The 53811-nt window shown below is 49.1% G+C and overlaps 1 protein-coding gene across 2 annotated transcripts; it reads left to right on the forward strand.

Moving 5' to 3' along the window:
* Positions 1-21085: 21085 nt before the first annotated feature.
* MFSD4A (major facilitator superfamily domain containing 4A) lies at positions 21086-48933 on the forward strand. Of its 2 annotated transcripts, XM_070767818.1 has the most exons (10): positions 21087-21408; positions 31159-31357; positions 32021-32272; positions 35657-35819; positions 36224-36339; positions 37338-37511; positions 40316-40463; positions 43820-43890; positions 45153-45273; positions 46406-48933. In XM_070767818.1, exons 1-10 carry the CDS (start codon positions 21179-21181, stop codon positions 46459-46461), a joined length of 1530 nt encoding a protein of 509 aa, XP_070623919.1. In that variant the 5' UTR covers positions 21087-21178; the 3' UTR covers positions 46462-48933. The 2 variants fall into 2 exon arrangements, with proteins under 2 accessions (XP_070623920.1, XP_070623919.1); XM_070767819.1 differs by lacking the exons at positions 45153-45273; positions 46406-48933 and adding an exon at positions 45036-45136 and having other exon boundaries at positions 21086-21408.
* The last annotated feature ends 4878 nt before the right edge of the window (positions 48934-53811 follow it).

Consider the following 53811-nt stretch of genomic DNA (forward strand, 5'->3'; position numbering starts at 1 on the left):
CAAGAATCAATTAACGCATTTAACAAGTATCTAGAAGAAATAAAGAAGTAACAAACAGAAACAAGCAATACAATTACTGAAATCAAAAATACTCTAGAAGAAATCAGTAGCAGATAAACTGAGGCAGAAGAAGGGATAAGTGAGCTGGAAGGTAGAATGGTGGAAATAACTGCTGAAGAATGGAATAAAGGAAAAAGAATGAAAAGAATTGAGGATAATCTCAGAGACCTGTGGGACAACATTAAATGCAACAACATTCGAATTATATGGTTCCCAGAAGAAGAAGAGAAAAAGGAAGAGTTTGAGAAAATATTTGAAGAGATTTTAGTCAAAAACTTCCCTAACACGGGAAGGGAAATAGTCAAAGTCCAAGAAGTACAAAGAGTCCCACACGGGATGAAGCCAAGGAGAAAAACTGAGATGCATGCTAATCAAAATAACAAAGGTTAAACACAAAGAAAGAATATTAAAAGCAGCAAGGGGAAAGCAACAAGTAACATACAAGAGAAAACCCATATGTTTAACAGCTGATTTTTCAGCAGAAACTCTTCAGGCCAGAAGGGAATGGTGGATATATTTGAAGGAAAAGTATGTATATATACATATACTGAAAGGGGAAAATCTACAACCAAGATTACTCTACCCGGCAAGGATCTCATTCAAAGGTGATGGAGATGGGAAATAGATGGGGAAACAGTGGAAATAGTGGCAGACTTTATTTTGGGGGGCTCCAAAATCACTGCAGATGGTGACTGCAGCCATGAAATTAAAAGACACTTACTCCTTGGAAGGAAAGTTATGACCAACCTAGATAGCATATTGAAAAGCAGAGACATTACTTTGCCAACAAAGCTCCATCTAGTCAAGGCTATGGTTTTTCTAGTGGTCATGTATGGATGTGAGAGTTGGACTGTGAAGAAAGCTGAGCGCCGAAGAATTGATGCTTTTGAACTGTGGTGTTGGAGAAGACTCCTGAGATTCCCTTGGACTGCAAGGAGATCCAACCAGTCCATTCTAAAGGAGATCAGCCCTGGGTGTTCTTTGGAAGGAATGATGCTAAAGCTGAAACTCCAGTACTTTGGCCACCTCATGTGAAGAGTTGACTCATAGAAAAGACTCTGATGCTGGGAGGGATTGGGGGCAGGAAGAGAAGGGGACAACAGAGGATGAGATGGCTGGATGGCATCACTGACTTGATGGACATGAGTCTGAGTGAACTCCAGGAGTTGGTGTTGGACAGGGAGGCCTGGCGTGCTGTGATTCATGGGGTCGCAAAGAGTTGGACACGACTGAGTGACTGAATTGAACTGAACTGAACAGACAAGCAAAAGTTAAGAGAATTTAGTACCACCAACGGAGAAGGCAATGGCACCCCACTCCAGTGCTCTTGCCTGGAAAATCCCATGGACGGAGGAGCCTGGTGGGCTGCAGTCCATGGGGTCGCTAAGAGTCAGACACGACTGAATGACTTCACTTTCACTTTTCACTTTCATCCATTGGAGAAGGTGGTGGCAACCCACTCCAGTGTTCTTGCCTGGAGAATCCTAGGGACGGGGGAGCCTGGTGGGCTGCCGTCTATGGGGTCGCACGGAGTCAGACACAACTGAAGTGACTTAGCAGCAGCAGCAGTACCACCAAACTAGCTTTGCAACAAATGTCAAAGGTACTTTTATAGGCAGGAACACAAAAGAAGGAAAAGACCTATAAAAACAAACCCAAAATAATTAAGAGAATGCCAATAGGAGCATATGTATCAATAATTACTTTAAATGTAAATGGATTAAACATTCCAACCAAAAGACACAGACTGGCTAAATGGATACAAAAATGAGACCCATATATATATATATATATATATATATATATATATATATATATATGCTGTCTACAAGAGACCCACTTCAGACCTAGAGACACATACAGACTGAAAGTGAGAGGATGGAAAAAGATATTCCATTAAATGGAATGGAAATCAAAAGAAAGCCAAAGTAGCAATTCTCATCTCAGACAAGACAGACCTGAAGATAAAAAACATTACAAGAGACAAGGAAGGCCACTACATAATGATCAAGGGATCGATCCCAGAAGAAGACATGACAATTGTAAATATTTATGCACCCAACAAAGGAGCCTGTCAATACATAAGGCACACTAAGAAACATAAAAGGGGAAATTGACAGAAACAATAATAGTAAGGGACTTTAACACCCCACTTACACAAATGGACAGATCATCAAAACAGAAAATCAATAAGGAAACATAAGCCTCAAATGACACATCAGACCAGATGGACCTAATCGATATCTCTAGGACATTCCAACCAAATACAGAAGAATACTTTCTTCTCAAGTGCGCATGGAACATTCTCCAGGATAGACCACATCTTGGGAAACAAATCAAGCGTCAGTAAATTTAAGAAAATTGAAATTGTATCAAGCATCTTTTCTGACTACAACAGTCAGGCTATGAGACTAGATATCAGCTAAGGAAAAAAACTTTTAAAAACATAAACACATGGAGATTAAACAATATGTTTCTAAATAATGAACAGGTTACTGAAGAAATAAAAAGGGAAATCAAAAAATTCCTATAAACAAATGACAGTGAAAACATGATGACACAAAATCTATGGGATGTAGCAAAAGCAGTTCTAAGAGGGAAGTTTATAGAAATACAGTCCTACCTTAAGGAAAAGAAAAATATCAAATAGTCAACCTAAAACAACTGGAAAAAGAAGAACAACAGCAACAACAAAAATCCCCAAAGTTAAAAGGAAAGAAATCATATATATCAGAGCAGAAATAAATGAAAAAAACATGAAGAAAACAATAGTAAAAATTAATAAAACTAAAAGTTGGTTCTTTGAGAAGATAAACAAAATTGACAAACCATTAGCCAGACTCATCAAGAAAACAAGGGAGAAGAATCAAATCAACAAAATTAGGAATAGAAAAGGAGAGGTTAACAGACAATGCAGAGATACAAAGGACCATAAGAGAGTATTATGAGCAACTACATGCCAATAAAATGGACAATCTTGAAGAAATGGACAGATTCTTAGAGAAGTTCAACCTTCCAAGACTGAACCAGGACGAAAGAGAAATTACAAACAAGCCAATCACAAGCACTGAAAACTGTGATTAAGAAAAGATCTCCCTAAACAACTGCCCAGGGCCAGATGACTTCACAGGTAAATTCTATCAAACATTTAGAGAAGAGCTAATGACTATCCTTCTGAAACTCTTTCAAAAAATTGAAGAGAAAGGAACACTTCCAAACTCATTCTATGAGGCTACCATCACCCTGATACCAAAACCAGAAAAACAAAAAAATAAAATTACAGGCCATAGATGCAAAACACAGGACATACAGAACATAGATGCAAAAATACTCAACAAAATTCTAGGAAACAGAATTCAACAACACATTAAAAACATCACACACTATGATCAAGTCAGGTTTACTCCAGGGAGGCAAGAAGTCTACAACATATGAAATCAATCAATGTGATGCACCATATTAACAAGTTGAAAGATAAAAACCACATGATAATCTCAATAGATGCAGAAAAAGCTTTCAACAAAATTCAACACCCATTTATGATAAAAACTTCAAAAAGTACGCATAGAAGGAATCTCAACATAATAAAGGCTATATATGATAAACCCACAGCAAACATTATTCTCAATGGCGAGAAACTGAAAGCATTTGCTCTAAGATCAGGAACAAGGCAAGGACGCCCATTTTTACCACTATTATTCAACATAGTTTTGGAAGTCCTAACTATGGCAATCAGAAAGAAAAAGAAATAAAAGGAATCCAGATAGGAAAAGAAGAAACAAAACTCTCACTATTTGCAGACAACATGATACTAATACATAGAAAACCCTAAAGATACTACCAGAAAATTACTAGAGCTAATCAGTGAATTTAGTAAAGTCACAGGATACAAAATCAATACATAAAAATCACTTGCATTCTTATACACTCCTATGACAACAAAAAATCAAAAAAGAGAAATTAAGGAATCAATCCCATTTACCACTGCAAGAAAAGAATAAAATACCTAGGAATAAAGCTACATAAGGTGATAAAAGAGCTATATACAGAAAACTATACAACACTGATGAGAGAAATCAAAGACGACATAAACAGATGGAGAGATACTCCATGTTCCTGGGTTGGAAGAATCAATATTGTGAAAATAACTACACTACAAAATGCAATTTACAGAGTCAGTGCAATCCCTGTCAAATCACCAAGGGCATTTTTCACAGAACTAGAACAAAAAATTTCACAGTTTGTATGGAAACGCAAAAGACCCCGGGATAACCAAAGCACTCTTGAGAAAGAAGAATGGAGCTGGAGGAGTCAACCTCCTGACTTCAGACTATACTACAAAGCTACAGTCATCAAGACAGTATGGTACTGGAACAAAACCAGAAACATAGATCAATGGAACAAGATAGAAAGCCCAGAGATAAACCCATGCACCGAAGAACTGATACTTTTAAACTGTGGTATTGAAGAAGACTCTTGAGAGTCCCTTGGACAGCAAGGAGATCAAACCAATCAATCATAAAAGAAATCAACCCTGAATATTCATTGGAAGGACTGATGCTGAAGCTGAAGGTCCAATACTTTGGCCCCCTGATGTGAAGAACTGACTCACTGGAAAAGACCCTGATGCTGGGAAAGACAGAAGGCAGGAGGAGAAGGGGACGAGATGGTTGGGTGGCATCACCTACTCAATGGACATGAGTTTGAGCAAACTGTGGGAGATGGTGAAGGACAGGGAAGCCTGGAGTGCTGTAGTCCACGGGGTCACAAAGAGTCAAACACAGCTGAGCAACTGAACGACAACAACAAGATGAAAAGATGCTCAACATCGCTCATTATTAGAGAAACGCAAATCCAAACCACAATGAGACATCACCTCACACTGGTCAGAATGGCCATCATCGAAAACCTACAAAGAAGAAAAGCTAGAGAGGGTGTGAAGAAAAGGCAACCATCATGCATTGTTGGTGGGAATTTATTGATACAGCTGCTATGGAGACCAGCAGAGAAGGCAATGGCACCCCACTCCAGTACTCTTGCCTGGAAAATCCCATGGACGGAGGAGCCTGGTTGGCTGCCGTCCATGGGATCGCTAAGAATCGGACATGACTGAGTGACTTCACTTTCACTTTTCACTTTCATGCATTGGAGAAGGAAATGGAAACCCACTCCAGTGTTCTTGCCTGGAGAATCCCAGGGACAGGGGAGCCTGGTGGGTTGCCGTCCATAGGGTCCCACAGAGTCGGACGCGACTGAAGTGACTTAGCAGTTAGCATGGAGACCAGTATGGAGAGTCATTAAAAAACTAGAAATAAAACTACCGTATGATCCAACAATCCCACTACTGGGCATACACCCTGAGAAAATCATAATTGAAAAAGACACATGTATCCCAATGCTCACTGCAGCAAGATTCACAATAGCTAAGACATGGAAGCAACCTAGATGTTCATTGACAGATGACTGGATAAGGAAGCTGTGGTACATATATACAACAGAATATTACTCAGCCATAAAAAGGAATGCATTTGAGTCAGTTCTAATGAGGTGGATGAATCTAGACAGAGCCTATTATACAGAGTGAAGAAAGTCAGAAAAAGGAAAACAAATATTAACATATATGGGCTTCCTTGGTGGCTCAACTGGTAAAGAATCTACCTGCAATGTGGGAGACCTGGGTTTGATCCCTGGGTTGGGAAGATCCGCTGGAGAAGGGAACAGCTACCCACTCCAGTATCCCGGCCTGGAGAATTTATTAACACACATATGGAATCTAGACAGACGGTACTGATGAACCGATTTGCAGGACAGCAATGGAGATGCAGACCTAGAGAAGAGACCTGTGGACGTGGCAGGGATGTGTGGGAGAGAGTGGAACGAATGCAGAAGCTAGCATGGAAACATATGCACCACAATATGTAAAATAGACAGCCAATGGGAATTCGCTGTATGACTCAGGGAACTTAAATTGGGGCTCTGTGACAACCTAGAGCGGTGGAATGCAGTGGGAGGTGGGAGGGAGGCTCATGAGAGAGGGAACAATGTGTACCAAAGGCTGATTCATGCTGACATAGGACAGAAACTAACACAATATTGTAAAGCAATTATCCTTCAATTAAAAATAAATGAATAAATATAATTAATGTATAGGTATAGATTCATGCTGACAACCTAAAGAAAATCAGTCCTGAATATTCACTGAAAGGACTGATGCTTAGAAGAAACGGAGTAGCCATCACAGTCAACAAAAGAGTCCAAAATGCAGTACTTGGGTGCAATCTCAAAAACGACAGAATGATCTCTGTTCATTTCCAAGGCAAACCATTCAATATCATAGTAATCCAAGTCTATGCCCCAACCACTAACGCTGAAGAAGCTGAAGTTGAATGGTTCTATGAAGACCTACAAGACCTTCTAGAACTAACACCAAAAAAAAGATGTCCTTTTCATCATAGGGGACTGGAATGCAAAAGTAGTAAGTCAAGAAATACCTGGAGTAACAGGCAAATTGGGCCTTACGCAGGGAAAAGGCTAACAGAGTTTTGCCAAGAGAACGTACTGGTCATAGCAAACACCCTCTTCCAACAACACAAGAGAAGACTCTACACATGGACATCACCAGATGGTCAATACTGAAATCAGATTGATTATATTCTTTGCAGCCAAAGATGGAGAAGTTCTATACAGTCAGCAAAAACAAGACCAGGAGCTGACTGTGGCACAGACCATGAACTCCTTATTACCAAATTCAGACTTAAATTGAAGAAAGTAGGGAAAAGCACCAGGCCATTCAGGTGTGACCTAAATCAAATCCCTTATGATTATACAGTAGAAGTGACAAATAGATTCAATGGCTTAGATCTGACAGACAGAGTGCCTGAAGAACTATGGATGGAAGTTCATGACAGGAGGCAGGGATCAAAACCATCCCCAAGGAAAAGAAATGCAAAAAGGCAAAATGATTGTCTGAGGAGGCCTCACAAATAGCTGTGAAAAGAAGAGAAGCAAAAAGCGAAGGAGAAAAAGAAAGATATAAGCATCTGAATGCAAAGTTCCAAAGAATAGCAAGGAGAGATAAGAAAGCCTTCCGCAGTGATCAGTAAAAGAAATAGAGGAAAACAGTAGAATGGGAAAGTCTAGAGATCTTTTCAAGAAAATTAGACACCAAGGGAACATTTCGTGCAAAGATAGGCTCAATAAAGGACAGAAATGGTATGGATCTAACAGAAGCAGAAGATATTAAGAAGAGGTGGCAAGAATACACAGAAGAACTGTACAAAAAAGATCTTCATGAATCAGATAATCACGATGGGTGATCACCAACTAGAGCCAGACATCCTGGAATGTGAAGTCAAGTGGGCCTTAGAAAGCATCACTACGAACAAAGCTAGTGGAGGTGATGGAATTCCAGATGAGCTATTTCAAATCCTGGAAGATGATGCTGTGAAAGTGCTGCACTAAATATGCCAGCAAACTTGAAAAACTCAGCTGTGGCCACAGGACTGGAAAAGGTCAGTTTTTATTCCAGTCCCTAAGAAAGGCAATGCCAAAGAACGCTCAAACTACCACACAATTGCACTCATCTCACATGCTAGTAAAGTAATGCTCAAAATTCTCCAAGCCAGGCTTCAACAATATGTGAACTGTGAACTTCCAGATGTTCATGCTGGTTTTAGAAAAGGCAGAGGAACCAGAGATCAAATTGCCAACATCCGCTGGATCATTGAAAAAGCAAGAGAGTTCCAGAAAAACATCTATTTCTGCTTTATTGACTATGCCAAAGCTTTTGACTGTGTGGACCACAACAAACTCTGGAACATTCTTCAGGAGATGGGAATACCAGACCACCTGACCTGCCTCTTGAGAAATCTGTATGCAGGTCAGGAAGCAACAGTTAGAACTGGTCATGGAACAACAGACTGGTTCCAAATAGGGAAAGGAGTACGTCAACGCTGTATATTGTCACCCTGCTTATTTAACTTATATGCAGAGTACATCATGAGAAACGCTGGGCTGAATGAAGCACAAGCTGGAGTCAAGATTACCAGGAGAAATATCAATCACCTCAGATATGCAGATGACACCACCCTTATGGCAGAAAGTGAAGAAGAACTAAAGAGCCTCTTGATGAAAGTGAAAGAGGAGCATGAAAAAGTTGGCTTAAAACTCAGCATTCAGAAAACTAAGATCATGGCATCTGGTCCCATCACTTCATGGCAAATAAATGGGGAAACAGTGGAAACAGTGGCTGACTTTATTTTGGGGAGCTCCAAAATCACTGCAGTTGGTGACTTCAGCCATGAAATTAAAAGACGCTTACTCCTTGGAAGGAAAGTTATGACCAACCTAGACAGCATATTAAAAAGCAGAGACATTACTTTGCCAACAAAGGTCTGTCTAGCCAAAGCTATGGTTTTCCAGTAGTCATGTATGGATGTGAGTTGGACTATAAAGAAAGCTGAGCACTGAAGCACTGATGCTTTTGAACTGTGGTGTTGGAGAAGACTCTTGAGAGTCCCTTGGACTGCAAGGAGATCCAACCAGTTCATCTTAAAGGAAATCAGTCCTGGGTGTTCATTGGAAGGACTGATGTTGAAGCTGAAACTCCAATACTTTGGCCACCTGATGCAAAAAAACTGACTCATTTGAAAAAGACCCTGATACTGGGAAGATTGAAGGTGGGAGGAGAAGGGGATAACAGAGGATGAGATAGTTGGACGGCATCACTGACTCAATGGACATGAATTTGAGTAAACTCTGGGAGTTGGTGATGGACAGGGAGGCCTAGAGTGCTACAGTCCATGGGGTCGCAAACAGTCGGACACAACTGAGTGACTGAACTGATGACAGAAACTAGCACAATATTGTAAAGCAATTATCCTTTAATTAAAAATAAATAAATAAATATATAACTAATATATATGTGTGTGTGTGTGTGTGTGTGTATATATATATATATATATACACATATATACATATATAACTAAAAGTCCCTGGTGGCTCAGATAGTAAGGAATCTGTCTGGAGTGCAGGAGAGCCGGGTTCGATTGGGAAGATCCGTGAAGAAGCGAATGGCAACCCACTCCAGTGTTCTTGTCTGGGAAATCCCATGGACAGAGGAACCTGATGTGCTACAGCGCACGGGATCGCAAAGAGTGGGACACGACTGAGGGACTAACACTTTCACTTTCATATATATAACTGGAAAACAAAAACACCTGAAAGAGTAGAATCATGATTTACTGTGAAACTAGACTTACTTAACCAATGTGATAGTAAAATAATTCAAAGACAAATACATAAAGTCATAACAGATCACTTAAAATGTAAAGAAACTTACAGTATGTTATCAAAAGCAGCTCTATTTTCCAAGAAAATTTTGTCTTCTTTATAAAGGGGAAACAAATTCTAGTTGTGCACCATCTTATCTTTAATATTAAAATTCATTTATTCAATTAAATGTATTCTAATTTTAGTCAGTCCTGACCATACATAGAATTCCCTTCCAATGATTCTTTTTTTTTTCTTATAAACCTTGTATACTTTCTATATTCATATTAATTTGTCCCTTATTTTCTTTTGCATTTAGAAATGATCAGCTTTAGGACAAAATCACTTTCTTTTCTCTTAACAAAAAACATTTCCATTCCTTATACCTTCTTTTTTCTTGCATACAAAAATATTTTCCTTATTACTTTTTAGTAGTTTTAATTAGAGATATTATTTCTAATCCTTAACCTTTAAAAACCTAGTTTCTAGCAAAAACTTAAAAGTAAGCAGTTTTTGTCTTTTATGTTAGTATTCTACCGGTATTGAGGAGAACTCAGTAGACCTGACTTTCTCTTCAGGTCATATAAACCTTTTGTCTTTCACGTGATCACTGTGTAGACTGCAAACTTATAAATACAAAAAACACATGCCTTCTTTTAGAAAATATCTCAGTATGACACCAAAATATTTATTAATAGTCCTATCTTTAGCTTTTCTGTAAAAGGAAGGCTACATTCAGTTATTAATATTCCAGTATCTTATTTTATTTGGGAATGACCCAGATATTTAATAAACTCCCATCAGTTAACTTCATTTAGCAAAACTCTAAAATTTCAACTCACTAAAAATCTGGAGACACCGCTTTTAAGTAGACATTCCTAAAATAATCATTTCTAAAGAGTTTACCTAAAAACTCTCATTTCATTTACATTTAATTTGCTTATAAAACTTCATTATATCATGTTATTTTTCTTAATGACCAATTTTTGTAACAGAAACAATAAGATCCCTCACAAATATAGACAACACACTAGCGGTTACCAGTGGGGAGAGGGATGGGAGGAGGGGCAATATACAGGCAGGGGATTAAGAGGTCCAGCCACAAAACAAATAAGCTATAAGGATATATTGTACTGCACAGGGAAAGCAAATAGTTTATAATAACTATAAATGGAATATAACTTTAAAATTGCACAGTGCTACATTGTACATCTGAAACTTACATTATATTGTAAATCAACAATACCTTAATTACATAAAGAGAAAGCAGAAAGGAAGAAATATGACCTTATTTGACTTTCAGTAAACCTAGGTATAAGAAAAGTATTATATTTAATGCTGATGATTCTTAAGACATCAGGGACTTCCCTGTTGGTCCGGTGGCTGAGGGTCCATGCTCCCAGTGCAGGAAGCTGGGCTCAATTCCTGGTCAGGGAGCTAGATCCCACATGTAAGAACTAAGACCCACCTCAGCTAAATAAATAAAATAAGTATAAAAAAAAATAAAGACACATCCATATTAGTTAAGCCAACAAGCTTAAACTAACTTTATAATATCAGGTATCAATTTAATACTGAATATTTCACAAATCATGTGAACTTTAATTAATTCAGCTTAGTTTCTTTTGTATTTCTGAGAATTTAATTTCCTTTAAGCCAATGAAATAGTTTACTTACAAATGAACTTTGATAATACTATCAAAATGTAAAGACATACATTTGTGATGCACACACAGACTTATAGACAGACACAACCAGAGATCTCATAGCTTCATTTTAAAACTTAGTCAAGAATCAGGTATAATACAAAACTCATCTGTTTATAAATAACAGTTGGAATAAGTTAAGTTTAAAAGGGTCTCTTTTCCCTTTTCCCCTCTCAGTCTCAGGAGTTGGAGATGGTCTAGATAAGAGTAAGATAAAATTTCTTGAGAGCCCTGGTAGAACATTTACATGTAGAGAAGGCATAGGTAGAAAAAAGCAAGTTCCCCCTAGAAGTGCTTGTTCCCTGAGTTGGAACACTGAAAAGATGTTTTATTAAGTCAGCAACCCAGTTTTGGGGAACAATACATAAAGGTGGTCTAATTTTGCAGTATCCTAAAAGGCTATGTTTAGAAAATGAACTTCTGTTTCCCAGTCCACCAAATAGACCCACACATAAGACAAAAGTCAACCCAATTCCCAAAGTTTAAAGCCAAACCAATTCCAAAAGAAACCTTAGGCTCATAATTTTTTTAAAAAAAAGTATTTGTTTTTATTTTGGCTGCACGGGGTCTTCGTGTTGTGCGTGGGCTTTCTTTGCTGTGGCGGGGGCGGGGGGCTATTCTTCGTTACGGCGTGCAGGCTTCTCTCTGAGGCGGCTCCTCTGGTGGCGGAGCACAGGCTCTGGGTGTACGGGCTTCAGTAGTTGCAGCACGTGGGCTCAAGAGTGCCCACTCCACAGTTGTGGTACACAGGCTTTGTTACTCCCAGGGTGTAGAATCCTCCCAGAACAGGGATTGAACCCATGTTCCCTGCACTGGCAGGAGGATTCTTTATCCACTGTGCCACCAGAGAAGTTTCAGGCTCACACTTTTATCAAACCCAATGCATCCTTCCGTATCCAGCAATGGACCTAGGAGGGCATCAACTTACAAACATAAAAGTTTTCAGCCCATACCATTGTGCTAGTTCTTTACCATAGAGGTCTTCCAATCCAAAACCCATTCCTTCATTGCAAGCCTGGACTACTGCCTAGGGTTGCTGACGCTTGGTCCAAAAGGAACTTCCCTGATTGGATTTCTTGGCCAAAAGAGCCTCAGCTGCTGGATCTGCTAAGGGAAGCTCCACACTGGCAGAGGGCTGCAGACCACAGGCACTAACTTCAGAGGAACCTGGGAGGTCCCTTTATGGTGGCCAAATTACAACCTAGCCAGAGGGCTCACGAGCCCGCCATTTAGAAAGCCAACCCCTGAAAGCAGACATTTGCAGCAAAGTCAGGGTTTACTGCAGGGCATCAAACAAGGGAGTGGGAGACAAGCCTCAGATCCACCCCCACGGGGTCTTTTGAGTTAAGAGGTTTTTTGTTTTTTGTTTTTTTTAATTTTTAAAAAGTATATTTATTTATTTATTTATTTGGCTGCACGGGTCTTACTCGCAGCACGTGGGGTCTTCGACATTCTTTGTGGCATACAGGATCTTTGGTTGTGGCGTGTGGGATCCTGACCAAGGATCAAACTCAGGCCCCTCCAATGGGAACATGGAGTCTTAACCACTGGACCACCAGGGAAGTCTCTAAGTTAGGGGTTGTTAAAGGGGAAGTTAAAGATTAATCATCATCATATGACATTTCTTAATCATAGTTCATAGTTTTAGGGGTCAGGATGCCTAAGGTTTATGAGTCTCTGGTCTGGTGGCCCATGACCCAGGGCTCTGCTAGCTCATCCTGTCTGGAGAAACCATCTGAGTCTGTACATTAACAATGTTATTGTCAACAGCAATTTTAGTCCTCTAACTCTGGGTGATTAGTGCTTAGTACAGGATTGAGGTCAGAAGGGATAAGATGGGGAATACTTTTAGACAGAGAGGACTCAGAATGGGGACTCACTTTTAGGCAGACTTGGTCTCATTAGCCACTGTTTTAGCGTACAAGACTAGGAGAGCAGTTTGAATTGGTGTTGAAAATAATAATCATCATCATTTAATGAGAACTTGGTGTACTAGCTCCTGTGTTATACAATGTCTACATTTTCTCTCAGTAAGGGAAGAATTATTCCTCCCATTTTAGAGAGGAAGAGAACAGAGGCTCACTTTTCACAGGTCTTATAGCTTAGACTAGATTCTTCTGACATCAAGCCTGAGCACATTGAAGCTGTGGCCACCTTCAAGGATGCTGTAAATAAAATTCTGTTTCTGAGTGGGAGGTTGCACTAGATAATTTCAGAGAGTCCTTTCAACTTTCAAAGTCAGATTAGCTTCAACTAACACTTTTAACTCCAATTAAATGTCAGGTTCTATGCAACATTCTCTGGAGAAGGCAATGGCACCCCACTCCAGTACTCTTGCCTGGAAAATCCCATGAACAGAGGAGCCTGGTAGGCTGCAGTCCATGGGGTCGCTAAGAATCAGACATGACTGAGGACTTCATTTTCACTTTTCACTTTCATGCATTGGAGGAGGAAATGGCAACCCACTCCAGTGTTCTTGCCTGGAGAATCCCAGGGACGGGGGAGCCTGGTGGGCTGCTGTCTATGGGGTCAGACAGGGTTGGACACGACTGGAGCAACTTAGCAGCAGCAGCAGCATGCAACATTCTCTCCAGGATATGTGTGGCCACTGGTCTAATTTTTAAGATGCTTCTGGGCCATTTTGCCTGTTCCTGTCCCTCCTATCCCTCCTGGCACCTTGCAGCCACCACCTTCTTCACCGTCCACGAAGATGAAAACTCAGTTCACCTGGATACTTGGTAAAGAAGGCTCTTTGCTATGTGCGTGGTAGGGTGGCTGGGTCATCCAGGGGCAGTCCTCGGTACCAAGCTATTTGCCAACCGCCCTATGCCAATCCCAGACAGAGCCTGCCAACCCACTTTCCACAGTCTGGCCAACCAGGTGAGGATGTGGACAAGTAGCCAAAATCTAGAAGTGGGGGAGGGCCAGTCTCATGCCCTGGAAAAGCCAGAGGAACCGCAGGATATGCTTAATGATCTTGAACAGAGACTTAACTCTGTTGCTCCTGCCTAGCTTTATGAGAGTCTGGGAAGCAGAGAACACAGGGCCCTGGGGACCAGGGGTCTCTGTGGTCACATAGAGGATTCTGCCAAGCATGAAATAGGCCTAAGTCCCAGGAATTCCCCCTCTAGATTGCTATAATCAGACCTTTTCTCTTTGTCCATTTTGTAATACTTAAGGTTTTCAATGCTAATAGAAACAGTAACAACAACAAAATGTACACTGTAGGTTTGCACACTAAGGCATCTGGGGAGCTGCGATGCGTGTGGAAGAATCATGGTGAGGGCATCTGGCTCTCACTTCACACTGTTACACTATCTTATTTGCTCTCACTTTGAGTATTCTCAGGATTTAGATCACCTATCCATAGTCCAGGACAAGCCACTGGTTTATTGCTCGTAAACTTCGAAGTGCAGGCAGGAGTAAGTGCAGTGCAAACACTTCTCACCAGGAGTCAATCCTCATACCCAGTGAAGAACAAGCCCCATGACCCTTGCCTTGAACAGCAGCAGTAAACAGGTCATTATCAATGGTTTCCGTTGGGAGCCCCAAGGAGGGACCCTAGGAAAGTCAGAGAAAGCTTCCTGGAGAGGGTGACGCTTGAAGCAAAAGAGCAGATTGCAAGCAAGAATCTGAGAACTCTTCACTCTTTTTGCCAGGTCACTTTTTTCGTATTTTGAGGTCTCAAACTGCTTTCCAAAGCTTGTGAGAAACAGGGGTAATTTCTTTCCAATTTACAAGGAGGTAAATCAGAGAATGGCTCTGGGACTACCCAAGGTTTTCTTTCAAATTTAAGAATGGCCACAGGGTAACTAGATAGGGCAAGACATTTGAATACACAGCACAAAAGACAGACTCTGCCCTTGGGAAACTCGGTATTACTAGGAGAAAAGATATGTAAATGAAAATAAAAAAATAATCAAAAGGTGTTATGTAAATAATTCAGTTCACAGCTACGTATCCAGGGCTTGTTAGCTGCAAGGTGTTCTGTGAGGCATAAGGCAAGGGTGCTGTTGTTCACTCACTCAGTCATGTCCTACTCTGCGACCCCATGGACTGGATGCAGCATGCCAGGCTTCACTGTCCTTCACCATCTCCCAGAGCTTGCTCAAACTCATGTCCATTGTGTCAGTGATGCCACGCAACCATCTCATCCTCTGTTGCCCTCTTCTCCTCCTGCCTTCAATCTTTCCCAGCATCAGGATCTTTTCTAATGAGCCAGCGCTTCGCATCAGGTGGCCAAAGTATTGGAACTTCAGCTTCAGCATCAGTCCTTCCAATGAATATTCAGGGTTGATTTCCTTTAGGATTGACTGGTTTGATCTCCTTACAGTCCAAGGGACTCTCAAGAGTCTTCTTGATTTCCTTTAGGACTGACTAGTTTGATCTCCTTGCAGTCCAAGAGTCTTCTCCAACACCACAGTTCAAAAGCATCAATTCTTCAGCACTCAGCCTTCTTCAAGGACCAACTCTCACATCCATACATGACTACTGGAAAAGCCAAAGCTTTGACTAGACAGAACTTTTTTAGCAAAGTAATGTCTCTGCTTTTTAAAATGTTGTCTAGGTTGATCATAGCTTTTCTTCCAAGGAGCAAGAGTCTTTTAATCTCATGGCTGCCCATCTGCAGTGATTTTGGAACCCAAGAAAAAAAAGCCTGACATTGTTTCCATTGTTTCCCCATCTATTTGCCATGAAGTGATGGGACTGGATGCTATGATCTTAGCTTTCTGAATGCTGAGTTTTAAGCCAGCTTTTTCACTCTCCTCTTTCATTTTCATCAAGAGGCTCTTTAGTTCTGCTTCACTTTCTGCCATAAGAGTGGTGTCATCTGCATATCTGAGGTTACTGATATTTCTCCCAGCAATCTTGATTCCAGCTTGTGCTTCATGCAGCTTGGCATTTCACATGATGTACTCTGCATATAAGTAAAATAAGCAGGGTGACTAACAAAGTCTAGTCAAAGCTATGGTTTTTCCAGTAGTCATATATGGACGTGAGAGTTGAACCATAAAGAAAGCTGAATGCCAAAGAATTGATGCTTTTGAACTGTGGCATTAGAGAAGACTCTTGAGAGTCCCTGGGACTGCAAGGAGATCCAATCAGTCAATCCTAAAGGAAATCATTCCTGAATATTCTTTGGAAGGACTGATGCTGAAGCTGAAATTCCAAAACTTTGGTCACCTGATTCAAAGAACTGACTCCTTTGAAAAGATCCTGATGCTGGGAAAGATTTAAGGTGGGAGGAGAAGGGGATGACAGAGGATGAGATGGTTTGAGCAAGCTCTGAGAGTTGGTGATGTACTGGGAAGCCTGGCGTGCTGCAGTCCATGGAGTCATAGAGTCGGACACGACTGAGTGACTGAACTGAACTGAACTGAAGCAGGGTAACAATACACAGCCTTGATGTACTCCTTTCCCAATTTTGAACCAGTCCGTTGTTCCATGTCTGGTTCTAACTGTTGCTTCTTGACCTACATACAGGTTTTGCAGGAAGCAGGTAAGGTGGTTTGGTATTCCTATCTCTTTAAGAATTTTCCACAGTTTGTTGTGATCCACATAGTCAAAGACTTTAGTGTAATCAACAAAGCAGAAGTAGATGTTTTTCTGGAATTCTCTTGCTTTTCTATGGTCCAACAGATGTTGGAAATTTGATCTCTGGAGATCAGTGACCCCACAAGAGACTGAGCCAGCCTTACCCGTGAGTGTCCAGAGTCTCTGATGGAGATGTGGGTTGACTGTGGCCTTCCGTGGGGTCAGAGCACTGACTACAGCAGTCCTGGGAGGCTCCGTCCTCTGGAAGGAGGTCACCATTATTGCCATTACCTCCACCAAAGTTTGGCCTCAGATCAAACTACAGGGAGGGAACACAGCCCCACCCATCAGCAGAAAATTGGATTAAAGATTTACTGAGCATGTCCTTGCCCACCAGAGCAAGACCCAGTTTTCCCTGCAGCCAGTCCCTCCCATCAGGAAGGATCCACAAGCCTCTTATCTTCATCCATCAGAGGGCAGACAGAATGAAAACCACAATCACAGGAAACTAACCAATCTGATCACATGGACCACAGCCTCGCCTAACTCAATGAAACTATGATCTATGCCGTGTAGGGCCACCCAAGACAGATGGGTCATGGTGGAGAGTTCTGACAAAATATGGTCCACTGGAGAAGGGAATGGCAAACCACTTCAGCTTTCTTGCCTTGAGAACCCCATGGATAGTATGAAAAGGCAGAAAGATATGACATTGAAAGATGAACTCCCCAATAGCTCCAGAAGGAATGAAGAGGCTGGGCCAAAAAGGAAACAACACCCAGTCGTGGACGTGTCTGGTGGTGAAAGTAAAGTCCAATGCTGTAAAGAACAATATTGAATAGGAACCTGGAATGTTAGGTCCATGAATCAAGATAAATTGGAAGTGGTCTAACAGGAAATGGCAAGAGTGAACAACGATATTTTAGGAATCAGTGAACTAAAATGGACTGGAATGGGCGAATTTAATTCCGATGACCATATATCTACGACTGTGGGCAAGAATCCTTTAGAAGAAATGGAGTAGCCCTCATAGTCAACAAAAGAGTCGGAAATGCAGTATTTGGGTGCAATCTCAAAAATGACAATGATCTCCGTTTGTTTCCAAGACAAACCATTCAATATCACAGTAATCCAAGTCTATGCCCCAACCACTAATGCTGAAGAAGCTGAAGTTGAACAGTTCTCTGAAGACCTACAAGACCTTCTAGCTGCTGCTGCTGCTGCTAAGTCACTTCAGTCGTGCCCGACTCTGTGCGACCCCATAGATGGCAGCCCACCAGGCTCCCCTGTCCCTGGGATTCTCCAGGCAAGAACACTGGAGTGGGTTGCCATTTCCTTCTCCAATGCATGAAAGTGAAAAGTGAAAGCGAAGTTGCTCAGTCGTGTCCGACCCTCAGTGACCCCACGGACTGCAGCCTACCAGGCCCCTCTGTCCATGGGATTTTCCAGGCAAGAGTACTGGAGTGGGGTGCCACTGCCTTCTCCGAGACCTTCTAGAACTAACACCAAAAAAAGATGTCCTTTTCATCATAGAGGACTGGAATGCAAAAGTAGGAAGTCAAAAAATACCTGGAGTAACAGGCAAGTTTGGCCTTGGAGTACAAAATGAAGCAGGGAAAAAGCTAACAGACTTTTGCCAAGAGAACGCACTGGTCATAGCAAACACCCTCTCCAACAACACAAGAGAAGACTCTACACATGGACATCACCAGATGGCCAACACTGAAATTGGACTGATTATATTCTTTGCAGCCAAAGATGGAGAAGCTCTATACAGTCAGCAGAAACAAGACCAGGAGCTGACTGTGGCTCAGATCATGAACTCCTTATTACCAAATTCAGACTTAAATTGAAGAAAGTAGGGAAAACCACTAGGCCATTCAGGTATGACCTAAATCAAATCCCTTATGATTATACATCTTAGAGTGTGAAGTCAAGTGGGCCTTAGGAAGCATCACGGCAAAAAAAGCTAGTGGAGGTGATGGACTTCCAGATGAGCTCTTTCAAATCCTAAAAGATGATACTGTTAAAGTGCTGCACTCAATATGCCAGCAAATTTGGAAAACTCGGCAGTGGCCACAGAACTGGAAAAGTCAGTTTTCACTCCAATCCCAAAGAAGGCAAAGGTGGGGAGTTAGAGGCAAATATAGTTGTAGTCCTTAAGAACTCACTGTTTAATTGGCCGCAGGAGAGGCAGGGTGGCAGGAACAGGAAGCTAGCACTTGGTGAAATGTAACAGCTGACATTACAAAGACTGTAGGGCAAAAGGAGTGGAGGGGGCTTGCTGGGACTTGGGAGCTAGATAGATATTTTTCTGAGAAAGCTTCCTGGAGGAGGTAGACAATGTGATGGTGCTGGAAAACAGATGAGACAGAGAAAGAGAAGAAAGAGCACATAAGCAAAACTTTTTCACATGTGCCCTTCCAGATCCAGTTTAGTAATCACCTGCTCCATGAAGCCTTCCCAGGCAGAACTGTCTTCCCTCTCCCCTAGGCTCTCAAAGCACTCCTATTATAGAATGTACATTATTATTTGTTTCCTTACCTCTTTGTCTCTGCTCAAGGGCCTCACACCTAAGGAAGGAAGAAAGGAAGGAAGGAAAGAAGGAAGGCAGAAAGATTTGACTGTAAGGTGACTGGGTGCTGCATTCAAGGTGGGGTATAATATTTATATGTTCACAACTGTGTAACCACCCCCCAGATCAAGTTATAGAAAGCTTCTAGCATTCCAGACACTGTGGACTTCCTCACTGTATCAGAGTCAGTGTCAAGAGCTGAACCAGTAGGATGATATAACTGGGAAGTACCGTCTAAGAGAATTATGAAAGAATTTCAAACATCTGGGCTGCAGAAGCCAAGTGTGGGGGTGAGGTCATTATGTGTGTGAAGGACTAGCATGCACAAAGCACTTAGACTTGTCCTGTGGGTGGCAGTGGGGAGCCACAGGGAGAAGCATTTCAGTTCAGCATAAAACCTTTCCTACAACCAGAGCTGACTCTAACTGGAAGCAGACCCCCGGAAATGATAAGTGAGGTCCCTGTCACTAAGAGGCACCAGTCAAGCACTGTACTGATGAGCATTTATCAGCACTGATGGGGTGGGGACAGGGGACTCAACTGGAGATAGCTCCTTCCAACTCTGAGCTTCTGGAATTCTTTGCGAGTGGCAGAGAGGACTCAATTATTTTTCCCCCCCCTCCCCAGAGGATAACATTTTACTTAATTGCAAGTACTGTGCAGACCCAACATAATCACTACCATCAACTATAGACAACCAAGCCAGGGGGACCTGGGGCTCCCCACCCTGGGAGGACGGAGCAGACGCTAGGGTGCCCAGTGAGAGGGGACAGGCACGTGCAAGGGAAGCTGGCTGCCTCCACCACACGTCGAAGCAGCGTGGGGACACCCGCTCCCTGACCACCTCGGCCCTTTCAGCCTTGGTGCCCTGTGCCCGGCGAGCGGCCGTGACGTCATGGCTCCTGCCACCGCTAGAGCGCCTGGGTCAAGGTGACCTGAGGGGCCTTTCTGCTCTGCCCCAGAGGTCAGTGCAGGACAGGTGCCTGGCTCCCTCCTGAGCAGGACCACACAGGACCCAACAGCCACACGGCCACTGGGGGGGAGTAACAGCCTGTGTCAACTGCAGGCTCCTGGAAGGACTCCCAGTCTGGAGTTTAACACCCTCCCACTCCACCCCCCAGCCAGCTCTTCTTCCAGTGAAGAAAAAAAAAAGCAATTTCCCCCAAAACTCTTTTTTTCTTTCCCTCGAGGACGATTTTAGAATGCCTCCAAGTCACTACCCTGCTCTTCCCACCCTCCTCTCGCCCCCTTCTCAGTAAGGAGGAAAGGAGAGAGATGTGTTCCTCCATCCCACCTGGACAGGGCACCAAGGAGATGTGTCTCAGGCCCTTCTGCTGAGCTTAGAGCGATTACCTTTCTGGTGAAAGCCAGGAATACTCTGCCTAGGAAAAAAAAAAAAAAAAAAAACGTATGCAGGAGATTTTGCCTTCTATTCCAGGGGGAGACCGGGCGCTGTCGGACGCCCGAAGTCCATCAGTGAAGCCCCTAGTTTAGTGGGGAGGGATCGGGGTCCCTTCACTATGAAAGCACAGGCCAGAACGCTGTCTGCGGAGGGCTGGCAGCTCCAGCCTCAGAGAAGCGCCGGAAGACCCCGCTCGCCAGCCTCCGGGTGTCCTTACTGGGCGTCTCAGGCTCTCAGTTTGCCCAGTTCGCCAATGGGCGTCCAGGGCCCTCCGACCCTACGGGGCCGGATAAGGAGACTGGAAAGACACGGAGCTGGATGGGGGACGGGGTGGGGGGGTGACAAGTGGCTCCCGGAGGGTCTCCCGCAGCCGGGGGAGGGTGGGAACCTGGGTGTGGGGAGGCAGCGAGACCCGCGACTGGCACCGCGCGGGCCCGGACGCGGCGCTCCCTGGGCCCGAGGGCGGGGCCCCTCGCCGGGCGGCCCCTCCCCGCCCGCCCCCCGCCCCTCCCCCGGCCCTGGGCTCCCCGGCCGGCTGGCCCTCCCGCCGGCGGGCGGGCGGGCGGGCGAAGCGGCACTCGGGCACCGCGCGCGCCCGCACCAGCAGCCGCGAGCCCGCCGGCCGGGGCCATGGGCTGCGACGTCCGGGTGTCCGGGCTGCTCCGCCGCAACCTGCAGCCCACGCTCACCTACTGGAGCGTCTTCTTCAGCTTCGGCCTGTGCATCGCCTTCCTGGGGCCCACGCTGCTGGACCTGCGCTGCCAGACGCGCAGCTCGCTGCCCGAGATCTCCTGGGTCTTCTTCTCGCAGCAGTTCTGCCTCCTGCTGGGCAGCGCCCTCGGGGGCGTCTTCAAGAGGACGTGAGTGCCAGCCCCCGGCCCTTCCCGTCGCCCTCGTTCTGCCTTCTGCGAGGCTCGCGCCGGGGGTCATCCCTGCCTCCGGAAGGCCGCGATCACCCCTCCCCGCCCCGCCAGCGGTGCCCTGCCTTAGCCGGAGGGCTGCCTCCCTACCCCCTCTCCCCAGCTCTCTCCCCAAAACTCTCCGGAGACTGAAGGTGACTTCTGGGTTATTTATTTGCCCTTACTCATAGACCCAGCCCTCATCCTGCTTATCCCACCCCAGCCCCCTAGGGAGAGTGGCAGCGAGCTCCCAAAGGCCGCGGGGTGGCCTCTGGCACAATCCGTTTGAGGTCTGTCCGTAGCCCCTGCCGCCGGGGGCGGAATTGGAAGTGAGGTGGCAGGAGAGGGACTGGACCTCAGGGGCTGTGCCCAGTGCCAGGGCTGGCTGCAGCTGGACAGAGTGCCCTGGGGCAGGCTCCGCTCAGATCCTGAGCTCCACAGCAGCCAACAAAGGGTGTCCCTTCCCCGGTGACCACGGGGCTGGTGGGTCCTGTGTGGTCCTGCTCCTGGGGGCGCCAGGGTTCCTGCATTGGCCTCTGCAGGCAGCACCCTTCTGGCTCTGAGACAAGCAGGACCTTAGCTCGGAGTTCACCGAAGGGGAGGTGCAGGGTGACCCACCCGTAGCTTAGTGAGGTGACCCTCCATCTCTGGCCTGGGGTCCCCCTCCGCTTCTCCCACCCCATGTTACTCCTGCCCGCTGTCTGCCCCAGGGCAGGGCTCTGAGCTCTGTCTGGCATGGCCCCCAGAGGCTCCCCTTTGCCTACTATTGCAGAGCCTCATTCTCCAGGCTTGAATTTGACAGGGCCACCTCCATGCAGCCCTTTGGAAAGGCGGCGGGATCCACTCTCCAGGGGCACCGGGGAGAGGAGACCCAAGCAGGGGCTGGATGACTTGCGAGCCAGAGGCTGCTGGAGGCGTCCCTAGTCGTGGCCTCTGGCTGGGTGGTTTCCTGGACTGCATGGCCTCAGACAAGCAGAAGCCTGGGAACCAAGCCACAGTGGAAGCCTCTGGGGGGATGTGGGGGTGGGATTCTGGGCCGAAGCTCTGCTCTTCAGCTCACTGCTACAAGTGTCTGTGAGGTGGGTCCCCTAGAGCTGATGGGGAGGAGCACAGTGTCCATGCATGGAGATCCCACTTTATGCCACCCAGCTGACCAAACATCATCAATTCATGAGTGATTATCCCCATGGCCAAAATCCTCTTGTAAACCAAAGAAGTCTCCTCTTAAGAAGCAAGTATCCTTATGGACACTAGTGTTTCTGTGGGTTTTGTACAAGAGTGGATGTGTGGAGAACTCAGAAAATCTTAAGAAAAAGCTCAAGATTCTTTCTGATTCTGCCTACAGGTTTCATTAGAAATCATTCAGGGTATTTTTCTGTTTTTGTTTTGACTTACAAAAGCTCCCTTACCTGGAACTTTTTAGAAACCTGTGTAGGGCAAAGAACAGGAAGGGGAATGAGGATAATTCTGAACGGCAGGTTGGCATGCCAGGATTTGCGAGAATAGCAAAGATACACACCCAATTGGGCCGGCTCTTCCTTACCTGCTCAGGACCTCCCTCAGGGCTCCTTACTCAACAAGGGGCTCTAAACAGGCAGTGGGAAGGGTCTTGGCACAGGAAACTGGCTCAGGGAAAAGGAGGATAATCATGGTAGCAATAATAATTTGTTTTTTTGAGCATTTAGGCCATGCCAAGCACTGTTCTTACTTGGGCTTCTGAGGTGGCGTGGTGGTAAAGAATCCACCTGCTAATGCATGAGACACAGGTTCGATCCCTGGGTTGGGAAGATCACCTGGAGAAGGAAATGGCAATCCGGTCCAGTATTTTGCCAGGAATATTCCTTGGACAGAGGAGCCTGACAGGCTGTCAAAGAGTCAGGCATGGCTGAGCACACAAGCCTGTAACTTCTTTCTTAGTAACGTTCTTGTATCAACTCATTTAACCTTCACGACAATCCAGTAGATAAGGTCTATTATCTTCATTTTGTGTGGAAGGAGGCCAAATCACAGGGAGGTTAAGAAACATGCCCCAGGTCACAGAGCTATTAAGCTGGCCAGGATATGAACCCACACATTTGTGTCTAGAACCATATAGTTTGGAAATGCCTCTTGCTTTTTCATAAAAAAGCAAGCTGACTCATAGTAGTCAGCTTCAGCTCTGCAGGGTACAAGTTATACCGTATACTCTCCAGGCAGAGGCATACAGTCCATACTCATGGGCCGAGTATTCTTAAGCGGACACTCCCAGGGAGGAAACTGTGGCCTTCTGGGACCTCCTGCTGGGAGTGAGGGGTGGGGGTCGGGTAGGGCAGGGGGAGTATGTCCCATCTGTGATTCAGGTTTAAATTGTGAACCTCAGTCCTCCCACTGCAAGACAACATGTCCTAATCCTGTCCCTTGGTTAAGAGCAAAGTAGACGTCAGTGGAAGTAGAGGGAGGTCACAGGAGTGGCCTGTGCGCAGACAGGAGTCATCACCTACCTAGAAGAGCTGGACAGCTCATCACAATCCTCCATCCCTCAAAGCAAACAGAACCTCTGCCAGCCTGAAATTGGCCTCTCAGCCTCGACTCCTTGGGGCCTCACCAGAGCTAAAATGCTAATACGGCTGCTAGTGCTTTTCCGCTTAAGTGATTACTGCCAGTGTGCTGCTAGTTCTGCAGTGGGGGAGTTGGTTTAACAAACTGGGACGGGAGGGCCAGCTGTTGCGAGGGAGTGAGGAAAGTGTGGGATGGCACACGCCAGGGAGGGGAGAGTCAGAGCAGCTCCTGCTCGGGTCCTGCCCAGTCCTTGGCCTGCACTGAGGAGCAGGGCTGAATTGGCTCTCTGGTTGCCTCCACGAGAACGTGCTCTGGAGGGACTGGGTGTGGAGAGCCTCAACATCAGCATGGGTGCAGAGGAGGGCAGGCGCCCTCTTCTTGGGGGGACCAGCTCTCCCTCTTTTCTGACACAGTTGGAGAGCTCGAAGCAAGCACTACATGTAGGCCGAGAGGGGAGAAGGGTGTGTTTAGGGCTAGAAGAAGCTGGACACAACCTTCCTTAGAGAAATCTTATCAAGAGCAGGAAACTTTTCAGAAAAAAACCCAAAGCCACCTAGCTGGCAGGGTGTGTAGATATGTGCTTTGTCAGACAGGAAGAAGGGGTGGGTATTTAGACAAAAGGTTGGGGTTTTGTTCCTGGTTTCACGGGGACCTGTCTTACAACCCTGGGCAGTTTGGGAGACCCCTTGATCTCAAAGATATCAGGGCAGATAAATGACTTTCAGAGCTTCCCCAAACTTTCCCCAGCCTTGCCTGGGTGTCTCCTCTGCATGTGTGCTCTTTAATTGAAGGCTTGAGTTCGTCTTCTCTTTGCTCTATTAACTATCTTTTTCTCTACCTTTCTTTTTTTCCCTCAATTTCTTACAAGTCCCACCTTCCCAAGACCCACCTCTGACTCTCCCTGCCCACTGCATGGAACCCGGTCTCCGTGGCCATTTCCCCAGGCCACTCTCTGACCTACTTCCCCAGGATGCTGGCTCCCCGCGGTCCTGGGAACACAGTGCGAAAGCCAGTCCCCTTCTCTGAGCCAGGCCCGGGTTGGTCTCCCATCTAGAAAGCCTCCTCCTCTCCCACCAGCAGCTTGTCCACCTTCCAGCATGCAGCAGACCTGGGCTTGAAAAATCTGTCTCCACGGGAGATAGCATCTGGCCCAACAGTTTCACTCCTAGGTATATTCTTCAAAGAACTGAAAACATGTCCACACAAAAACTTGTACATGAATGTTCATAGCAGCATCCTATAGGATCATAGTGGCTATTCATAACAGCCAAATGTTTATCTGCAGATGGATGGGCAAACAAAATGTGGTCTGTCCACACAATGGAATATGATTCAGTCATAAAAAGGCATGAAGAACTGACTCATCCTATAAGTGGGTGATCTTTGACAACGTTATGCTAAGTGAAAGAGGCCCGTCACAGGAGACCACTCTTATGGTGCCATTTTCATGAAAGTCCAGAGTTGGGAAAATCTTTAGAGACAGCAATGGCAACCCACTCCAGTACTCTTGCCTGAAAAATCCCATGGACGGAGGAGCATAGGCTGCAGTCCATGGAGTCGGACACGACTGAGCGTCTTCAATTTCATGCATTGGAGAAGGAAATGGCACCCCACTCCAGTACTCTTGCCTGGAAAATCCCATGGACGGAGGAGCCTGGTAGGCTCCAGTCCATGGGGTCACTAAGAGTCGGGAACGACTGAGCGACTTCACTTTCACTTTTCACTTTCATGCACTGGAGAAGGAAATGGCAACCCACTCCAGTGGTCTTGCCTGGAGAATCCCAGGGACGGGGGAGCCTGGTGGGCTGCCGTCTATGGGGTCGCACAGAGTCGGACACGACTGAAGCGATTTAGCTGCAGCTAGAGACAGAAGGTAAATGAGTAGTTTCTTAGGGCTAAGGGTTCGTGCAGAGAAGAACAGGGAGTGACTGCTAATGGGTGAAGGGTTTCTTCTGGGGGTGATATAAATGCTCGTAGATCATGGTGATGAGTTCATAACTCTGAATACATTTTTGAAAAAACACTTAATTGTGTGCTTTAAATAGACAGTTTATGGCATGTAAATTATCTCAATATTTTTTAATTTAAAAAAATCTCAAAACCCATCCTAGCCTTTAATTCAGTAATTTAAGAAATATCTCTTGAGCTAGACCCTGTTTTCAGGGTGAATATGACACAGGTCCCTGCTCCTAGGGTGCTTACATTCTGGAAGACTATTTTGGTGAGATGAAGGAAATAAAGCAAGGTAAGGATGTGGAGTTACAGAGTTGGGGTTACTTTAGCTCTGTGGGGAAGACCTCTCTGAGCTGACACCTGACTGCAGGAGAGAGCCGTGCAAGCAAAGAATGTGGGGAGAGGTGTTTCAGGCAGACAGGGCTACAAGTTTAACCGGTGTGCAGGGGGCACTCCGTGTGGGCCCAGCACCCGCCAGGCCAGGGGACGTCGTCGCGCGAGGGTGCTGCCCTGATCTGGGGCTAACAGGGCAGCTGCCTTTGGCTGAGATCCCTCCCAAGTCAGGCTCCCTTGTTCCTCCTTCAGGGTCCCCTCAGCCTTAGCAGAGGGTGTCAAACAGGCAGGGGTGTGAGTGTGGGGGTGACCCTGCTGGAGGGCTTTCCCCTGCCCCTCCTTCTGGGTGTCAGCCCTGCCCTTTCTCCCAGGCTGGAGCAGAGTCTGCAGCCCGCCCTTGCCCCTGTGGGGGTGGAGAAGGTCTGGATGCCTCTGACGCCTCCTGGGTCTGCCTTCTGCCCCTTGCCCTTCGGGGAGGAGCTTGTCCAAGGTGGACAGAGGGACTCCTTTGCAGTAGAACTGTGAAGGGAATGTGGCCGCATTCTTCCCCACACCCAGGCAGTCGGGGGTGGGACCCTGGCTGACATCTGCCTGTTCAAGCCCTTCCCCTGTTTCGGAGCCAGGCAGCCCCGCCTCTTATCACAGAACCAGAAAGGCCAGTGCAGGTGCACGGGGGGTCACAGGTGCCCTCTGGGCAAGGCCAAGCCCCGGGCTGAGCAGTCAGCCGTACTCAAGGTCACGTGGCCAAGGGGGGCGGCAGCTCAGCACTGCCCGCCGAGAGGGCCTGACTCTGCTCCCGCCCCGGTCTGTACCTCCTGTGTGGGGCCGTTAATAAGTAACTTGGACATTTCTCCAGCTTCCTGAAGAAGGGCTCCCCAGACTGTCTTGGGGGACCGGGGCCCTTCTTTCCACTGGCCTGCACTGGCTTCAGAACCCAGGCCAGGGAGGGACAGGCAGTGACACCACACTGGCCTTCTCCCGGGTTGTGGTCAGAAGCTGGGTCCCCGCGGGGCCTGTCTCACACCTCTCTCATCTGGGCCCGCCTCCCGATGTGTAAAATGAGGGTAGGGCTCTTCGGTCCTTGGTGCCACTCTGGCAGTTTCCGGGCCAGCCTCGCAGGATCACCCGAGGGCCTGGCAGCGGGAACCAGGGGCAGGGCCGGGGATCAAGCAAGAGCTGGCTCCAAGCCTCTGACCCTGAATGCCAAGCGGGCTGGTGTGTCCCCCTGGGGCAGCCCGGGACCTGCAGGTGAGCTGCAGATGGCTGAACGAGGGAGGCGGACAGCTAAGCAGAGGGGGACAAGCGGACATCTCACTCCCTCCGCACAGGAGCCTTGCAAGGAGGCGCTCACCATCCTCGACGTACAGCAGAGAGAAACTGAGGCTCAGAAGGGCTAAGTGTAAATGCCTTGCCCCGAGCCACCCCCTGGGAACTGGCAAAGGTGGGCCTAGGACCAGTCTTCTGATTACAAACACATTCATGCTGCCAAAGCGGCAGTGACCTTGAAGAAAAGTGCAAAGTGTTATTCGCTCAGTCGTGTCTTACTCTTTGCAACCCCATGCATTGTAGCCCGCCAGGCTCTGCTGTCCATGGAATTCTTCAGGCAAGAATCCTGGAGTGGGTTGCCACTCCCTTCTTGAGGGATCAAACGCAGGTATCGTGCATTGCAGGCAGATCTTTTACTCTCTGAGCCACCAGGGAATGACATTGTTATTCTGTAATTTTCAATTACCCACTTTCTTAGAAGCGACCCTTGACCAAATCATTGTGACCAGGCCAATTAGTATATTTCAGTCTGGCTCTAGGATGTCTCTAGGACTCCTTTTTTCCTGACAGCAACATTACCATCCTAAAGAAATTTGTTCAGGGTGATTTTTGGAATGACCGGGCACAGCCCCACTGAAACAGCTGGGGAGGGTGAGCGGCCTGGGATGCAAACCCAATGTTCGTTGAGTTGCAGCTGTCCCCGTTTCCTGGGAACTGGTCTTCACCCCCTGGCTGCCCCCACCCCACCCCACCCCAGGGTACCCCAGGAACCCAGCTGGCAGGCTGCAAGCCCAAACCACGGCCTGAGGTTGGCAGGAGCTGGCCTGGCTTGGCCCGGGGTTAGCAGAAGGGACTTCCCAGGCCAGCCTGCCTCCAGCCTTTCCTTTCCTCGAGTTCTCTTTCCATCCCTCTCTCCTGTCTGTCCCTGGGCCTGGGAACAAAAGGGCCCCCTCTGGATACTGAGTGTCCCTCTCTAGAACAGCAAAGTGAGAGGGTGCCCACTGGAGAGAGGAGAGGCCTGGCAGGGCTGCCCACTGGCCCCCAGCCCTTCTGAGCCCCAACCCTGTCTCCCGAGCCACCTGCTGTTTCACTCCGCACCTTCTGGCCACCTGGCCCTCTAGACTCTTTATCTCGTCACCTCTGTCTCCTTCTCTCTGTCACCACCATACCATAAGCCTGCTAACTGTCTCTGATCCCTTTGTCCAGGCCGTGCTGCATGGGGTGATAAGACAGGCCTTCCTCAAGCATACCCATCTCACTGGCAATATTTAGCAACCCCAGATCAAACACCTCAGGGATGGGGTCCAGGGACAGTCCAGCCGTGGGTCCCACAAAGAGCAGAAGGCAGCAGTTTCCTTAGGAAACTTGCGATGGAGCCAGCATTATCGGGAAGCAGTTGGAGCTCCCGGAACGCCAGCAGAGAGTCCACTAGGTTCTAGCGACTGTAGCCGTTTGCTGCGCTTTCTATGTGCAAGGCTCTGCAGAACCTGGCCTCATTCATGCTCCCCTCTCAGCCCGGCGGGGTCTGTGGCCCAGCACCTGCCTTTTTACGCACACAAGTGTGTGTGCACACTCCTCCATGGGAAAGCAGCATGGCGTAGGGAACAAGTCAGCAGCCCCGGGCGGCGGTTAGGTATCTGTCCACTGCTTTCTTAGCCCTCTCCTAACCGTCTCTGATCCCTCTCTGACCTTGGTTTCTTGTGAGTCACACGAGGCCCAGTTGCAAGGTCTAGCTCACAGCCTTGTCGTGTGCACCGAATGTCCTGGACTCTGTGAACAAGTGTCCTTGTTCTCATGCCCACCTAACGTTAGTTCTCCCTTCTTTCCCCATACCTTCCCACACTCCCGCCCCTCTCAGCTCACCGACCCCAGGTCAGGTGCCCCCAGGACTGTACTACAGGCTGCTTAACCACTCTCATCCTGGTTTTTCAAAACAGGAATGATAGTGTTTTTCCAGACAGCTTTAGGAGTAATACTTTAGGGTAATACTTTACCTTTTTGTACTCGGGGCATCTGTGCTTTACCAGAAAGTGGTGAGTGAGGAAGTGGCACTGCCAGGTCCATGGAGTAGCTCAGAGGGGAGACGTTGAGGAGGGGACAGGGACCCTCTGCTACCCCTGAAGTCAGGCCACCCCGGAGGCTGCCCAGTCAGTCTTGTGCAGGGAAAGGAAGGGGAGAGAGCTGTCTGAGAGGCCTGTTGGCCTGCGAGGTGTGGGCGTCTTCTCTGTGCCAGTACCAGGAGACGACCCAGCGGGAAGCAGGAAGCAGAAGCACGTGAAGCTCGGGGAGCAGGCGGCTGTTCGTGCTGGAGGCCAGGGGTGCGGGGGGAGCAGGACGCTGGCTGGGGTGGGGACCCGAGCAGGCCTGCCCACAGCATGACCCCCTCTTGCTGCCCTTCTGGCGGCTCAGCCTCCCCTGTCTTCTCACACACAGCTCTGAGCTGGGAGTTGGCAGGAGTCACAGTGGGTAGACTAGCCTGCAAACAAGAAAACGAAGAAATAACGACCCACTGCTATCAGCAGAGCCCTTCTGATAAGGGATTTAATCAAAGATGGAACGAGATGAAAACAGGGCCAACAGGGTCACAGGCAAGAACTCCTAGGAAAGGACAGTCTGAGGGGTCTTTTGAGGCCTCTCGCTTGTCGTCAGTGAGCTGGAAATGCAGGTCTTGACGTGTAAATACTGACTCTCACTAACCCCCTTGACCCTCCAGGTCTGGAGAGCCAGATGGAGGTGCCTAGGGCTCTCCAACTTCTCATAATCTGAGGTGCTTCCTCTACAAGCCCTCCCTTCCAGAACCTTCTTCCGCCCACTCTCCTCACCCCCCTGCCCCCACCTTAGCCTTTCAGACTGGCCCCAGAAAACACGAGGCTTCCTTCCTTTCTCGAGAGTCTGGTTGCTGGGCAGGTGCACCCGAAAGATCTCGACAAAGCCGCAGGCTTCCATGCAGTGTTCACTCACTCAGCAGCTGCTCTGGGCTCCTCTGGGAAAAGCTCTCCACCCAGACACCGTTCCGTGGGGAAGGCTGAGGGCCTCGCTTCTGGACACTTGCTGGGCACGTAGAAGGGTCACCAGATTACCCAGATACCCAGGCTGAGGGCTTGGTTTGGGCAGCTTGGGCCTGGCGCCTGCAGAGGGCCCGGTGTGCCCTACATCTGTGTGTTGCGGGGGTCTGGCTGCCCTCCCGGGCCCACCTCCAGCCTCACATACGTGGCACAGCTCCCTGGAGATGCTCAGAACCAATTCACCCCACACCTTCCCTGAGAGGGATGGAGGTATCTTCGCATCATAATTGTTTATCAGCAAACAGTTTAAAGTAAATGATGCAAGATCACTTTTGTAAGTCCAATAATAGCAATTATGCTTTGTGAAGCGTCCCTCACATGGTTCTCACGGCCACCCTGCGCGGCAGGGACTATCACTGGAGGAGACCCAGACATCTTGCCCACAACCTATAGCTAATAAGCGAGAGAGCGCCACAGCTCCCCTCACCCTCGGACCAGAGGATGAGAGGAATGTCTCGGCTTCCCTGGGGACCTACCCAGTGAGTAGATGGGGCTGGGGGGGTCCTCACGCGAAGGGCTGCAGCCCCGTCCACTGACCTCGCCCCCCACCCTGCAGCCTGGCCCAGTCGCTGTGGGCCCTCTTCACCTCCTCCCTGGCCATCTCCCTGGTGTTCGCCACCATCCCCTTCTGCCGGGACGTGGAGGTGCTGGCCTCCGTCATGGCACTGGCCGGCCTGGCCATGGGCTGCATCGACACCGTGGCCAACATGCAGCTGGTGAGGATCTACCAGAAGGACTCGGCCGTCTTCCTCCAGGTGAGCCCCGGCGGGCCTGGGGCTGGGGCGGGGCAGGGTGGGACTCAAAGGAGCTTCCTCAGCCCTCTCCGCGGGCCGAGTGTCCCTTCCTCACGGCCAGGACGGTGACCTGGAAAGAGCAGCAGGGTCAAGTTCAGAGTGACCACTTCCAGCTGGGCCATACTAGCTGTTATCTCTGGACTTGGATGTCTTCATCTCTAAAACAGGGTAATGACCATTGTGCTCAGAGAGTCACAGGAATCTAAGTGCTAATGAGAAAAGGCTCTTTGTAAATTGGGAAGAAGTGTGATGGAAGGACTTGCTGTTCTCTCGTCTCCTCCTGTGTTTCTTCTTACATCCTTCTCCTCCCTGTTGCCCAGGACTCTAGTCCAGCCCTTCCCTTTATCAAGCCTTCTTCCCTTTGGGGTGTTACCTGGTGGATTCTGGCATGGGGATAGCCCCAGCTGAGGGTTAAGCTTTGGGAAAGAAGGGAGGGAGGGAGGGGTTGGTCACTGTCACCAAGTTATCTCAAGCAGGAAGGTGGGGACAGGAACTTCACTCCTCACCCCTCCTGCCTCCCACCCGCTGCTGCTCCCAGGCAGGGGCTCCCCAGATGGGACACGCCGGGGGGTCATGCAAAGCCTGAGCCATGCCTTCACCACCCCCAATTCTCTTCCCCCGCAGGTTCTCCATTTCTTTGTGGGCTTTGGTGCACTGCTGAGCCCTCTCATCGCCGACCCTTTCCTGTCTGAGGCCAACTGCTTGCCTGCCAATAACACAGCCAATGCCACCTCTGTGTTCCATGCCTCCAGGGTCCTGGGCCGCCAGCACCCTGAGGCCCAGCCTCGGTCCAACCGGACGCTGCCTGGGCTGCCCTCGCAGGACGGGGCAGGCACCCGTGTGTCCTATGCCTTCTGGATTATGGCCCTGATCAACGTGAGTGCCCCTGGGCAGGGTTGGGTGAGGGCTAGTGGACAGTCCCCTACCAGTCCATACCAGCTCCCAGTACAGATTCTTCCGTTTCTGAGAAATGGACTGGGGCTGAGATATGCCTTCAGGAAGATGGGAGAGCCGACCCCCAGAGATGAATCCTGACCACAAGGAGTGCAGGAGGTCACCTCTAAGGCCCTTCGGTTGTGGCATCCTGGGATTGCGATTCTCCAAGGAGGTAAACAGTGAGCAGGTTTAGCACCATCACATCAGGGTCAACTTCCAAGTCCTCGGAGCTCCCTTAAGGCAACCAGCTCTCCTCCTCCACGGGCAGGCGCAATGGACCCTGGGACAGAGCCCTGCAGAACACGCCAGGCTCCCCTCTGGGGTCCTCAGTCACTAGTGGGCTTCTCCTGTTCCTGCTATGAGGTGGGCCCCCGTGGAGGCTGGAGGATGGACAAAATGACCTCCAAGGGGCCCCACGTGATGTGGCTGCCCTGGTGGGGACAGAATAGGGAGACCACCGCATGGTGGCCGGGGCGGATCCCAGGGCTCTCTGCACCCCAGCTCGCATGCTCCTCTGCCAAGTCAGGGCTGACTCGCACTTGGCTGGAAACCCCCCGGGGCCCTGCAGCCTAGGTCAGCCCAGGCTGGGGCCAGAGGGAGAGGATGGGGAACCCCCACCAGCTCCTGGCCAGCTTAGGGCCGATGGCTGGAAGCAGCAGGGGCAGGCTCTGGGGTGGGGGTGGTCTGCCCCCATGGGGTGGAGGTGCAACAGGCCCTGGGGTGGGGGGTTGGAGGTGCAGCAGGCGCTGGGGTGGGGGGGGGTGGAGGTGCAGCAGGCGCTGGGGTGGGGGTGGTCCGCCCGGCCGTGGGGCGGAGGTGGAGCAGGCCCTGGGGTGGGGGGTTGGAGGTGCAGCAGGCGCTGGGGTTGGGGGGGGTGGAAAATGGAGCAGGTGCTGGGGTGGGTGTGGTCCGCCCGGCCGTGGGGTGCAGGTGCAGCAGGCGCTGGGGTTGGGGGGTGGCGGTGCAGCAGGCGCTGGGGCGGGGGTGGTCCACCCGGCCGTGGGGTGGAGGTGGAGCAGGCCCTGGGGTGGGGGGTTGGAGGTGCAGCAGGCGCTGGGGTCGGGGGGGTGGAGGTGGAGCAGGCGCTGGGGCGGGGGTGGTCCGTCTGGCCGTGGGATGGAGGTGCCTCATAGTTTATCAGCCTGATTTGGAGTCTGCTAGTCTTGTCACCCATCCCAAGGCAGGCAGGCCAGGCCTCAGAGTGGCGCCATACAGGTAGCATTGAAAGAGGCCTTTGAGGACACCCAGTCCCACTAAACAGTCAGACCGTCACTGGCTCCAGGGCCTGATAAAGGGGCCAGTGAGAGACTTGACCAGGCTGGAACCCTGACTTCCGGCACAAGCCCCTCCCAGCTGCCTTGTAATCAACTGCTCATTTCCCTTCTCTTTTGTAACTTTCCCTGTACCAGAGTCCTCACGGGAAGGCCTCAGAAGTGCACCCCTTTCCCTCTGCTCCTTCTGTTTTCTTCCCATGCCCATCATTGTTTGGGGAACAATGCAGCTTTGGGCCTTGTCCTCCAAGGGGGACCTAGGAAGGCAGAGTGCCCTGTCAGTACAATGTCAAGGCTGAGACTCTGGGACCAGGAGGCCGGAACGTCCAGCCAGCTTAAGCCTGAGGTCTGTTTTCTCTTGCTCCACGAGGTACAGACTGGAGGCACTTTGTTTGCTGCAGGATTTCCGGACTTTTTCCATTGGTTTGTGTCTGAAGATAAACAGTCCACCCCAGAAGAGAATGGGCTAAGCATGCATGTGGGCAAATGCAAACACACAGGCCAGCCCACCTGGCATCCTCTGACCTTTAAAGTGGAGCCTCTCTTTCCTGAATGGGCTCCTAATAAAGACCCAGTGTGTTCCTGCTGGCAACATCAGCCAACCCTGGTGAAGTCCTTCCCACCACCCACCTCTCTGGAAAGCCCAGCCTGAGTGAGCACACCTCTTTTACAGCTGTTTCCCCTTGGCCTTCTCCCAGGCATTCTGCTGCCACAGGGCTCTGCATGTGGGTTTCCTGTTTCCCCCATCAGACTGGAGAGAGGGCTTCACCTCCCGCATCAGACCCAGGACTCCGGAGGCAAGGGCCATCTCCTCCATTCAGGCCCAGTTTATTGCTCTAATGCTGCTGGGGTGTGCCTGACTGACATTAATAAGTGGAAGGAGGCTTCCAAGGTGCCCCCAGGGAGGTGCCAGCACAGAGGTGGTGTTTAGGTGACTTGGGGAAATGCCTGTGTGAGCCAGCCTGTCTCCAGGCAAGGTAGAGGCTTGCCCAGGGCAGTGCCAGGCAGAGGCTGGCAGCTAGCTGATGTCTGCGCCAGCTTTGCCTGTGAGCCCCGAGGAGCCTATTGGCCCCTGGGACACTTCTACAGCTCCCTGGGCTTCTTCTTCTGAAGCAAAAGGAGCCGGGATGCAGTTACAGCAGGAAGGGCAGAGGTTAGACTTGACGAAGGACTTCCTGGCAGCAAGGGTGGTTAGACACAGGCAAGGCACCTGAGGGAGGCGGTGGAGGCAACTCCAGGAGAGGAGACATTTCTCATTGCTCTGGGGAGTTCGTAAAACCTAAGCGACTTAACACAAACATCAGTCAGCCTGACTCTGGGCTCTGCGTGCGTGTTGCTCGTAGCATGTATTTCTCAATCTAAAGGAGTCCCTGCCTCTGTTTACCTTGAGGGCAGTCCCTATGCTTTTGTGAGGTATATCACCCAGAACAGCCCCTGACATGGAGATAGCACTGGTCAGAATCAGGATGCCTAGGTGCCAGTCTAATTCTGCCTCAAGTCAGCTGTGTGGCCCGCACTAATGCTCTCAGACCTTCCCACTGCAGCAGGTTTAGACTAAGATAACTCTGAGCCTCAGGTGCCCCACCTGGAAAGTAGGTTTAATGATTTCCCCCAGCACGTTTTACAGAATTGTGATGAACAAAAGCCAAACTCCTTTCTAAAGCATCACATGCTCTACCAGCGTGAATGAGTGTGAGGGGCCATTTCCAGCCCTGCTCAGGACAAGGATGTTGGAAAGGAGTTTATCTCTTGCACGTCCTGTGCCAGCAGAGGCCCCATGTGAGTCCAAGCTTCGCGTGTGAGAAGCACCTGTCTCAGGGAAATGACTGCGGTTGAAGTCTGGCAGCAATTACAGCAAGCCTGCAGGGGTCGAGGCACCTCGCTATCTGAGCCGGGGTTGGCTCTCAGGGGACGCCCTGTGGAAGGAGCCGTCGTCTCCCAGGACCGTGAAGACCTTGGCCACACAGCCAGGCGGAGGGGGTGCAGCAGGCCTGGCTGGGAAACGGGCTGACTGGCGGGGCATGGGCTCTCCTGACCCTCTGCTCACCCCCAGCTCCCGGTGCCCTTGGCTGTGCTGCATCTGCTGTCCAAAGAGCGCCTGCTGGCCTGCTGCCCTCAGAGGAGGCCCCTGCTGCTGTCCGCGGACGAGCTCACCCTGGAGACACAGCCTCCTGAGAAGGAAGACGCATCCTCACTGTCCCCCAAGTTCCAGCCAGGTGGGGGCTCTAAGGAACCCTCAGGCTCAAGGCCCCGTTCCAAGGCTCCCCTGCTAAGCCCTTCTGCCCAGAGGGCGGACGTGGATCACAGGTGGTAATGGCTGGGAAAAAACCCTTGGCCTTGCTGGTCTCGGGGTGTGGGGAGGGGCAAGAGATGGAACAAACGGGCCAGGAGGAGAGGACAGCAGCTCCCGCCCCCTCCCTGCCTCACCCTGGCAGTGTGACCTCAGGCACCCTGCCTGTGTGACCTCGGGCACGCTGCCTGGCCTCTCGGAGCCCTGCTTCCAACCGCCCTGCGAAACGGACGGGGGCTGTCCTCATGAGCCGTCGGAAGGTGGGAGGCAGGAAGTGGTCTCCTTTCTGCCAGAACTGAGACCTGTCCCCCATTCCTGTGTCCTGTCCAGGGCACGAGGACCTGTTCAGCTGCTGCCAGAGGAAGAACTTCAGAGGGGTCCCTTCTTCCTTCTTCGCCATCCACATCACAGCCGCCCTGGTCCTGTTCATGACCGACGGGCTGACGGTGAGCCTGCCCTCGGAGGGCGCCCCTCATGGGGCACCCCCTGAGCCTCAAGTCCGGGCATGGAGAGAGAAAGGAGGTGGATCAAGGTTTCCTAGAGACCGCACCTCTAGTACAGTCGATCCAAGTGTTTAAACCCAGTATAAGTCCCAGGGAAGAGCCTCTCTAGAACTGAATACAGCCTCTTGGAACTATGGTCTTCTGTGTCGTTCTGTTTTTATTTTCATGAACCCTGTGGATAGGAGACTCTGGTGTGTTACATTTTTTTCAAAGGGGCAGTGCCCGGTTCCCCCAGGTAGAGGTCATGCCATATAGACGCTAGGGCTTTCTGCTTCCTGGAACACATTCCAAGCCTCGGCCTCTCAAGCCGCGTGGTAAACAAGCTGCAGGCAGTGTCCGGGCCCAGCTAGCTGTTCGGGCCACCAGTGACCTCTGTTACTCTATTTACTGCCTTTCTCCAGAAACCTCTGCAGGATTAGATTAGGACCGTTTGCAGCAGCTGCTTGATTAACTGGTTGCCATATGAGGGACTCTCCAAAGAAAAGGCCCTAAAGGCCTAGATGACCTGGTAGAAAGTACTCGTGACAGAACTGGTTGACTTCCAACGCTCAGTGTGACCTTGGGCAAGTCACTTCCCTCCACCCTTTCATCTGTAAAATGAGATGCCTGTACACACCTTTTTTAGCTGCAGTACCCTTCCTTTAGCAAAAAACCTTCTGTGGAATCCTCCTAAACGGGGCATGTGGTGAAACTCTGCTCTGGCTGAGGGGGGCGGAGCCTGCCTGCCTGCCTGGACCCTGTGGGGCTCCTCTGGGGCCCAGACACGCCTTCCTGAGCCCCGGCTCCCGCGGGCACCGTCTGCCCGCTGTGCCGCCCAGGTTCCAGCCTCAGCTCAGACCTACAGGCGCCGGGTGGAGCAGGGCCGGTCCCCGCCGGCCCAGACCACGCCTGCCCGGCTGGGGACACTGCAGGTGTGCTCAGCGGGACCCGTCTCCCCACAGGGCGCATACTCCGCCTTCGTGTACAGCTACGCGGTGGAGAAGCCGCTGTCCGTGGGACACAAGGTGGCCGGTTACCTCCCCAGCCTCTTCTGGGGCTTCATCACCCTGGGCCGGCTCATCTCCATTCCTGTCTCCTCCAGAGTGAAGCCAGCCACCATGGTTTTCATCAATGTGGTAAGCGGCCCCTTTCACTCCTTGGAGACCCAGAAGAACCGTTCACCCTGTGCCACAGCCCTGCCCCAGGACACCTTCTCAGACTGGACTGTGCCCCAGGTTGTGGGGTTGGGGGGGATGTCGGCGTACAAGGGTGGGAAAGAGATGCTGGGGTGGAAACTCAAGGCGTGAGGCCCACTTGCATGGTCTTGGAAAAGCCCTTTCCTCTCTCTGGGGCTCGGACTTTATGGGAAGTGACTGGTGCTGTGTCAGGAGCAGCTCCCTGCTGACAGCCTGCTGGATGAGGAGGGAAGCAGTGCTGACCTCGATCCTCCCTGGTTCACCCTGGTGCCCAGGGGGGTCAGAGCGCTGTGGCCGGCAGAGGCACCATCTCGGGGATGGCGCCTGGGAATCTGCATCTTGCAGCTCTCCCAAAGTGGCACGTAGAATGACCTTCAAGGAGCTAGTCTCTCTGGAGGTCTGGGCCTGAGAGGTGGTTAAAACTTTTCGTCCTGATGTGTATCCCTGCCACCACCTATGACAAAGGGTCCAGATTACAGATTCCTATAAGGTGGTTTAGCCCAACTTCTGACCAGGGCTCAAATCACCTCTATAATACCGCTTCCAAGGGGCCCCAAAGTCTGTCTAAATACCCCTAGTGAATGGAAACTCACCACCTCTCCAAGAAGTCCAATCCACTGTCAGAATGTACTTTCTTGAGTTTCTAGAGAAGAGAGGGTTGGGAAATAATGTAGAGGCTCTTGCCTGGAGAATTCCCATGGACAGAGGAGCCTGGCAGGCTATAGTCCATGGGGTTGCAAGAGTCGGACACGACTGAGTGACTAAACCACCACCACCACCACCATAGAGGCCAAAGGTCATGAGCCCCAAGAAAGGCCCTTGGATTCGGCCTTGTGCTGACTGATAACTTAAAAGAAAGAACTTTTGTTCAATGTAGCTGGGAGGTGGGGGTGGCGTAGAAGCCAACCTCAAGGAGTTGAGGGTGGGAATTCCCTGGTGGTGCGGGTTAGTGGTGAGGACTCGTTGCTTCTACTGCAGGGGGCATGGATTTGATGGGGGCTGAGAGCAGGGAAGGGAAGGGAGAGGGAGAGAAGGAAGTAGACGTGTGAGGATTATAAATATGTCTGAGCTGAACAGGCTTGTTTGACAAGAGTTGGGTGGTGTGGGTGCGTTTGCAGGCAGAGGAGAAAGGGAGGGAGCCTGTGACGACACCGTGTCAGAGGGAATGCGAATGGGGAGGCCGGGGAGAGGCGAGGGGCTGGAGGGCAGCGTGCTAAGCTCAGGAAGAAGAGGTCCAGTTCTGTGGAGGGGGGTGGAGCAATGCAGGTCCCCCCGGGGGAGAAGATGAAGGTACAGAGGCTGCTGGTGGCCTGGCTCTCCAGCACACGAGGCCAGATGCTTAAAGACAGAGTGACTCTGGGTTTGGGAGAAAGCAGGAAGTTGGAGGCCTCCACAGGACTCAGGCACTGGCAATAAACTCACCCGGGGTGCTGGATTTAAAGAGGAAAATCAGATTCCTCGGTCCAGCTCAGACTTGGTGAATCTGAATGTCCAAGGGTAGGGGCTAGCAATCTATATGGTCAACAGACACCCGGGGGTGGGGGTCGGAGTTGGCAGGGGCGGTGTTCCTGTCTGTCATCAAGAAGTTTGGAAAAACACTATCCTACAGCAAGTGATTCCCAAATACATTAGCCCCCTCACCCCTGCTGAGGTGCTTTTGGAATATACAGATTCCTGGGCCCCGGCCCCGGGGAGTGGGGGAGGAGTGGAGTGGAACCCGGGTGTCTAATTGTTTTTAAGCTCTTCAGGTACTTTTCTTGGGCAGGTTGCTGGGACCATAGTTGAACCGCCCTGAACAGGCTGCAGCTGCCAAGTCTCAAACTCACCGCGGTTTCTTCCCAGATTCCGCTCCGTTTTAAATTAAGGGTTATTCTGCTCTTGATGTTCTCCTGGATCTCAGCAGTCACTCACGGGTTGATGAGCACACACGCTCTGTGCGGGGCCCTGCAGGGAACGGCTGGGCTGCCGCGTTCTCTAAGAGGAGCTCTCTGTGTTTAGGGCGCTTCCAGTTGGCTAGGGAAGAGGATGGGGAGAGGGAGTCTGTGTCCAGGCTGGAAGGCAAGGCGAGGGTGAGGGGCTGGTAGGCAGCTGGGGAGCGGGCTGAGCGCCAGTCTGCTCCCCGGCTGGCGGGCGGGGCACGCCGAGTAGGGGCGGAGTTGCTAATTTGCCCTGGCATCCTGCGTCTTCTGTCAATCAGGCTAAAATAAGAGAGTGACGTGGGATTTGTTGTTGTTGTTGCCACACCTCGCAACATGTGGGATCTTAGTTCCCCATCCAGGGATCAAACACACCCCCCACCCCATTCCCCCCCCCACACCCCCCCCCACACCCCCCGGCGATGGAAGCTCAGGTTCTGAACCACTGGACCGCCAGCGAAGTCCTGAGTTAGGTGTTTTTCAAACGTGCCAAGTGTAGCGATTCTCAGGTGACTCTTGGAGGCCTGGTGCAAGCGGAGGGGAGCAGGAGAACGCCCGTTAAGCTTGCGCGGCAGGCGGTCCGCGAGATGCCGGGGCTCCTCGCCCTCCTCTCTCCGGGTCTCTCCTGTCCTCCGCGTTCTCCTTCCTTGGCAGACGCCAGCTGGGGAAGGTGCAGTTCCCGCGCACTCCACAGGGCCGTGCCCTAGTCACACAGCCCGCCAGGGGCCAGGAGGCGTTTCTCACGTCTGGAGACGGACAGGCTTTCCTTTCTCAGCGGCCACCCAGCTGCTCCCCAGCTCCTCAGCGCCCCCTTCTCTGCTGTGACAGGTCGGCGTGGTGGCGACGTACCTGGTGCTTCTTGTTTTCTCGCATAACGTGGTCTTCCTGTTCGTGGGGACGGCCAGCCTGGGTCTGTCCCTCAGCAGCACCTTCCCCAGCATGCTGGCCTACACCGAGGACGTGCTGCAGTACAGAGGTGAGCCCCTCCTTCCTCCGCCTTCACCCTCTCCCTGGGGCCTTCCAGCCAGAAGGTCCCCGCCCACCTCCTCACTGCCTGAATGTGGGAAAGGCTCATAAACCGTGTTGTTCCGACCAGCATGGCCCCCTTCTTTCAACATATGGTGGTGGATGGTGAGATTTCAGACCACAGACCAGCAGTGAGCACCTCTTCCCCATCTTCTTTTTCCCCATAGTGGTTGTTGGTGGTGGTGGTGGTTTAGTCGCTCAGTCCACCCTGTGTGACCTGGACTGTAGCCTGCCAGGCTCCTCTGTCCATGGGATTTTCCAGGCAAGAATACTGGAGTGGACTGCCATTTCCTTCTCCAGGGGATCTTCCTGACCCAGGGATCGAACCCAAGTCTCCTGCATTGCAGGCAGATTCGTTACCAACCGAGCATGTTACACAGCTGGCATTTTGTGTAACATGCATGTGCTGGAAATTCCAAGTTCAAGGAAAAGCAAATATGCATGGGAAGAATTATAGCACAGGGAAAGGGTTTTATAACTTATCAGTAAAAGTAGCTCCTTGCTTTGTTTTCTTGTGGATGTTGTTGGAAACAGAGGATTGGAACAATGACTCCACATCTGATTCAGGGTTGTGACATGGCTTCTTTGAAAACCTCTGATTCTCTGAACTAATCTTCCCTTTCTGTAGCCTCCCAAGTGTGCATAGCAAAGATCTTTTTCAGAAAAACAATTAAAAATAATTATGTTTTGAACATTTAATGTTACCCTCAGACACAATCAGAGATTCCCTAGAGTGTTGGAAAACCACCACTAAAGATGAGTGATTTCTTTGGAGCAGGAGTGGGGGCAGTTGGTGTCTGGGGGGCTGGGGTGTGGGGCAAGACGGGATCAGAGCAATTAGTGCTACAGCCCACCCATCCGCTGAGCTGATCCTGAGACCAGGATCCTTGAAATCCCAAACTTCAAAGAAGTAAATGAAGGAATGAGCTGATGTGGGTATCACACGTCACCTAGTATATCCCAAGAGGTTAAAGGGATCAACAAATGTTAGAGTTTAATGATAATAACAATGTTATGTTGGTTGGTTCTGCTGCAGATAATCACTCAATCCCTCCTCTTTTCTCACCATCCTTGCCTTGGTTCAGGCCTTTATCAACCTCTCACCTGCTTGGAATAGTTAATGGAGCCCACCTTTTCGTAATTTCTGATCACCCCCATCCGTGCCGTGGCAGCTCTTGGCTTGTCTCCTGGCCTTCTGATTTGCCTTCATCAGAGGTTCTCAATGTGGTTCCACATTCAAATCACCCAGAGCCCTTGTAAACAGAGCCTGGGTTTCATCTCCACACAGTCTGATGTACTCGAGCTGCCTGGTGATGGTAACGTGTAGCCAGGGTGAGGGCCACTTCCTGGGCCACCACCCTCTGCAGATGCAGAGGGACCACTTGGAAATGCAGAGCTGCTCACAGTCCTCACGCCTTCCTCCGGAGCTCTCTCCCTTTCTGCAGCCGCCCTGCCTGCTTCCCCTCAGAGGCTGCCTCATTCAATCACCCGCCATCCCCTGACGGCACAAAACCCTGCCATCCCCCGATGGCACAAAACCCGCTGTCCATCTCCACCGTTTGCCGCAGTGGGGACCCTCGCCTGGAACGCCCTCTCATCTGCCTGCTGGTGCCCCCACCTTCACACCCTCAGGAGCCTCTCTGACCCCACTGGGAAGGCAAGCCCCCTCCTTGTCCCCGCCCCTTCTCGCCTGTCGGTCCCACCTCGAGACCTTCATCCTAACATTATCTGCTGCTTCTCGACATGCACCCTAAGTGCGCCAGCAAGGGACGGAGGCAAGAAGGCTGCTTTGAGGTCAGCAGCAGACCTGAAGGTCCGCCGTGCCTCCCTACCTTCTGGCTTTGTCACCTCGTGCAATTCATCTTCCTCCCCCCTTCCTTTTAGGGTTGTTCTGTGCGTTAGAGGGCACGCAAAGCTCCTGACTCAGCAGCGTAAGGTGCTCACAGGTGCTCAGTATAGGTGTTAACTCGGATGAGTCACCCGAGTGCCCTCAGGGTTTAGCACAGTACCTGCCACATAGACGGTACTGAGAGGTTTCTGATTGTCTGAGGAGAGCAGACACTCACACGGGTGCTAGGGACCATCTAGAGACAGGCTCACGGAGGGGACAGAGGACTGAGCTGGCCCAGGGTGGGTCAAGTCACAAGAGCAAGGGCGTGCTGGGGAAGGGAGGGGCAGGGCAGTGGGCAGTGTGAGAGCGAAGGCTGAGACGGGGGGACACCTACTTGGGAAGAACGGGGGCCTGGAATGCCGGAGGAGATGACGCTGATCTCTGAGTGTCTAGCATATGTTGGTGCTGGCGACAGGCAGTGATACAGGCCGCTGAACTAAAATTCAAGGTGCGGCCTCTCTAGTGGGCTTCCAGTCTGTGGGGGAGGCTGCCTGGCAGGCAGGACGGGCGGAGGGGGCGCTACACGAGAGCCGGGAGCAGGGGACAGAGGGAGCACAGAGGAACAGCAGCTAATCCAGGTTCAGGGCTGGGGGAGATGATAATGAAGGCAGTCTCCAATGACGAATGAATTTTCCAGACCAAGAGGAGGAGGAGTGTTCAGGAGAGGGTGAAGGCGCGTGTCAGAAGCTGGCTATGAGCGTGTGTGCAGATTAGCAGACTCAGGAGTCTCTCCTGGCAGGAGGGTGGATTGTGAGCAGACAGTGTGACAGTCTGAGCTTGCAGTGGGGCAGGTGATGAGGGCCCATGCAAGCCACATTAAAGCATCTGCCCTGACCCTGACGGCAGGGTGAGTGAGGGTTTAAGCAGAGAACTGGCATGGTGTTGAGGCTTTACTGTGGGCAGCGCTGTGCTGAGCGCTCACATGTGTTTGCATCAGGGTTATCCACACAACAGCCCTGAGGAGATCCCATGCCCATTTTACCAAAGAGACGGGGAAGGAATTGCCTGAGGTCTTGTAGTAAGTAGGTGGTGGAGCAGGCTTGGAACCCAGGTCTGACTCTGAAGCTTGGGCTCTGAAGGTCTGTGCCACGTGGCCAGGTTGATCAGAAGCTGGCTGATTAGTGCAATGCCAGGGAGTGAGGCCTGCCTGGCAGAGGAGAGAGGGAATCTTCCTGGAAAAGTAGTTGGTGTTCACATTGGGAAGGGCCCTGAATGCCAGGCTAAGCAACTTGGAATAAATGCTGAAGATAATCGTGAGTAACTGAAGGTTTCAGAACAGGGAAATAATATAATGGCAGACCCAAGCACGGTGAAGGGCTCACATCTGAGAAACCTCAGGAGTCCACCTGGATTATGCCAGCGGATATGTCTCCTTAACTTGCCATCACTAAGCCCCATCCTTCTCTCCTGCTCAGGCTGTGCGACCACAGTGCTGGTGACAGGTGCGGGTATTGGAGAGATGGTCCTCCAGATGCTGGTCGGCTCGGTATGTCGGGAGACCCAGGGCGGGGGGATGAGGGGCGCGGCCCTCCAGGCGGTGAGAAGATGTGGCCAGCCCCTCCTGAACCCGGCTGTCCCTTCCCCGGGCCTCCCGCACGGCAGGCAGGGCCCCACTCCGTCTGTGTCGCCTGTTTCCGCTTCTGAGCCACCCCTGGAAGCTGAGCCTCCAAATGCGGGAGTGGAGATGTGAAGGGCCACGAGGCATGGTCCAAAGCAAACACAAGCCGTGTCTGGGAGCGGGGCCAGGGGCCCCGTGGGAACGTTTAACTCTCAGAGCCCGGGACAGGCTTGGGCTGCAGGCCCAAGAATGGAGTTCCTTTCCATCCCCCTAACCCCCCATTCCCTGCCCTACCTCTCCTCACCTCTGGCCACCCTACAAAGGGCCCAGTTTTCCTGCACGACTCCTGCCTGATCAAGGGACAAGTCGCCCAGTTCTCTTCAAACATACCCACGTTTCATTTGTTCAGCAGGGGAAAAAAAAAACCCATCTGCTTTTTAGGGTAGACTATAATGTAGATATTGTGATGCTTGTTTTTAGAGAGGATACTGAAACTCAGAAATTAAGCGACTTGCCCTCAGTCACACTTCTAATAACCAACAGAGATGATGTCCAGAGTTAGGCCTTTCAGTCCCTGAAACCCCTCTAACCACTGCTTGATTCTCCTCTCCCTTCGCGCTGCTGGACCAGGGGAAGAGCGCTCCCTTAGGACACCCCCTGCGTCGAAATGAGGTGGCACCTGGGCTTCACCACAGTGGAATCTAGTGCAGGAAGACATGAGGGGTACAGAGGAAACGTGCTAAGTGCTAAAGCTGGGGATGGGCCCATGGGAACTCCATAAAACACACTGGCGTGTTTTACATTTTCCATAATAAAAGGATATATATATGTACATATATACACACCTTCTCTGCAGAGTTCTGCTCAGGGCCTGTGGGTACAGAAACACCTAATATGACTGGAGTTTTAAGGAAGAGATGGAGATTTTCAAAGCGTCCAGGACGTAGGGCTGAAAGGGACTGCAGGGGTCAGCGGGTCCAACCGCTGCTGCACAGCAGGATTTCTGCTACCTCCAGAAACATAACCTTGAAACGAGGCCAAGATGTCCCTCCTACCTGTGTTTCTGTCTATAGGTGTGGCGGGCCTGAACTTGACTGAAAAACCTGCCACGGCCTGAGAAGGCGCTTCCTCCAATACATCTTCATGTGAGGTTTTGATGGCCTGTATCTCTGTGTTTTCCCCTTTGGCAGATATTCCAGGCTCAGGGCAGCTATAGTTTCCTGGTCTGTGGTGTGATCTTTGGTGGCTTGGCTTTTACCTTCTATATCTTGCTCCTGTTTTTCCACAGGATGCACCCTGGACTCTCATCAGGTAAGGAAAGAATCTATTTCTACACAAGAGGAGGAAAAGAGAGCAGGGGGGTGTGTGGGAGATGCCGTGGATCTTAGCACGCCACAAATGATGTTCTGTTCCAAGTAAAATGCGAGGAAATGTTTATTTTTCTACAGCTTCCTTTCCCCCTTCCTGCTTTGCCCTGCGATTGTCCGCTCTGGGCTCCCAGGGCTGGAGGGAGCGGGAGAGGCTGACTCACGGCTTCTCCATCAGGAGCGGGCCATGGTCTGTGACCTGGCTTCCTGCATCCCACCAGGCCCGGGGACCATGGGCCAAGAATCGCTTTCCAGCCTGGGCCGAGCACTGAGAGGCAGAGCCTGCCTCCTTGGCTGGAACTTGGCCCAGAAGCCTAATTGGTCATCTCTTTGCAGTCTGGGATTTGACTCCAGTCCAACTCTCTTTCTCAAAAAGAAGTCCTCAGGCCAAGTGGCACAGAAAAGCTTGTTCAGGACAGAGGCACCCCCTAAGAATAGTCTCGCTCCTGGAGCCCCCAGGCAGGGGAAGTCCCAAAGCTATTTTCACAACCCTGAAACCTCACTTGCCTTTCCACCCAGAGCTCTCAAAATCCCAGCAACTGAACCAGCTGTGCATGTAGCCAATTCTGAAGAGAAGGTGCCCAGGCAAACCCTCCTCCTCATGAGTGAAAGCAAAATACCCCTCACAAAGACTGAAGGGCCACAGCCTCAGCCCTGTCCCTCAGTAGGTGGACATACGCTCCCTTTAAACATCAGTGTGAGGGCCCCAGTCAGCACCCGCTGCAGCCTTGAGCCGGAGGTGGTAGGACCCGTGTGGTCCAGTCCAACCTCAGGCACGGTGCCTTCAGTTAAGCCACCGTTCAAGAAAGATTTGCTGAATATCCAAGGAGTAACACTTAAGGAGTTCCCTGTTCACAAAAGACAAAAAGAAGTATATATTTCCCAAGCCCTAGACACTAGTCTCAACAAACTGCCTCCACCAACTAGCTTGCCAGAATTAGTAGGTCTAACTTTCCACTTGGCTCCCTGATGTGAGCCAGTGAATAGCAGGGAAACAAAAAGCCTGGGTAAGGTCTTGGAGTAAATAAGGGCTAATCAGAGCTGCTGCAACGTGCTACCTGTCTTCTCTCTGGTAGGTCCTACTCGAGACAAAGCACTTGGAATGGAGAGCCTGGAGAGCTACCAGAGGTAGAGCTAGGAGGCGGAGGCAGGTGAAGACCTCCAGTCTCCTGAGCAGCAGCTCAGCTCAAAGGGCTGAAGAAGCCAGGGTGGCAGCAGAGGCACCTCTCGACTCCTTGGTTCTCATCTTCACTGATACTGGGTGGGGTAAAAGAAATTAAATTGAGTTCTGTACCCGGACCTCCCTGGGCAAATCATTAGATGTTTACCTGGCTGTTCAAGTTGCTCTCCTCTTCCCTGGCTCAGACTTTTGGTGAGAGTGAGTCAAGATACTCAGCTGGAAAGGAAGATAACGAGACGCTTCATCCATTGGCCACCTTCTGCATGAACCACACCCTGAGTTTGAAGATCACTCTTGGTTGAAGTTTGAAAAAATAAGTTGAAATTATAAAGAGCAATGATCATTGCTATATATAGACAGATTTTAAGTTAATCAAAACAAACCCCAGGTTATTCCTTGGCATGCTCAAAGGACTGTGCTTTTACTTATTAATCGTCCAAAATCCCTCCAACCCCTGCTATCAGTAGTTCATCTATAGTCTAAAACATCGAAAGGAAAGTTGAATCTTGCTACCTTTGGGACACTAATTCAGTGGTATGCTGGGCTAGCTCATACCAGCTTATAAAAGCCAATTGTTAAGTTTTCATTTTGAGAGCTAGTTGTTAAACATAGCTATTATTTAAAATTAGAGAAATTTATTGCCTTTGTTTTTTAATGTAATTTATAACTACTCAGATGGTAATGGAGAAGGAAATGGCAAGCCACTCCAGTATTCGTGCCTGGAGAATCTCATGGACAGAGGAGCCTGGCAGGCTACAGTCCATAGGGTCGCACAGAGTTGGACACAACTGCAGTGACTTTGCACGCACGCACTCAGATGGTAAAGGATCTGCCTGCAATGCAGGAGGCTCGAGTTCAATCCCTGGGTCAGAAGCATCCCTGGAGAGTGGAATGGCAACCCACTCCAGCATTCTTGCCTGGAGAATTCCATGGACAGAGGAGCCTGGCAGGCTACGATCCATGGGGTTGCAAAGAGTCAGACATAACTGAGCAACTAACACTTTCACTCAAAAGATATCATTTCTTAATTTTTTTATACCTATGCTCTTGAGGCTTATTTATTGTACCTGCAGGGTAGAAATACTATATAAAGGTATCCTTCGGTGTATATCTTTCCAATTCCACTTTCAGTGATAACAGGTTAGTGGCTTGAGATCAGCCATGGTGAGAGTATTTATGGTGAGAAATTGGCAAAATCATGACTTTATTGTCTCCTTGGAGAATCATCTGATAAACATTTATCAGCATACCACTGCTAATCACCAATGCTAATTGGTCCAGAAGCTGTCTGAGAGAATGGGATGGAGCTTCTGCTTTTCTTGCTGACATTGAATAGCTTAGAAAAGGCACAGAAACAGTACTAAGAATTTCTCAAAAAATATCTAATTTAAACTGTACATCTTCCATAGGGGAAAAAAAACTATACCACGTCAGAGTTCTTTTCTTTAACAAAACCTGGACGACTGAACACCTTGAGCTGTGCAGTATAGTGAAAGCAGTTCAGTCAAGGAGTACCAACTCTTGTCCAGATCAAGTCCTGCAGTCACAGAGAATGCAGACTCAGCAACCTGGAGGAGCTCGGAGTGCGCAGACTTCTGTAAGCAGTGAAACCGCCGCCACAGGGGCTCTCTGTTAGTTTACCTGCACTTCCTCTGTGTAAATACAAATGTATGCATATAAATATGCAGAATAAGTGGGTCATGGCTCTCAATAACCTGTCCAGGTGGAGCATTTACCTGCCCCACACTAAAAGGCTTATCCTGGAACCATAAGCATGGTCATGTAAGCCAGCTCCATCTGCCCTCCGCGTGGTGATGAGAACCTGGCTAGAGAGAGAATCCTGGTTCAAGCCCTGGCCTCAACTTGTGGACGTGTGGCCCTGCACAGATCACTGAGGCCCTTCCAGCCTTGCTTTCTGTACCTGTAAAGTGATATTTCTAAAAGAACACTACCCTACCTCAAAGGAATTCCGAAAGAATTAAGTAAATTTGTGTAAAGCAATTATATGCCTGACATAGAAATTTGCTTAAAAATGGTGAGCCATTTTTATTTTGAAAACCCCCTCATTAGCAGCTTAGAAACTGTTCATATGTTTGGTATGTATTTACTGTAAATCAAAAGATTCAAAATCTTTTGAAAGCTGGTGGCCTAGGGGTATAGTTTTAACTATGTCCATAAATACTTATTTTATGACAGCCAAATTTATGTATGTGCGATCTAACCTTACTGAGTGACTGACCTGGGGAAGAAGAAAGCAGCTATATTTTCCTTGTGTTTTTCCAAGAAAACATCCTTTTCATACAGATTTAGAAGAATCAATGGTTATATCTAAGGTGATCATGATTAAATTTGTGAATATAAAAAACAAGACTGAAACCAATCTAAGAGTATCTTTCCTAAAATAAAATATTTTAAATTTAATAAGCCTGTTGTCCATTATGGACAATTGATCCTTTTATATACGCTCAAAGGCAAATGGGGGCTTCTCAAGTGGCTTGGTGGTAAAGAATCTTCCTGCCAACGCAGGAGCCGCAGGAGACATAAGTTCAATCCCTGGGTCGGGAAGATCCCCTGGAGGAGAAAATGGCAACCCACTCCAGTATTCTTGCCTGGAGAATCCATGGACAGAGGAGCCTGGTGGGCTCCAGTCGACAGGGTCATAAAGAGTTGGACATGACTGAGCGCGCACACAGAAACAAACGATCCAATGCTCCCTGAAGACGGGTCTCTCCTGACGTGGGTCTCTCTCAGCCATACACGTGGCTGATAGTTTAGAAGTAAAATTCTCAGAGCGGGGACTGCAAACCACTCTTCCCTCTTACACAGACTCAGAATAAGGAGAGACCGAAGGCTTTTATCCCACACTTCCGTTATCAGGTACAGAGAAAGCGGGGCTTTCTTCCTGATCTTCTTTGGTGGGTTTTGACATTTCAGAGTGCTGTGGAATTATCCTGTTCCTACATTTCCTTCTGCTACTTGGAATCGAACCCATCAGTACACCAGATTCGCAAAAGGAAGACACAGTGACTAAAGTCTTTTAGATCATTCATTCATTCATTTTAAAAAGATTTGCTGGTCACCTACTAGGTTTAAGGCACTGATCTAGGTGCAGATACAGCAAAGAATTAGAAGTCCCTGCCTTGCAAAGACAGTACACGGAGAAATAACATGCCACGGGATGAGTGACAACCGAGTGCCACAGAGAAAAATAAAGTAGGAAAGGGGGATGGGAAGAGGGCATGTCAAGAGAGGCTCCAGATAGCCTTTTTAAAGAGGTGGCATTTATGAAGAAACCAAAAAGAAAGACACGATCAAGCACCCGGGGAAGATCCTGTCAGGCAGGGCACACAGTGTGTGCAAAGGCCTTGGACCCTTAGACTGAGTATGCTTGAAGAATCTGAGGGCCAGCAAGCAGGCCAGTGTGGCTGAGTGCGGTGAGGAAGGCGGAAGAGTGGCAGGAAGTAACTCAGGGTGGGAGTTGGGGGCTAGATCATATAAGCCATGGTAGGAATGTGGTTTTTTTTTGTCACGTGACCGTTATTGGGAGAGTTCCAGGCAGGCAAGTTTCATGATCTGATTTACGTGTTTAAATGTGATACTCTGGTGGCTGTGTGAAGAGACTGTGGAACAAGGATAAAACTGGGGACACCAGAAACGGTACAGCTGCAGTCAACTACGTAAGTCAGGCGGTGATGGTTTGGACAATGTTGGTAGCATCAGAAGTGGTGAAAGTGATTGGGTTAAAGTGTATTTTGAAAGTCAAACTCAAAATATGCTGATAAATCAGGTTGGGGGCATGAAAGAAAGGTGGGAATCAAGGATAACCCCAAGGCATTTGACTTGTGTAATGGGCATGTGATGACGCCATTTAACACTGAAGACAAGGGGGTTGCTCAACAGTTGTCTCAGGATAGTTCTTTTATGATGCAATCTTGGATGTCAAGAATGCTGATAGATATCAAATCTAGAGCTTAAAAGTCAAGCCTGAAGGTATAAATTTCACGGTCACCTATATATAGGTTACAGTGAAATTTATACCTTCAGGTATATATAGGATTTTATATATATATATATATATATTTGCTATGTTTATATATATATATAGGATATATATATCTTATATATATATATATTTATTTGCTATATATAACATATATATATATATGGATTGTTTAAAGCCATGGGACGGAATGAGATCTTCCAGGGAAGAATGTAGAGCTCGAAGGTTGAGCCCTGGGATTCTGTAACACGGAGAGGTTTGGGAAAAAAAAAAGAACAGGATCCAGCAGAGCAAATAAGAGAAGCCACAGAAGCAGGAGGAAGTTCAGGAGAGAATGTGGTTTCCTGGAAGGCATGTGAAGAGTATCCCGAGGAGGAAGTAACCAGCGCTGCCCCAAGGTCCCACGTGGACTGAACACCAGGCACTGGATTTGGCAATACCGAAGGTGACCTTGACTAGAGAGGGTTTCCTATCAAATGATGGTGTATTCAAAACATATGAGAATCCTGAAATCAAGTCTGATGTCTCAGGAACCCCCCTGACACCAGTGCTTGCCACCTAACCTTGCACAGCTGCTAGAAATTACTGTTCCTGTTTCATTTTTCATTATATAATGCCCTCTTACTGTAAAATTATTCCAAATGAAGTCAACTTCATGCGCTCCCTTCATGGTAACATGGTGTATTCCAATAAGTGCAGTACTTTGTACTGACAATCAATATGAAATCTTACAACTGTTAATGATTCTCTCCTACCTAATAATCCCACCTGGAAAATTACCCAATATTAGGATATTTGTTTATCACTAGATTGCATCTCTGAAATACAAAGTAATTATAAAATCAACATTATGGCTCTCAAAAGAGGGTGTGTCAGCAGTCAGAGAGGTTAGAAGTGGTGGATTAAGCAAGCTTTTTTCCTAAAGGACTCCTTAGAGCTTTTAGTATTCTAAAAGGCTTTCTGACTCTCCAAGAGGTGAAGACCCAATTTCCCAAACTTATTCGCCCTCATGGGACTACCATTCTAGGTACCAGAACGTTGGTCTAGGAGAATCCAGCAGGCCTTACTAGTAGGTACCACCCCCTGTGCTGAGGGAACACTGCCCACCGTCTGAAGGGGTCTCACCAGGGCTGCCATGCCCCTCGGAGCAGTGTGTTCCTCTGACTTTCATCTGGACACATCAAACAGACCTCCAATGTGATTTTACACCTATTAACCCCACCTGCACCCATGTTTATCAGAACAGTTCTAAAAAGGCCTAATTTCATTTGCTAAATGAACTGAAGTCTCTAGTTTCTAATTTGAAAAACTATGTGAAGAAACAGTGCCTAGAGTGGAAATAAGCAAAAGCTGCTATTTACAAAGGACTAAAACAAAAAAGTCTGATTAAAATTTAAATACTTCTTTAAAATGTAACTATGAAAAATGAACTATGGACGGAGGTTCATGACATTGTACAGGAGACAGGGAGCAAGACCATCCCCAAGAAAAAGAAATGCAAAAAAGCAAAATGGCTGTCTGAGGAGGCCTTACAAATAGCTGTGAAAAAAAGAGAAGTGAAAAGCAAAGGAGAAAAGGAAAGATATACCCATCTGAATGCAGAGTTCCAAAGAATAGCAAGGAGAGATAAGAAAGCCTTCCTCAGCGATCACTGCAAAGAAATAGAGGAAAACAACAGAATGGGAAAGACTAGAGATCTCTTCAAGAAAATTAGAGATACCAAGGGAACATTTCATGCAAAGATGGGCTCAATAAAGGACAGAAATGGTATGGACCTAACAGAAGCAGAAGATATTAAGAAGAGGTGGCAAGAATACACAGAACTGTACAAAAAAGATCTTCGTGACCCAGATAATCACGATGGTGTGATCACTCACCTAGAGCCAGACATCTTGGAATGTGAAGTCAAGTGGGCCTTAGGAAGCATCACTATGAACAAAGCTAGTGGAGGTGATGGAATTCCAGTGATGATCCAAAGATGATGCTGTGAAAGTGCTGCACTCAGTATATCAGCAAATTTGGAAAACTCAGCAGTGGCCACAGGACTGGAAAATATCAGTTTTCATTCCAGTCCCTAAGAAAGGCAATGCCAAAGAACGCTCAAACTACCACACAATTGCACTCATCTCACACGCTAGCCAAGTAATGTTCAAAATTCTCCAAGCCAGGCTTCAACAATACGTGAACCGTGAACTTCCAGACGTTCATGCTGGTTTTAGAAAAGGCAGAGGAACCAGAGATCAAATTGCCAACATCCGCTGGATCATGGAAAAAGCAAGAGAGTTCCAGAAAAACATCTATTTCTGCTTTATTGACTATGCCAAAGCCTTTGACTGTGTGGATCACAATGAACTGTGGAACATTCATCAAGAGATGGGGAATACCAGACCACATGACCTGCCTCTTGAGAAATTTGTATGCAGGTCAGGAAGCAACAGTTAGAACTGGACATGGAACAACAGACTGGTTCCAAATAGAAAAAGGAGTACATCAAGCCTGTATATTTTCACCCTGCTTATTTAACTTATATGCAGAGTACATCATGAGAAACGCTGGGCTGGATGAAGCACAAGCTGGAGTCAAGATTGCTGGGCGAAATATCAATAATCTCAGATATGCAGATGACACCACCCTTAGGGCAGAAAAGTGAAGAACTAAAGAAGTTAAGAACTTTTCCACTCTTGATGAAAGTGAAAGAGAGTGAAAAAGTTGGCTTAAAGCTCAACATTCAGAAAACTAAATCATGGCACCTGGTCCCATCACTTCATGGCAAACAGATGTGGAAACAGTAGCAGACTTTATTTGGGGAGGCTCCAAAATCACTGCAGATAGTGATTGCAGCCATGAAATTAAAAAATGCTTGCTCCTTGGAAGTAAAGTTATGACCAACCTATACAGCATATTAAAAAGCAGAGACATTACTTTGCCAACAAAGGTCCATCTAGTCAAGGCTATGGTTTTTCCAGTGGTCATGTATGGATGTGAGAGTTGGACTATAAAGAAAGCTGAGTGCCGAAGAATTGATGCTTTTGAGTGGTGTTGGAGAAGACTCTTGAGAGTCCCTTGGACTGCAAGGAGATCCAACCAGTCCATCCTAAAGGAGATCAGTCCTGGGTGTTCATTGGAAGGACTGATGTTGAAGCTGAGACCCAATACTTTGGCCACCTGATGCAAAGAGCTGACTCATTTGAAAAGACCCTGATGCTGGGAAAGATCGAAGGCAGGAGGGGAAGGGGATGACAGAGGATGAGATGGCTGGATGGCATCACCGACTTGATGGACATGCGTTTGGGTAGACTCCA

This window comes from Bos indicus, chromosome 16, assembly GCF_029378745.1.
Source record: "Bos indicus isolate NIAB-ARS_2022 breed Sahiwal x Tharparkar chromosome 16, NIAB-ARS_B.indTharparkar_mat_pri_1.0, whole genome shotgun sequence".
Lineage (NCBI taxonomy): Eukaryota > Metazoa > Chordata > Mammalia > Artiodactyla > Bovidae > Bos > Bos indicus.

Bases quoted from the DNA above. Each gene is read 5' to 3' on its own strand.
- MFSD4A (XM_070767818.1), top strand. From the start codon at position 21,179: ATGGGCTGCGACGTCCGGGTGTCCGGGCTGCTCCGCCGCAACCTGCAG. The intron at 35,820-36,223 runs GTGGGGGCTCTA...TGTCCTGTCCAG, and splicing joins GTCCCCCAAGTTCCAGCCAG to GGCACGAGGACCTGTTCAGC. The intron at 43,891-45,152 runs GTATGTCGGGAG...CCCCTTTGGCAG, and splicing joins TCCAGATGCTGGTCGGCTCG to ATATTCCAGGCTCAGGGCAG.